The sequence below is a fragment of the Pinus tabuliformis genome, chromosome 2_2, assembly GCF_031772625.1.
Source record: "Pinus tabuliformis cultivar Carrire ecotype Pingquan chromosome 2_2, CPIR1, whole genome shotgun sequence".
NCBI lineage: Eukaryota > Viridiplantae > Streptophyta > Pinopsida > Pinales > Pinaceae > Pinus > Pinus tabuliformis.
Genome location: NC_142300.1, coordinates 141,519,761 through 141,591,849, shown reverse-complemented (window position 1 = coordinate 141,591,849; position 72,089 = coordinate 141,519,761). Strand labels below are relative to the sequence as shown.

Below are 72,089 nucleotides of genomic sequence, written 5' to 3'. Positions count from 1 at the left end.
GCAAGTTCGTAGTTGCAAACTGAAAGTGGATTATGAGAACCAACCTGGAGTCCAATGCTAATGTCGAAGAAGAGTTGATACTCCCGTTCCCTTGCTTCGGCAGGTCACAATCCTCACGATCCCCGCGAACGGATACCTGCACATGCAAAGAACGAAGCGAATACAAGCATAAAATCCACTAAAATACAACTATATTTCAGTCAGAAAGGAAATAGATCAAACATTATCATGATGAACAATAAGATCGGAACCATAATAGTAGTCGTTTATTAATGAATAATCAACAGAGAAAGATACAACCAAAGTTCTGACATTGAACCTCTCCTCTGGCTGGGCGAGCAGCTATACATGTCTTGCAATAGACCTTCTCTCTCTCAGACTTCCGGCAGCATAACCTCCCTATGCTTCAAGACTCTTACTATCACTCAAGACAAGCGTTATCACAACTAGCATTACTCAAAAACTAGCTTGTCAAATGCATGAGGACAGACTTTTATAGATGGAGTAGGGGAAGAAGATACAATGCATCAGGACACCCACTGTGGATTGGCATTATCTCCAAAAATCCACTATGGATAGATGTCAAGGATAGATGATGACTCTCAACATCTATAAGATGAGCTTTATCCTCAAAAGACTTCATGACTTGAAGGGAAAAAACATTTAGGCGCGCGTTTGTCAAAAATCTTTACCAAACTTGGTTGGCGGGGGTGTTGTTCTAAGACAGAGCCAATGGTCACACCCTATTTTGAGAATCTCATTGATTGGCGAGGGTAGTACATTGTGGACCCGCGCTAATGGAAAAATGGCACTATTTAGGGATATTTTGCAGGAGGTGTCTTCAGGGAACATGATGTACATACTCAAGGGAACATAATGCAAGTGTTTTCAGGTTATGTCACTGCTCACAGGTCTCGGAATGAGTCCTCCAAAGTACGGAAACAGGGGTAATAGGGACGGTGACCAATGGTGACAAATTACTATGTAACAGGCTAGTGTAATTTGTTCTCTCAAATATAAATTCGGCCTCTATTCAAGTGGAGATACTTCATAAGACCCGATACAAATAGGTTCTCAATCAGAAATTTACCTTAAAGATTAATGTGGTCCTCAATTAGAAATTTACCTTAAAGATTAATGTTTAGTTGGAGCGAGGTCATACTATTAGAAATTCAGTGATGTACTGTAGGCTGCCTGCATATTGGCAATGATTTTCTTGCAGAACAGTCCTCATACTGCCTTTCACAATTGATGTGTCATATGCTATTATTTAAAGAGCAATAAAATTATGTATGAAGAGAATGTTGTGTAGGACAGTTTTAGCGAGCCTTCTCCAAGACATAATTGATGATAATAGCATTCGAAAATTTCACTGGTTTGTCTCAGCATGATAGGAGGAACAATCAAGGAGTCTCATGTCAATAACAGATAAAGCTAATAGAAAGATTTAAAATAAAATATTACTTTGGATATTCTGTAAATGATAAGATAAATCAAATGGTGAAGGGTCTAAAGAACTATTGTGTTGACAGGTTTTCTTACAAGATCTAGGAACTCTTACCATTCTTCTATAAAATAATCAGATTGATTGCCTAAAACAAAGAATAGTTCCTTTAAGGCAAAGAAAAGTTTGAGTAAGTGTCCAAACACAAAGCATTAAATACAGTGTAATATCCCTAATGGAAAAAAATTAAAAGCAGATATTAAAAATGAACTTGAACAACAAAATAATCGCAAATAGACATACAACTGGCATTTTGATACATAAATAGATGTCAATAAAATCACTAAGCCATTTTATTAATCCACTAGAAAGAGTACATCAACATGAAGGAATAGTGGAACCCGTGCTTGAAAAGAAAGTGGAGCAAAAACTAGAAAAAGATCTTTGACCAAAATGATGTAGACAACTCAGTGAGAAGACTACTGCAAACCTGCTCTCTCCAAAAACTCTGTTGAAACTTCGTGAGATTTCTGAGTGAAATTTCCTCAAGAGAGTAGGGCTTTCATCCAACACCCACTAGCAAACTCGAGGGTTTCTGTCTTGGGGCTATAGTAGCTGGGAACTAGTTTCTCCAATTCTCATCAAGATGTGAAATTTCCTAAAGAGAGCAGGGTTTTCGTCCCACACCCAATAGAAAACCTGTGGGTTTCCGTGCTGGGGCTATAGTAGCTGGGAACTAGGTTCTCCAATTCTCATCAAGACTACATGCACCAATCCAAGGTGTCTCGTAATGGCCTTCTCTTCCTTTATTTATAGATCTGATGGACCCCCCCTCTAGAAACTCCTATTTTATTATTATTTTAATCATTGAGCACATTTCTCTTTTTTTATTTCAATTAAAATATCTTTTTAATGTGGGAAAATGGTAAATTGGCCACCATGCCGCTTCAGACCACTGAAAATCACTTTTAACCATCCTATCCTATAGATCTTCTCGTTCCTGTTCCAATAAGCTATTACACTAAGATGTTCCATCAAGTATTCCTCTTGGGATGTTAACTTAAGCCTAATTAATTTGGTTAGGCACAATAATAACTCCGTTTTACGGGAATTGTTAGAATGCAATGGAACGAAAAACAAGCTATGCAGAATCAATCTTGATGATGGAATATGGCAAGTGAACTCCTCCAAACCCTATAAAACATCTTCAAAAGTCCTTTGGCCTGCTGATGAAGTAAACATGCACCTATGACTTGTCTGCCTCCAATCTTGAAATTCCTTTCTAACCATTCCATAAGGGACACAAGAAAAATGAACATAACAAATTGTCCCGCCCCAAGATTACTTGCCCTCATGTAATCCAAACTTGTGGACCAATCTGGTGGGAGCAATCTAAACTTGTGGACCAATTTGGTGGCCCAATGCAACTCAGACCCAATTCCCGAATCCCATACAAACCACTAGGCGATGTTGTGCCTCTGTGTCAACCCACCATGAACGAACCCCTTAATGCTCGAGTACCAGACCAATCTTTGACTGAACCTATCATCAACAAATCCTCCTGGATCCCAATGCCACCAAGAACAAGCATCAATGCTCCATTGCTCCTGCTGTGTTATAGCTCCGACTATGAATGTTGCTCCATCAACCGCCTACCAACTCATCACCTCTCTCCAGTCCAACCCTTGGCATAGGCCAAGGTCATTCCCACTATGGATTTGATAATTGTCGAGAGTTTATCAACCAGGGTGTGAGAGGGTGGGATATTGATTGATTCTCTTTATTGCGCTAACAATGTACTAAACTTTCTTTTTTTTAAGAGCCTATGTTTTTTATTCTCCATCTGTGATCTTGTAGTTTTTATTTTTATTTTTATTATACTTCACTTTCCACTCATATCAGTTCCCTATAGTGATTTGGTTAACTCTCATCATCTTTTTACATGTTGGAGATACGCCGACTAAGCCTAAATTGTAGCTGCAGTGGGTTTTAAATGCCATTTATTGTACACCCTTAGTGGTTGGTAGTGGGGCACACTACTGCTAGTGGGTTCCCACTAGCAATAGTGTGCCCCACTACCAACCACTAAGGGTGTACAATAAATGGCATTTAAAGCCCACTGTAATGACAAGTTAGGCTTAGTCAGCATATCTCCAACAGATAACAAGACGATGAGATTTAATAGAAGCACTACATCTCTATGAATCCCCTTCGGTGTTTTTTCTAACCCTCATCACCATATTACATGTCAGTGATATGTTGACTAAGCCTAACTTAGCCCCAAAGAACTTTAAATGCCATTCATTATACACCTTTAGTGGTCTATTCTTGACCACACTAGTGTTAGCGGGCGCCCACTAACACTAGTGTGGTCAACAATAGACCACTAAAGGTGTATAATGAATGGAACTTAAAGTTCTTTGGGGCTACAAGTTAGGCTTAGTCAACAGATCACCGACATGTAAAATAGTGATGAGGGTTAGCAAAAGCACTAGAGGGGATTCATAGGGATGTGCTTCTATTAAATCTCATCGCCTTGTTACATGTTGGAGATATGCTGACTAAGCCTAACTTGTCACTACAGTGGGATTTAAATGCCATTTATTATACACCCTAACTAGTTGGTAATGGACTACACTACTGCTAGTGGGCACCCACTAGCTATAGTGTGGTCCATCAGCAACCACTAAGGGTGTATAATAAATGGCATTTAAAGCCCACTACAGTGACAAGTTAGGCTTAGTCAGCATATCTGTAAAAGATAACAAGGCGATGAGATTTAATAGAAGCACTACATCCTTATGAATCCCCTCCAGTGCTTTTTCTAACCCTCATCACCATATTACATGTCGATGATATGTTGACTAATCCTAACTTTTAGCCCCAAATAACTTTAAATGCAATTCGTTATACACCTTTAATGGTCTATTCTTGACCACACTAGTGTTCGTGGGTGCCCACTAACACTAGTGTGGTCAAGAATAGACCACTAAAGGTGTATAATTAATGGCATTTAAAGTTCTTTAGGGCTACAAGTTAGGCTTAGTCAACATATCATCAACATGTAATATGGTGATGAGGGTTAGCAAAAGCACCGGAGGGGATTCATAGGGATGTAGTGCTTCAATTAAATCTCATCGCCTTGTTATCTGTTAGAGATATGCTGACTAAGCTTAACTTGTGACTGCAGTGGGTTTTAAATGCCATTTATTGTACACCCTTAGGGGTTGGTAGTGGGCGACACTACTGCTAGTGGGAACCCACTAGCAGCAGTGTGGCCCACTACCAACCCCTAAGAGTGTACAATAAATGGCAGTTAAAGCCCACTGCAGCTACAAATTAGGCTTAGTCGGTGTATCTCCAACATGTAAAAAGATGATGAGAGTTAACCAAATCACTATAGGGAACTGATATGAGTGGAAAATGAAGTATAATAAAAATAAAAATAAGAAACTACAAGATCGGAGATGGAGAATAAAAAACATCGGCTCTTTAAGAGGAGAAAGTTTAGTACATTGTTAGAGAAATAAAGAGAATCAATCAATATCCCACCCTCTCACACCCTAGTTGATAAACTCTCGACAATTATCAAATTCATAGTGGGACTGACCTTGGCCTATGCCAAGGGTTGGACTGGAGAGAGGTGATGAGTTGGTACATGGTTAATAGAGCAACATTCATGGTCAGAGCTATAACACAACAGGAGCAACGAAGCATTGATGCTTGTTCTTGGTGGCATTGGGATCCAGGAGGATTTGTTGATGATAGGTTCAGTCAGAGATTGGTCTGGGACTCGAGCATTAAGGGGTCCATTCATGGTGGGTTGACACAGAGGCAGAGCGTCACCCAATGGTTTGTATGGGATTCGGGAATTGGGTCTGAGTTGCATTGGGCCACCAGACTGGTCCACAAGTTTGGATTGATCCCACCAGATTGGTCCACAAGTTTGGATTGCATGAGGGCAAGTAATCTTGGGGCGAGACAATTTGTTATGTTCCTTTTTCTGGTGTCCCTTATGGAATGGTTAGGATGGAATTTCAAGATTGGCGGTAGACAGGTCACAAGTGCACGTTTACTTTATCAGCGAGCCAAAGGAATTTTGGAGATGTTTTATGGGGTTTGGAGGATTTCACTTGCCATATTCCATCATCAAGATTGATTCTGCATAGCTTGTTTTTCATTCCATTGCATTCTGATAATTCCCTTAAAACGGAGTTATTATTGTGCCTAACTCAATTAATTAGGCTTAAGTTAACATCTCAAGAGGAATACTTGATGGAAAATCTTAGTGTAATAGCTCATTAGAACATGAACGAGAAGATCTATAGGATGGGATGGTTAAAAGTGATTTTCAGTGGCCTGAAAAGGTATGGTGGCCAATTTACCATTTTCCCACATTAAAAAGATATTTTATTTGAAATAAAAAGAGAGAAATGTGCTCAATGTTTAAAATAATAATAAAATAAGAACTTCTAGAGGGGGGTCCATCAGATCTATAAATAGAGGAGGAGATGGCCATTACAAGACATCTCGGATTGGTGCATGTAGTCTTGATGAGAATTGGAGAACCTAGTTACCAGCTACTATAGCCCCAGGACGGAAACCCTCGGGTTTGCTATTGGGTGTTGGACGAAAACCCTGCTCTCTTTAGGAAATTTCACGTCTTGATGAGAATTGGAGAACCTAGTTCCCAGCTACTATAGCCCCCAGACGGAAACCCTCGGGTTTGCTAGTGGGTGTTGGACGAAAACCCTACTCTCTTGAGGAAATTTCACTCAGAAATCTCACGGTGCTTCAACAGAGTTTTTGGAGAGAGCAGCTTTGCAGTAGTCTTCTCACTTGGTTGTCTACATCATTTTGGTCAAAGATCTTTTTCTAGTTTTTGCTCCACTTGTTTTTCAAGCACGGGTTCCACTATTCCTTCATGTTGATGTACTCTTTCTGGTGGATTAATAAAATGGTTTAGTGATTTTATTGACATCTATTTGTGTATCAAAATGCTAGTTGTGTGTCTATTTGCGATTATTTTGCTGTTCAAGTTCATTTTTGATATCTGCTTTTATTTTTTTTCCATTAGGGATATTACACTATATTTAATGCTTTGTATTTGGACACATACTCAAACTTTTCATTGCTTTAAATGAACTATTCTTTGTTTTAAGCAATCAATCTGATTATTTTATAGAAGAATGGTAAGAGTTCCTAGATCTTGTAAGAAAACCTATCAATGCAATAGTTCTTTAGACCCTTCACCATTTGATCTTATCTTATCATTTACAGAATATCCAAAGTAATATTTGATTTTAAATCTTTCTATTAGCTTTATCTGGTATTGACATGAGACTCCTTGATTGTTCCTCCTATCATGTCGAGACAAACCAGTGAAATTTTCGAAGGCTATCATCATCAATTATGTCTTGGAGAAGGCACGCTGAAACTGTCCTACACAACATTCTCTTCATCCACAATTTTATTGCTCATTAAATAATAGCATATGACACATCAATTGTGAAAGGCAGTCTGAAGACTGTTCTGCGATAAAATCATTGCCAATATGCAGGCAGCCCACAGTACATCACTGAATTTCGAATAATATGACCTCGCTCCAACTAAACATTAATCTTTAAGGTAAATTTCTGATTGAGGACCACACTAATCTTTAAGGTAAATTTCTGATTGATAACCTATTTGTATCGGGTCTTACGAAGTATCTCCACTTGAATAGAGGCTGAATTTATACTTGAGGGAACAAATTACACTAGCCTATAGATTCTTAACCATATGATCATTTGCGAAGGCTATCATCATCAATTTTGTCTAGGAGAAGGCTCGCTGAAACTATCCTACACAACAGTCTCTTCATTCATAATTTTATTGCTCATTAAATAATAGCATATGAAACATCAATTGTGAAAGGCAATCTGAGCTTTGTTCTGTCAGAAAATCATTGCCAATATGCAGGCAACCCATAGTACATCACTGAATTTCTAATAATACGACTTCGCTCCAACTAAACATTAATCTTTAAGGTAAATTTTTGATTGAAAACCACATTAATCTTTAAGGTAAATTTCTGATTGAGAACCTATTTGTATCGGGTCTTACGAAGTATCTCCACTTGAATAGAGGCTGAATTTATACTTGAGGGAACAAATTACACTAGGCTATATATCCTTAACCATATGATCATTCTTTCAGCAATAATGTTAGGCCTTCATTATTTACAAAGTTTCAAATATGCCTAGGTTTTGAAATAAGACAACGATTTTAGCTTCAGGAATGACGTTGTAAGTTTGAATTGAATTTTCCAATTATTACAGCAAAGCAAATCAAACCTTGGCTAGGAGTTACAACCATCATGATAGGAGGTTTACCTAGCTTTTTCATTAAACAGAACTATCAAAGGAAATTTGTTTTGTAACCCCTGTTCAAATCAGCAAGCGTACCAACTAGAACTTTCTAGAATATCAACAATGTGCAAAACAAAAACAACAAATCATGGTTTGGGATGGCTTGTAAATTAGCAATCAGAAAGTTAGTATCATGTAAAAGCAGTTGAAGTAGTTTAATGCTTGGTACTATTGCCAAAAATACCAAATCAACAAAAAGGTTGAAATATACCTTTCATAATGGTAAGTCTTTTCCTTTGAGAATGTTAAGGACTTTGAGCTTTGGTAAGAGTAGCATGCCTATCTTTGGGGATGAGAAGGCAAGTTAGGAAAAAAAAAACAAAAAAATTTGGCCAATGCTTTACTTTGCATGTAGAACCAAAAGTCATATCAAGATTTTTCACTTAATTCTCATGTCAATAGTAGACAAGACAAGATCAAAAGTAGGCTTGAAATGGACAATAAAGCATTGGGGATGATAAAATTTGGAATCTTCCAACCACATAAAAGAATGATGAATCGTGACTTTCAAAAGTCAAACCATCAAGGAAAACAAGTCATCATAGTAAAGTGATTTAGGTTTTTGGCAAGAGAAAATTCTAGAAACTCATATCAATGGAAACCTCCAACTAATTGCCACTTAAGATTGTTTTTAAACAATCATCTGCCACCCACCACAACTCTGAAACAACTCCACCTTGTTTGTCTTTGCCCATGATATCACAATCTATACCTTCTTAGGTTTTTGGCAAGAGAAAATTCTAGAACCTCATATCAATGGAAACCTCCAACTAATTTCCACTTAAGATTGTTCTTGAGGAATCATTTGCCACCCACCACAACTCTGAAACCACTCCACCATTGTTTTTCTTTGCGCATGATATCACAATATATACCTTCCACAAATAGGAAATATTAAATATAAACATACCGCGAAAAGCAATCTAACTCCAAAAAACAAGAAAGACCAAAAATGAAGGAACTAATAAATATAAGCATGTCTGGAAAAGCAATCTAACTCCAGAAAATAAATAAAAAAAACAAGCAAGAGAGAAAATGCAGGTACTACTAAATATAAGTATGCTTGGAAAAGCAGTCTAACTCCAAAAAAAGCAAAATGGCAACAAAGATTGAAAATGAAGGGTAGCTTACGTGACATTGTTGCCAAATATAGTCTAGAATTAGACACTTGCCAAATAGGAACATATCACATGTGGACATAAGTAATTTCATTGATTTTTATGTGACACTGTTGCCAAACATAGTCTTAAATTAGACACTTACCAAATAGGAACATGTGACACATCTCACATGTGGACAAAAGAAATTTGATTTTTGTTTTCTACAAGGATTCCAACTACGTGCTCAAAAAGGACATGCAAACCCTAAAAAGAACGTTGCTAAAAATAACAGTGTCATGAAATTGGTTTTCATATCACCAGAAGCAAGCTCATCAACATTATGAGCTTGCATGGATCAAGAGTCTATAAATTTTTTTAACAAGTAGACCCTAGATCACCTCCAGATGCACAAGCAAATCTGGGGTTTAACAAGCCTACAATAAAACCAGTGGTTAACTAAATGTATGTACTTAAATTCTAATTACTGTGCCAAGAAGGCAAATTAGCACAAAACAAGACACATTAAATTCCTATATAAGATAAAAATAACTTCATGATAAAAAATTTGGCTAAAATATTGCAACTAAGATAGCAAGTCAAAAGATCACCACCCAATAGAATCATTATTAAATGCTATATAACATGTTCATGTTCATACAACTTCTAGAGTGGAATTAAGTTCTAGTAAGATTGTGAATCTTCAAGAATCTTTGGTTGAAAAAGAAACCAAAAAAATCATTTCTAATGTGTGAATAACCTACTACAATAGATCAGCTCCAAAGGTAATCATAGTTTTTAGAAGACAATTATATAAGAACATAAACAATGACTAGTACAAGTTATCATTGTCAAACGGGGTATTCTTACTACCTTTCAATAGTTATTTTGGCACTAACACCACACTAATAGCTTAATAATTGCACAATCTGCTTCATTTTGGAAGCAATTTGACATTATAAACTAGTATATCATTTAATAAAGTGATCTAAGTCGATGTTTCTTAAATTTGAATGTATGTGTTCAAACCTTGTTTTTATAAATTAGATCATTTTTATTTCCTTTTTTAAATTACACCTAATTGGTCTAATTGACCACTTTTTCCAACATATAACAAATGAGGAGAGATAGGAGACTGGGAAAAATTCATAGTGAAAATGAAGGATGGACATCACATAAGTGGATATTTTATTCATGTTCCCATGTCTACCCATCAATATAAACCCTAATCGTATTTGGGAGATTTCGAGATTTCCAAGTATCCTTTGTTTCCTTGAAGTTTCCTTGAGCATCAAGATCATCGAGGAACTCCATAAGTGTTTTGAAGAGATTCTTTAATTCTATGAAAATGTGCTTCAACAATGAATTCCATAAGTGTTTTGAAGAGATTCTTTACTTCTATGAAAATGTGCTTCACCGATGAACTCCGTAAGTGTTTTGAAGAGATTCTTTAATTATATGAAAATGTGCTTAAGTGAAAAAGTAATTGGTGTAGATTGAAATGCCTATGAGTATCAAGTCATTTGCTCTCCACTCCACATCTCCATGTTGCTTTAGCATGGAAAGGAAATGCCTATCGGTGTAGAGTGAAATGCCTATGGGTATTAAGCCATTTGCTCTCCACTCCACATCTCCATGTTGCTTTAGTATGCGGATGAAAAAACATTTTGTTTTGTAATGTTCCCAGTTGAATTAATTTTGCTAAGATGAATTTCTATTTTTGCAATTGGGTGTTGGAAAATATTTTGGCATGTAAACTTAGGAAAAGTGGGTGGAGGGAGTCCCCACTTAATTTTTGGAGAGATGGAGGCCACCAAAATTAGAGAAAACGAAAGATTAAATTGATAGTGGAATAAGGGGCCCACATAAAGTACGCACTTGGGGAACAAGGAATTCGATGAATTTCTATATTTGCAATTGGGTGTTTGAAAATATTTTGGCATGTAAACTTAGGAAAAGTGGGTGGAGGAAGTGCCCACTTAATTTTTGGAGAGATAGAGGCCACCAAAACTAGAGAAAATGGAAGATTAAATTGATAGTGGAATAAGGGGCCCACATAAAGTATGCACTTGGGGAACAAGGAATTCGAATTCCTTCAGGCAAATAGAATTGGTGGAGGGACCCACAAGGAATGCATGGCCAACAATTATAAAAGGAAGGGAATGAGGGAGCAATAGGTGTCTTTTGTCTATTTGAAAATCGAATTTGCCTTTGTTGTTCAACGGAGCCAATATTATGTTGTTTAGCACACGAGTGTCTCCGAGCCGAAATCTCAACCCTTGCTTCAGTGGACTTCTAGTGCCAGCCGTAGGAGGGAGTTTTACTTCGTTCCACGTCGTACCAGTAGCAGCGAGTCGAGTTGAAACAACAGTAAGTCGAGTTACAACAACAGGAGAAGTAATAGCAAGGGGGCCAAGTTACAGCCACAGGGAAAGGAGCAGCAGGAGGGTCGAGTTAAAGCAACAGGAAAGTAGTAGGAGGGCCGAGTTACAACAGCAAGAAAATAGCAGCAAGGAGGTTGAGTTCCAACAGTAGGGATAGTAGCAGCAACAAAGAGCAGGGAGAGTAACAACAACGCAAGGACTGCGTAGTCATTGCAGTGAGATTTGTTGGGGCAACATTATCCCGGGGATTGAGTTGGGGAGTTGGGAGATCATTTGGAGGGCCATTTGAGGAGGATTGTTGGAGATGGGAGTGCATAGACTGATAGGATCAGTCACAGCAACAAAATTCGTATTTGGAGGAGGGCCAAGCTGTGAAGGGTCAAATTATGAAGGTTGGAACCAAGGGAAACCCTTTTTGGGTTTTCTAGGTTTCGGGCAATAATCACAATCCCAAATTCCTAGAATTTTATGGGCACTCTAGAGTGGGCAAATCAGGGTCAAAGTCCAACATCAACGCAGTTTTCTGGAGGAACTGGATATTGCAGTTGTTGGGCTTACTTGTACTCATCACCTGGCACTTGTAGCTTGCCTTATGCAAGCCCAGGTGCACTTACTCCAACTCTTTGTACCACAAGCTAATATTATTAATCAAATCTTGGCCAGTTTGGGATTTGCAGGAATTTCTGGTTTACGTGTATGCATTCCTGAAATTTTTTGTGTTGCTATCTTGCATGTCTTTGTTATCATTGTAAAATTTTCCATTAGGAATATTACAGTGGTATCAGAGCATGATCTTGGCCAGTTGTGTGGTTTCCAACAAGATTATGGAAGACGTGGGTGTGTATGCATTGTGATGGGTGAACCATAAACAAACCCATGGCCGAAGGGAGAGTGAATAACATTGAGGGAAAAATGACCCTCACCCACTTTGATGGCTCAGCTAGGAGTTATGTCAGAAAACGGGTACAATAACTAGACACATATTTCCAGGTAAACCCCATGAGGGAGGCAACCACTATTAGACATGCCACTTTGCACTCGGATGGATATGCTATGGAGTGATGGTACTGAGGGCTGATCCCTTTGGGTCATGCACGTATCACATCCTACACAAAGTTCACACAGAGGCTCGTGGAGAGATTTGACCGAAAGGATGCTAGACCCCCTCAAAGGGAGTGGGCAGGACGAGGACAATTAGAGGGTGAGAGCAGGGGGTGTTTCTGTTGGTGCGGACCAAGATTTAGATGTCAGGAGCTTGAGGAGGAGGTTGATCAGGAGGGCATGCAGGATGGTGAGGGGCACATCGATATACACGGTGTGGCGCGAGAGTCACCATTGTTGGAGGCCTCTTTGATATCTCTAGCAGACACCTTAGTTGAGGGAGTGAGCATACACTCGAAGGGCCATCTATTGATGAGATGCCAACAGTTGATCAGGTACCCAGTGCTATGACCCAGTTTCTAGCTGATGGTCGACCACAGCAGCAGGTTGATGAGGTGCTTGGAGGCATACTTGTCGTTGAGGATGTCCCAGAAGAGATGGAGGGGTCTAGAGCGGTGACTAAGTTTATAGAGGTTAGCCACCCTCCACAGTTTCATTAGGTCTGAGCCGGCCTTCTAACGTTGAGAAAGAAGGCCACGACAGGGCAAGAGGCCATTCTTCAGCAGAACGAGGATTTGGAGGGCATGAGAGCGGTTTGTGCTAAGTCAGCGGCCAAATAGACTTGCGTTGGGGAACGGCGAGGTTCCCTAATCGTTCAGTTGGAGTGAACGTTGGAGCGATGGGGCACCCCTAGTTAGACATGCATATATGAGGCTAGTAGCACTAGCAGGTTACAACTATGGTGTTGCTCATATATGCTAATTTAGCATCTTGTGCCCATCATTGTAAATTGAATAGAGTAGTCATCAAATAATTGTACCCTTATGTACACACATTTTATACTTGTAGATCTAACTTTTAGAGTATATTCCCATGGAAATTAAGTAGTTTCTAATGTTGCATATTAATGCTAACTTAACATAATAGTGAGTAGAATTTGTTGAGTCAGATGATTGGCCGATTGGATGCTTGAATTAGACAAACAAGGATGCTTGCTATGAGAAGTTCTTGACATTTTGAACCCATGTTTGGAAAGTGCAACACTTGAGGATTGATCTCTTGACATGTGTTGTAATATCCCGTTTCAGGGATATTCCCCAAAACCCCAGTAAACTCCTACCAAATACGTTCAAATGATATAATAACGGGGAAGCTCAAAGTGATAAAAATAATAGTGGTGTGATATATAATAATGTAAACATGAAAGATACTCAAGAAATGCAGAGAGAAATGCTAAGCCATTTTATTATACTAAGCAATGGAATGAGTATAGGAGGTGATCGAAAAAATGGCACCTCAACTTGTACAAGGCAAGTGAAGAAATACACTCAGAATAGTGAAGGAATGGTCTCTCTCTGAACTGCGTCCAAGCTACTGGAGAACTGTCATGCTGCTGCTACTACTGGAAATCAAATGAGGATTGGGGGTTGATTCCCTCCTCAGAAAATGCTGAAACTCTAGAATCAGACTTTACTCAAGAAACCCAAAAAAACCCAGAAAGCTTTTCTGAAATAGCCGACCCCCAAAAATCACCCCCTTGGGGATCTACGCTGTCCCTCAAGGCTCTGCGCTGCCACTGAGTAGAATCCTTCAAAACTCTACCCAAAACTCTACCAAAATCCTCCAATATGCAAGGGCTAATCCCTTGCTCAATCTCCCCGCTCAAATCCTCCACAAACCCCCCAATCCGGAACTACCTCCAGAAGAACTACGTCCCTCTCTCTCAAGACTGCGCAGTCCTGAAATGCTCAGCTCCTCCTCAATGCCAAAGATCAATCCTACTGCAAAAGACTATTGAAAAGTACCTTGCCTGAGTAGGCACTCGAAGTTCCCCGGGGCTAAGGGTGAGATCTCCGAACGGAGACACTCAATGCACTAAACAGTGCTGCAGACAGGCTAAACAACCAACGTGCTCCAAGTCGAAGTGACTAGCTTAAATGCACATAATCGAATGACAAAATGAGGAGGCTCCTCTCTCCTTTATAGCGTTACCCTCTCTCAACCCCAAGGCCCACCTCCTCCAACATAGCCCCTTATCTTGCCACGTGCTCCTCTCCATCTACTTAGTCCCTCCAAGTGTCTGTGTGGGCCGCTCCTCTACGTGGTCCTTTGGACCCCTTGACTCCCCTTTAAGTTACAACGTTGTGCTACTAGGGAGTGACTTTATTCTAAAAGTGAGTTATGTCCCCCACCTTTCCTCACCTTTTTATTTATAAATAACTATAGAAGGAAAAATTGAGCAAAATCGAATATTCCAATTAGCCATGGCTAATTAGGAATATTACAGTCTCCCCCGACAAAATGTTGCTTGTCCTCAAGCAACTAACGTGATGGATGCTGCAAAATTTTCTCACTTCTCCCAAGTGGCATCCTCATCCGGTAAATTCTTCCACCTCACCAAGAATTTCCGGACTGTCCTGTTCCGTAGCTGCCTCTCCCTGGTATCAATAATAGCCTCTGGCTGCAACACCAAATGCCCCTCATCATCCGTGGGTGGTAGCTCATCTGTCACTGTCACATGCTACCCCAATGCCTTCTTCAGGCATGATACATGAAAGACGTTTGAATCTTGGTGCGTTGGGGCAACTCCAACTCATACGTAACCTGTCCAATCCTGCGTATCACCTTGTATGGCCCATAAAAGCGGGGCTTGAGCTTCTCAACCCCCTTCTGCGTCAATGACGACTGTCGGTATGACTGTAATCGTGGGTAGACCAAGTCCCCTACCTCAAACTGTCTCTCCACCTAACCCCTGTCAGCATACAGCTTCTGTCGGTTCTGCGTTGTTGCCATATTATCCTTGAGAGCTCATAGAATATCCTGACTCTCTTGGATCCAAATCTTGGCTCTCAGAGCCTTGCTAGCACCAAACATCACATCAGCAAAAGATAAAGGATTGTTGGCATTATGATACAAGTGTTGTCCTTGATGGCAACTCACTCAGAGACAGGTACAAGTGATGGCAACTTGATCAGGGGACAAATCTCAGTACAGTAGGACAAGAAAGAGATATACGCAGGTTCATTAAGGAAAACCAGCGTGTACACGCAAGTTGGCTTCAGTAAAAGCGCGTACATGTGAAAAGTACCTTTGGTCCGTGGCGGTTAGTCCTTGGAAGTTGTGCCTATGGTTTTAGACCATGGTGTCTCGACGGGCGTGTCGATCCCTAGTTTTGAAGTTGATGGTATTGTGTTACTATGGTTTTGGTCCGTGGTATTGTGAAGTGCCTAAGGCTATATAAGGAGAAGATCATTAGGCAAAGTAGTGTAAGCAACGTGTGTCTGATGAAGTGAGAAGATCTGGTATTGCTGGTTATCTGTTCGGGACGCTTGGCAAGGGTCGGATCTGACAGCGAAGGTATAAGTAATTATTTCTAGATCTGCACGCGGGTTGCCTTTGGAGAAAGTGCGTATACACGCGGTTTTGGTATATCGAAGTAGCGTATGCATAATAAGATTTGATATTTCAGGTTGCTATTGATTTTGGTGGTTGTTGCAGAGTTCTGGGCTCTGGTTTGTGTTCTGTGTTCTTGATGACAGGGTTTCAGTGATTCAGTATTGGGTGATCTAGAGAATTATGATGCAAGTATAAGTTGATGATTGTATTGCAGCAGTGTTTGTTTTATACTCATGGATCCAGTCTGAAAATTGATGAAACGTGGTCCCTGTAGGAAAGAAGGTTGTAGCCTTCTGTAGGGTCAGCACCTACGTACTAGTAAATGGATCGGCTAGTACAAGAGCTGAGGGGGTTGTAGCTCCCTTCCAGAAGTAGTTGGAAAACGAGAGAGGGTTGTCGCCCTCTGCAGGTTGTAGCCTGCGTAATGGTATAAGGCTGCACCAGTACAAAAGATTGTAAACTGAAGTTTCTTATTAAAGAAAGAAAGAGATGACTTGTAGCAGGTGGTTTTCACCCACATTGGGTTTCCACCTTATATCATGGTGTTCATGTGTGTGGCTTTTATGTGATGATATGTTCTGTTATACTGCACCTGTGTACTGTCAATGTGGTTAATAATGTTCTGATGCATTTACTGAAGATAAGCTAACTAAATCATAAGATTTCTGGATATACGCTAGTTGCTTTAGACACAGTAGCGTGTACACGCTGGTTCACTTAACTGAAGTAGAGTATATGTTTCTGAGCATGAAATTTGAAAAGTTTTATTGATCTGATAATATTGATTCACCCCCCCCCTCTCAGTATTATTTCCAACAATTGGTATTAGAGCAGGTTCTTCAGAGGAAGCTTGATCGCTTGAAGGAAAAGATCCATCAGAATGGCTAATCCAGAAAGAGAAGCACACATCAGGCCACCAGTTTTTAACGGGAACAATTTTACCCACTGGAAGATAAGAACCACTGCATATCTACAATCACTTGGAGCAGAAGTTTGGGGAATCGTAGAAGGAGGATATAAATTCCCATCAACAACTCCTACAGATCCAGCAGAGAAAAAGCAATATGAGCTTAATGCCAAAGCTGTTACTGTTCTATTGAGTAGTTTGACACAATCAGAATTTATGAAGATCATGCATTTCAAATCGGCTAAGGAAATATGGGACAAAATCTTTACAAACTACGAAGGAGATGATCAGGTAAAAAGAGCAAAGCTTCAAACTCTCAGAATCCAGTATGAAACTCTTAAGATGCATAGTAATGAAAGCATAGCTAATTATTTCCTGCGTATGGATGAGATTGTAAATTGTATGAGGGATTTGGGTGAAGAATTTGAGGAAGTTGTCTTAGTTGAAAAGGTTTTGAGATCGCTGTCTGCTAAATTTGATTCTAAAGTATCTGCCATAGAAGAAAAGGAGAATGTGCAGAAAATCACCATGTCACAGCTTCACGGGATCTTAACTGCTTTTGAAATGCGACAAGAGGTACCATCAGAAGCCGCATTCGAAGCGTCAGAGGAAGAAGATGAGGTAAATTTTGTCAAGAATCTTGAACGGGGAACTGGACGGTTCAAAGGTAAGCTACCTTTCAAATGTTTTCTATGTGGTAGAGTTGGTCACGATGCTGCTAGATGCCCTCATAACAAAGGAAAGATATCTGAAGAAGATGGTAGAAGCTATTATACCCATATTAAAAGTTCATTCAATGATAGTGAAGATATTAGAAGTCTCATGGCACATGAAAAGAAGAATGCTTCATCCAATAATAGTGAAGATATTAGAAGTCTCATGGCACATGAACAGAAGAATGCAGAAACTGAAGAAGTTACCAAATTAAATGAACAATTGGAGACAAAAACCAGGGTAAGGGAGCAATTGCAAGATATAGTAAAGGATCAGAGCATAACTATTCAGAGACTTGAATCAAAGATCCTCTCTCTAAAAGAAGATCTTAAAAAATCAAGAGAACAGAACAGAGAAGCTCTTGAAGATCAAGAACATGAAGTGATCAAACTAAAGCGACAAGTGGAAGAAGGAAGAAAAGCCGAAGAAGACCTAAGGAATCAATATCTGAAAAAGGAAGAACAACATCAAGTTGAGGTAAATATCTTGAAAGGTAAATTAGAAGAAAAGGATAAGCTTTTACGATTTCAAGATAGTACTAAAGTCTTGGATGATATTCTTAATAGTCAAAGGTCTCCTGCTATCAAAACTGGTCTTGGTTTTCATGAATATGTTGAAGGTGAATCTAGTTCACAAGGTGAGGCAAGAAACTCTAATGAGAAATCTCAAATGCTCAACAAGGAACAACCAAGGAAAGAAATTCCTCAAGGAAGATCCTTTACTCCTAACTATGGACGTGATAGACGATTATTTCCTCCACTGAATAATGTTGAATGTTATGTATGTCATAATCTTGGACATATTGCAGCCAGATGTAGAAGTAGAATGGGTCAAGACCATTACAAAAGATCATCGCATCCCAGGTATTTCAGAGGATATTGCTTTGCCTGCAATGCATATGGACACAAAGCAATTGATTGCGATAGAAGGAACATGAAATATGTAAGATGTTATACATGCAACAACTATGGGCATAAAGCAAGGGAATGCATGAGCAGATTTCAAAATTCAAAACAAGAGGACCATACATCATCACAGTTCCAGGAATTGAAGAAGACAGAGACAGAAAGGTGTGGCATAACTCAGACAACTGACACAACAGACATAGGGGAATCTGAAAGTGATGAATTTCAGTATTCCATCTTGCATATGCTGATATAATGAAGACAAGTCACGTATATACGCCAGTTACAGGCTGCAAAGTTGCGTATATGTAGAAAGGGCAGCAGAACAGACCCAGGAAATGGTTCAGTCATGGTTGGCTCAGGCTCAGGGGGAGCATAAAGGGCAGCAGAACAGACTCAGGAAATGGTTCAGTCATGGTTGGCTCACGCTCAGGGGGAGCATATACTTCAAATTATTCATTGTTGGCATTATGGTTGGAAGTTGCTGATGAAACTAAATGATACATCTTGTTGTTTGATCAAAGGAATGGTGTTGCAGGCTTATGCGTATGGTACAGATCATATATGATAAATGTTAGTTATTGCTGGTCTTAGAACCTGCATCTGCTCAGGGGGAGCATGGATATATTGGTACACTTTGGCATACACAAAGGGGGAGCACATTTGGAGATTTCAGCAGGTACTCAGGGGGAGTATGGACAACAGAAGGTATACCAAAGAAGAGAATATCTTGGTCCGCCCTTTGCCCTTGATGTCAAAGGGGGAGAGTGAATTGGTGTGGTGGTTGCCATCAAGTCCAAAGGGGGAGATTATTGGAATTATGATACAAGTGTTGTCCTTGATGGCAACTCACTCAGAGACAGGTACAAGTGATGGCAACTTGATCAGAGGACAGATCTCAGTACAGCAGGACAAGAAAGAGATATACGCAGGTTCATTAAGGAAAACCAGCGTGTACACGCAGGTTGGCTTCGGTAAAAGCACGTACATGTGAAAAGTACCTTTGGTCCGTGGTGGTTAGTCCTTGGAAGTTGTGCCTATGGTTTTGGACCATGGTGTCTCGACGGGCGTGTCGATCCCTAGTTTTGAAGTTGATGGTATTGTGTTACTATGGTTTTGGTCCGTGGTATTGTGAAGTGCCTAAGGCTATATAACGAGAAGATCATTAGGCAAAGTAGTGTAAGCAACATGTGTCTGATGAAGTGAGAAGATCTGGTATTGCTGGTTATCTGTTCGGGACGCTTGGCAAGGGTCGGATCTGACAACGAAGGTATAAGTAATTATTTCTAGATCTGCACGGGGGTTGCCTTTGGAGAAAGTGCATACACACGCGGTTTTGGTATATCGAAGTAGCGTATGCATAATAAGATTTGATATTTCAGGTTGTTGTTGATTCTGGTGGTTGTTGCAGAGTTCTGGGCTCTGGTTTGTGTTTTGTGTTCTTGATGACAGGGTTTCAGTGATTCAGTATTGGGTGATCTAGAGAATTATGATGCAAGTATAAGTTGATGATTGTATTGTAGCAGTGTTTGTTTTATACTCATGGATCGAGTCTGAAAATTGATGAAATGTGGTCCCTGTAGGAAAGAAGGTTGTAGCCTTCTGTAGGGTCAGCACCTACGTACTAGTAAATGGATCGGCTAGTACAAGAGCTGAGGGGGTTGTAGCTCCCTTCCAGAAGTAGTTGGAAAACGAGAGAGGGTTGTCGCCCTCTGCAGGTTGTAGCCTGCGTAATGGTATAAGGCTGCACCAGTACAAAAGATTGTAAACTGAAGTTTCTTATTAAAGAAAGAAAGAGACGACTTGCAGCAGGTGGTTTTCACCCACATTGGGTTTCCACCTTATATCATGGTGTTCATGTGTGTGGCTTTTATGTGATGATCTGTTCTGTTATACTGCACCTGTTTACTGTCAATGTGGTTAATAATGTTCTGATGCATTTACTGAAGATAAGCTAACTGAATCATAAGATTTCTGGATATATGCTAGTTGCTTTAGACACATTATCGTGTACACGCTGGTTCACTTAACTGAAGTAGCGTATATGTTTCTGAGCATGAAATTTGAAAAGTTTTATTGATCTGATAATACTGATTCACCCCCCCCCCCCTCTTAGTATTATTTCCAACAAGGATGATATCCATACAAATCATAGAATGGTGACATACCAATGGACATGTGATGCGTAGTGTTGTAGCAGTACTCCCCCAGATGTAGCCACTTCAGCCATGCTCACTACTGCCCACCGACATACTTATGCAAGTAGCCCTCCAGCCACTTTTTAACTATCTCTGTCTGCTCGTCCGTCTGTGGGTGATAACTGGTACTCGGTGTCAACTTTGTCCCCACCAACCGGAAAAGCTCCTGCCAAAATCCGCCCATGAAACGGCTGTCCCTGTCACTGGTGATGGTCTTGGGAAGACCATGTAACCTGAAGATCTCTCTCAAGAATAGCTCGGCCACCTGTGTTGCTGTGTAGTGTGAGGATATGGCGAAAAAGTGTGAGTACTTTGTCAGTGGATCAATGACAACAAAGATGTAATCCTTGCCCTATACCATGGGCAACCCTGTGATGAAGTCCATCGAAATACACTCCCATTTCCCCTCCAGAATGTGAAGAGGTTGCAATAATCCTGCGGGATGGTTCATCTCCCCCTTGTTCCTCTGGCAAACATCGTACTCCTGGACATGCTGGAGTACGTCCTCCTTGAGGCCCTTCCATGAGAACCTCTCTCTAATGGCCCTGTAGGTTTTGGTAAACCCCTGATGGCCAACCAATGGTGAATCATGTGATGCCTGAAGTATCTTCTTCTTGAGCTGAGACCCCTCAGTCAAGAAGATCCGGTCCCTGTAGTAGATGATCTCATCGACCACCCTGTACCTGTCATCTGCCACCTGCCCATCCAGAACCTCACATGCAAATCTATCCTTGGAGTACTCTACTAAGAGTCGAGCCCTCCAGTCTGCGTCCAAGCTCATAAGAGACAACGTGGCTGGTCTACGTGAAAGGGCATCTTCTACCACATTGTTCTTACCCTTGACATACTCAATGTCAAAGTCATATGCTTGGATCTTACTGATCCACTTCTGCTGCCTCTCTTGTAGCTGCTTCTACCCCAAAAAGAACTTGAGGTTGTTGTGATCAGTCCTGACCCTAAACCTATTACCCACTAAATACTGCCGGAACTTGGCCAATGCATGCATGACGGCCAACATCTCCTTGTCGTATATGAAATACAACCTCTCGTGCGAAAGGAGATTTTGGCTCTCAAAGGCTATAGGGTGACCTCCCTGCATCAATACTGCACCGATCCCCTCTCCCGATGCATCACACTCCAAAACAAATGGCTGCGAAAAATCCGACAATGCAAGCACTAGGCAGCTGCTCATAACCTCCTGAGCCTATCAAAGGCTCGCTGCATTGTATCCGACCAACTGAATGCCCCCTTCCTCGTCAGATCCATCAGGGGTGCACCAAGCTATGAGAAACTCTTCATGAACTTCCGGTAGTAGGTACAAATGCCAATGAATCCTCGAAGTTCTGTCACTTTCCTCAGCTTCGGCCAATCTCTGATGGCCCTAATCTTCTCCTCGTGGACCCTCACTCCATCCACCCCTATGATGTGTCCCAAGTATAACATCTCCGTCAACCCAAACTCACACTTGGAGAGCTTGGCATAGAACTACTGCTCCTCCAAGATGCGCAATACTGTCTCAATGTGCTAGAGATGCTCCTCCCAAGACCTACTGTAAATGAGGATATCATCAAAGAACACCAACACAAACTTCCTTAAGTGACTGCGGAAGATGTGATTCATGCAAGACTAGAATGTAGCTGGGGCGTTGGTTAGCCCGAAAGGCATCACCAAAAACTCAAATTGCCCATAATGACACCTGAAGGTGGTCTTGGGAATGTCCTGTTCCCTCACGCGAATCTGATGGTACCCAGATTTCAAATCAATCTTTGAGAAGAACCGTGCTCCTCTCAACTCATCCATCAACTCATCGATCCTGGGTATGGGGTACCTGTTCTTCAGTGTCTTCTTGTTCAAGGCCCTATAGTCGATGCACATCCTCAATGTGTCGTCCTTATTCTTCACCAACACCACGGAAGAAGTAAAAGGACTCGTGCTCGGCCGAATGTGTCCAAGAGCCAGCAATTCCTGAATGGCCCACTCAATCTCATCCTGATAGGCCTTGGGATTCCTATAAGGAGTAGTAATCACTGCCTGTAGGCCCTGCTCAAGCTCCATGGTGTGCTCAAACCCTCGGTCCGGTGGCTGTCCCGATGGAATCTCCCCAAACACTGTGGTATATCGGTCAAGGATGGACTGTATCTCTTGGTGCACTGTATACCCTGTAGTCCCTGCCTCTGACACACGCTGCTCCACTGCCCACTCTGCGTCTCCCTTCCGGAAGACCGCCTCCATCCGATGAGCTGAAATAGTTTGAGGTGGGTATGTGTGTTGTCCCGGTATCTTCTCATGCCTCCCTATCTTCTCATCATCCCACTCCATCTCTAGGGCTTTCCAATCTGTCGTGACCTTCCCAAGAGTGATAAGCCACTGGACACCCAGTACTATGTTGGTGTCCGAAATATTGACCACGAAGAAGTGGTCAGTTAGTGTGTAGGTGCCCATCGTCACTGATAACTCTGGAACATAACGAGCACACACCATGGTCTGATCTCCTGGGACAAAAACTGAAAATCCATCGAAGCTCTGTGTCGGTATACCTCTCCGCTCAACCATCTGTGCATCGATGAAGTTGTGGGTGGCCCCACTGTTAACCAAAACTGATACTCGTTGGCCATGTACTATCCCCCGTACGCGCAGCGTCAAATACTTGGGTACTCCTCGCAATGCTGCAAGGGCTCCTCCGATAGGTGCAAAAGCTGCACCACCTACTGGTGGTGGTGGAGGCGGCAAGGGACCCTGCACGGCATGACTATCTCGTGCCTCCACGTCATCCTCCTCATGCTCATGCCCACTGCTCTCAGAGAAGACCTCAATAAAATGAGCTTTTCCAGCAGCACATCTATTTCCAGGTGCCTACGGCTCCTAACAGGTAAAGCACAACCGCTTCTTCTTCAACTCCCTCCTGGCATCATCATCAATGTGTGCTCGTCCTGGATTCCCCTTCGGAGGCGGAATTCTCACATCCTTCCCCTTATGCTGGAAAGCCTGTCTCTGTGGGTAAGGCATCCGTGTCCTGGGTAAGGCATTTTGTAAGTCCCGGGTCCTGCTGATAGCATCCTGGAGTGTGGCTGGTCTAGTGGACCTGACTAGACCCCGAAGTGGCTCTGCTAATCCCTTAACAAACATGTAGACCCACAGTGTCGTGGATAGATCTGGCACCATCACCGAAATCCTCAGGAACTCTGCAATGTAGGTCTCTGGGCTCCCTGTCTGTTTGAGCCTCATCAGCTCAACAAAGTGTTGTTCCGGATCCCTCCGGTCAAACCTCTCCATCAATCTCCTGGTGAACTTGGCATATGTCGTCACTGAGGAGTGTCCGAGTGTAACCATCCCATGGAACCACCAATCTTGGGCCTCACCATCCAAATGTAATGTCGCCACCTTGATTGCCTCTGCCTTCGACATCTAGTTAAGCTGGAAATAGATGTCCAGCTTCTCCACCCAAGACCTTGCCGAACTATTTGATGAACCATCAATCGTAGTGAAGTGGAATCTACTAGCTGTGCGGTGGGTGTCTCCATCGTGATAATGTCAGTGTCCTCTATGATGGTCGCAGGGTCTACTATCCCGCTGGAGCTGAACAAAGTCTCTGAATGAGAGAGCATCCCTGAACTCCTGCCCATAGGCCTGGTGCTCTGCAAAATAATCGCCCATATGACCGGGCTCTGCCTCCTGCTGGGCTCCGGCCCCCGTGTCTGCTCCTAAGAAAGTGGGCATGGTAGAGCATGTAGGGGCATGTGAGGCTATCTGTGGAGTAATATCACGTTGAGTGGCACCCTGCTCTGGAAAATGGTGGGATGTACTCGACCCCTCACCAACCTAGAAAACCCGTGGGTTCTCACGCTGTCTAGCCTCCACTGGCGTGAATCTCTGCCCTATCACCTCGATCTACCTCGACAGATCCTACACTAATTTGAGGAGCATGTCCGAAAATCTCCTCCCATCCTCATCTGCCATCGGATCCTCCTGTTCTGCGTCCACCACAGGCTCCCCCTATTCTGTGTTCACCACAGGCTCCTCTTGTTCTGTGTCCACCACCCGAACACAGTGTCCCTCTCCGTAGGTGTTCTCCAACCTACGCCTAGTGTCTCTGTATCTCTTACCTTCGTAACAGATGTAGGGATTTTCACCCGGTGTCATAGATTGCTAGCTCCACAGGCTGAGCCAGATCTATGCTCTGATACCACTGCAATATCCTGTTTTAGTGATATTGCCCAATACCCCAGTAAACTCCAACTAAATACATTCAAATGATATAATAACCGGAAAGCTCAAAGTGATAAAAATAATAGTGGTGCAATATATAATAATGTAAACATGAAAGATACTCAAGAAATGTAGAGAGAAATGCTAAGCCATTTTATTATATTGAGTAATGGAATGAGTACAGGAGGTGATCGGAAAAATGGCACCTCGACTTGCACAAGGCAAGTGAAGAAATACATTCAGAATAGTGAAGGGATGGCCTCTCTCTGAACTGCATCCAAGCTACTGGAGAACTGTCGTGACCTCGACTTGCACAAGGCAAGTGAAGAAATACACTCAGAATAGTGAAGGAATGGCCTCTCTCTGAACTGTGTCCAAGCTACTGGAGAACTGTCATGCTGCTGCTACTAGTGGAAATCAAATGAGGATTTGGGGCTATTTCCCTCCTCAAAAAATGCTGAAACTCTGGAATCAGACTCTCCTAAAGAAACCCAGAAAGCTTTTCTGAAATAGCCGACCCCCAAAAATCCACCCCTTCGGGATCTACGCTGTCCCTCAAGGCTCTGCGCTACCACTGAGTAGAATCCTTCAAAACTCTACTCGAAACTCTGCCAAAATCTCCCAACTCAAATCCTCCACAAACCCCCCAATCCAGAACTACCTCCAGAAGAACTGCGTCCCTCTCTCTCAAGACTGCGCAGTCCTCAAATGCTCAGCTCCTCCTCAATGCCAAAGATCAATCCCAATGCAAAATACTGATGAAAAGTACCTTTCCTGAGTAGGCACTTGAAGTCCGCTGGGGCGAAGGGTGAGATCTCCGAACGGAGACACTCAATGCAATAAACAGTGTTGCAGACAGGCTAAACAGCCAGCGTGCTCCAACTCGAAGTGACTAGCTCAAAAGCACATAATTGAATGACAAAATGAAGAGGCTCCTCTCTCTTTTATAGCGTTGGCCTCTCTCTCAACCCCAAGGCCCACCTCCTCCAACGTAGCCCCTTCTCTTGCCACGTGCTCCTCTCCATCTGCGCAGTCCCTCCAAGTGTCTAAGTGGGCCCCTCCTCTACGTGGTCCTTTGGCCCCCTTGGCTCCCCTTTAAGTTACAACGTTGTGCTACTAGGGAGTGACTTTATTCTAAAAGTGAGTTATGTCCCCCCCCCCCCCCCCTTCCTCACCTTTTTGTTTATAAATAACTATAGAAGGAAAAATTGAGCAATTGTAGAAATTTCTGTTTTCCCACCCCGGTTTTCAGTTTCACCTTATTTCTCCCATGTAGTTAAATGCCCTCTCCCATAACCATACATTTAACAAGCTGAAAAAATAAATATTGCTGAAAACACAAATTCTAGAAATTTTACAGAATGCTGGAAATTGCAGAAATAAAAATCAGCAGTAATAAACAACCATTAAAACACATTTAAACACTGAGATTTTCGGTCAACTTGACCCTGGAAAAACCCCCTACAACTCTTGGGGAAAACCAGTTTGAGAGCTCTTCTTTATTTCTGAAAATTGCCTTTTTACAGTGAGAAATATTCAGCAAAAAAATCAGCAAGCAAATTTACAACTTATCTCTTTTCCCATGCCTCACAGCAAACTAGAAATTACAGCAAACATGACAGCAATAAATGTTGTACAACCTCCTCGATTTTCGTGCCCACTTTCAGCATTAAATGCTGTTGTATAGCCAACATTAAATGCGTTGTACGGACTGCAATAAATGCGCTGCACGACCCTCGTTTTGCGTGCAAAAAATTAGCAAACTGCTCCTCGATTTTTGTGCAAACCACTCCTCGAAAATCGTGCCAAAATCTGCCTTTCACTGTGTGCTGAACCAGTGGTACAAATCTGCTCAACTGCTGCCTTGGAATGTGTGCCAAGCTGCTGTCTCCTTCTCCTCCCTGGTCAGAAATCTCTCTTGCTCTCTTGCTCTCCTTCTCCCAATTTGCTCATGAAAGAATGAATGACCTTTTCCTCCTTTTCCTCCTTTAATCTAACCCCAAGTGAGTTTTGGGTGATCCCTAAATCCAATGGCTGAAATAGATTGAGATCTAAGGCTGAGATTAAATGCTCATTTAAATCTCACTTTTTATTTTTTAATTCATCCCACTTTAATAAAGACCCACTTAGTCATTTATTTCCAAAGTCACTTTTCCTTTCTAATTTTTCATTGACTTTATAAAAGTCACTTTAAAATTAGACTTAGTAACTTTATCACTTAAAGTCACTTTTAAATTAGATTTAACTTTATAAAATTATAAAGTCACTTTAGGAGAAAAATTAAATTCTTTTGGACACTTTTCCCTAGGCCAAAGATCAAAGCCTAAGGGAACCACCTGTCCTCTGGTACCAAATTTCAACACTCCCTCTTACCGAGGAAGGTGTTCCTCACCACACCCATCTTGTCTCTGAAGTAGACATGCTTGCCCCGTGGTAAGGCTTTGGTAAGAATATCTGCAACCTGCTCATCAGTGGAAATATACTCAAGCTTCACAGCTTCCTTCTGAACATAGTCTCTGATGAAATGATATTTGATCCCAATATGCTTTGACCTGTCATGAAATACTGGATTCTCTGTGAGTTTAATGCAACTCTGATTATCACAGTAAATCACTGAAGGTCTCAACGGTTAACCAAATAAGCCAAACAACATCTTGTGAAGCCAGATAGCCTCACAACTAGCTAGACTAGCTGCCATATACTCTGCTTCCGCTGAACTCAGTGCTACTGACTGCTGCTTCCGGCTGAACCATGACACTACTGCTGAACCTAACCCAAAACATCACCAGGAAGTGCTCTTCCCATCAGAAGCACAACCTGCCCAATCAGAATCAGTGTATCCTGCCAATCTCACTCCATCTCCCTGCCTGTAGTCCAGACCATAATCCACTGTCCCCTGCAAGTATCGCAAAATGTGTTTTGCAGCCACCTAGTGAACCTTCCTAGGCTCACACATAAACTAACTCATCGTGTTGACTGCAAAACAGATATCTGGTCTAGTGTTGACCAAATACATCAAGGAACCAATCAGCTGCCTATACAATGTGGGATCCACCAACTCGGAATCCGAAGCATGAAGCTTCTTCCAGTTGGTGATCATTGGTGTCGACATGGGTCTACAATCCTCCATGTGGAATCTGCTAAAGATGTCCACAATATACTTCCCCTGCCCCAGGAAGAAATGCCCCTCCTCCTGCCACACCTCCAAGCCCAAAAAGTAATGCATCAAGCCAATGTCCTTCATCTCAAACTCCGTCGCAAGATCTCGCTTGCAGTGCTCTATGAGTTTCTCTGCACCTGTAATGACCAAGTCATCCACATACAGCACCAGAATGAGAGGCTCCTCACCTATCACAATAAAGGTTCGGATCTGCCTCACTCTTTGTGAAACCCATCCCCTACAAGTATGTATCTATCCTGGAGTACCAAGCTCTGGGAGCTTGCTTCGGGCCATAAAGGGCCTTCTTCAGTCTGCACACATGGGACTCCTTCCCATGCACCTCAAAGCCCCGTGGCTGCTCAATGTACACCTCCTCCTGTATGAAGCCATTGAGAAATGTGGTCTTCACATCCATCTGGTGGATCTTCCAACCCATCTCTGCTGCTATTGATATAATGGAGCGGATCGAAGTATATCGAGCCACGGGAGCCAAGGTCTCCTCATAATCAACTCCCTCTACCTGGGAGAACCCTCTAGCCACAAACCTTGCTTTGAATTTCTCAATGCTACCATATGAAGCATGCTTTACCTTGTAAAGCCATCTGGAAGTAACCACGGATTTGCCCTCAGGCCTTGGCACCACCTCCCAAACATCATTCTTCATGATAGAAGAATACTCCTCATGCATGGCTTCTCTCCAGACCTGCTGGTTAGCTGCCTCGTCCTAGCTAGAAGGCTTAGAGTCAAGGATGCTGGTAACCATCGCTATATAGCTACAAAACCTCTCAGGTGGTCTACTCTCTCTGACTGGCCTCTTCGGCTCAGCAACAGATGTGGCATCTCTCAAGGTGTCCTGAAGCCACTTGGGCTTTCTCTTCCCTGAGCATGCTTCTCCCATAGGAGAATGAAACTCTTCCTCCTCATCACCATCAGTAGCCTGAACTCCTGACTGTCTGTCTGCTGTCCTCCTGCCTGCACCTGAACCTGTAGAAGCTGAGGTACTGTGTGAACTGTCCATCGGTGGACTCCCTAGTGAACTGCTCTGCATGCTGCCCGAAGCAACAGCCCTCTGGCTCGGCGAGCCACTGCTCACTAACGGACCTGACATCCTCATAGATGTACCTCCAGATCCTCCTGATCCCTGCCCACTCGATCCCTGCGACTGACTCAACTGCTGCTAAGGGTCTGGTTGATCCAGATACTCTAACTCTCGTGACCTCCTAAAGGCCCTGTCCTCCTCGAACTTCACATCCCGTCTGACAACAACTCTCCTCTATGTAGGAATGTAAATCCGAAAGGCATTTGAGGTCTCACTGTAGCCCACAAAGATACCCTTCTCTGCAGTGGGCTCTAGTTTGGTCCTCTTCTCCTTGGGTATATAGGAGTATGTAATGCATCCAAAGATATGAAGATGACCAATATCAGGCTTCTTCCCAGGGAAATCCTCCTCCGGAGTCATGTGCCCTAAGGCACGATGCAGACTCCTTTTCTGCAAGTAAACAGTTGTGTTGCAGTCCTCTGCCCACAAGAACAATGGCAACCCCTGATCATGTAACATGGCTTTGGAAACCCCTATGATGGATCTATTCTGCCTCTCTGCAACCCCGTTCTGCTGGGGGTTGTAAGGAATAGTGAACTCCCTCCTAATGCCTGCCTCCACACAATAGTCAACAAACTCTCCAAGGGTGTACTCTCCTCCATTGTCCGACCTTAGGGACTTGATCTTTCGACCTGTCTGTGTCTCCACAAGAGCTCTGAACTCCTGAAACCGCTTGAAGACCTCACTCTTGGTCTTCAAAAAATAAATCCAGGTCCTCCTGGAGTGATCATCAATGAATAAAACATAGTACTCATATCCACTCAAGGAAACATGAGACATCTGACCGCTCACATCGGAATGAATCAAATCAAGTATCCCAGTCTCTCTGTTGTCATTGCTGGGAAAAGGGGATTTTGCAAACTTGCCCATCGCACAACCTCTACAAGTATCAAAGTGATCAGTATTGAAATCTGGCACACCTGTAGTGATTTCCCGCAATGTCCTCAAGGCTCCATGATAAATATGTCCCATCCTGTGGTGCCAAATCTCACACAGTTCAGAACTGCTAGCTCTGCTGTCGGTACTACTGCTCAATGCCAAAAGGGGATGGAATGCAAACTTGTACACTTTTGCGTGGCGTACACCTATCACTCTAGCTGAATCAGCTGGAGTGCCCCTGGGATACATCAACACCTGTCCTCCCCTGAACAGTACCTCATATCCTCTGTCCTCCAAAGCTAAGACGGATATGAGGTTCTTCCTCATCCCTGGCACATAAAGAACATCTGACACTTTCAAGGGAGGTTTGGACTCCCTCTGAAATGTCAGTGTCCCCACCCCGACTGCTCTAACAACTCTGTCATCACCGAGTACTACCTCTATATCAGTGCCACTCTCTGAAAGCTCTGAGAAGTACTCACGGACTCCTGTCATGTGACGTGAAGCCCCACTGTCCACATACCAGATGTTATCACTCAAGAAAAAATTTTAAATTGTTCACCTCATTTCGATTATCTGTCAAGAGATTGGTGTCAGTTTTGGGCCTAGCCTTTCCATCTTGTTTAAGAGTCTTGCTAGTGTGTCAAATGGGGTCAATTCTCTGTTTTAGTTCATCAATGGTCTCACACCACACCTAAGCTCCCTATGTCAATCCTGTTTCAAAGTTCACAGAGCAGAAACCTCCGTCTAGGTGATTTCGTAGCGCATAAGTCAGTTTTGAAGTGTTTCCGCAGCGTATAAATCCTTTAGCAGTTTCGCAGCGCAACATGTTTTAGGTGATTTCATGCTGATCCAAGTTCCTGAGTTCTCACGATCAAGTTTTTATGACTCCAGTTTATTTATGTCGGCGTTGCTACTCTTTGCGTTGGTGGGGGTTGTAGCTATTGCCTATGTTATTTTACAATGGAAAAGAAATATTTCTCTTCGCTGGATGTCAATGAAAGCTGTAGCTAGAGCAACACGAAAGTCAAAAACAAAGTTGAGAACCCCGGAGGCTCACCATTCGTGGAACCAAGAGTCTAGTTATCACGGACAACCTTCCACCTGTTGTGTGTGTTTGAAGTCATTTCTGCCACCGCAGTCCTTTGGTCCCGGGCAATTTCAAATTCTTCAATTTAATGTTGTATTGTTCGTGGCATGGTGGCACATCTGTCCTGTTCTAAGATTGCATCCAGAGATTGTAAATGTGTTGCGCAGGCCGGAGAAGCACGTGCAGAGCATCTAATACCAAATGTGACCCATTCAGATGCGGCTTCAAATATTCTTACAAATGAAGAGTCCTGTGATGTATAAATGCAGATAGAGAAACCAATGCTCGATCAGAATCGGTTCATGAGAAGGCTTCTTTTCGTCGACTTATTCCAAGTTGTCGTTGCCTTGTGACAGTTGAAGGTTTTTACGAGTGGAAAAAGGATGGAGCGAAGAAGCAACCATTCTATATACATTTTCAAGATAAAAAACCCCTTGTCTTTGCAGCTCTTTATGACACATGGCAAGATTCTGAAGGAGGAGTACTCTTTACATTTACTATTTTGACTACACGTTCCTCTAAGGCATTGGCGTGGCTTCATGATTGAATGCCTGTTATATTGGGGACGGAGGGTGCAATTGATGCTTGGCTGAATGACCTTTCTTGCCTTACATTTGAAACAGTTACTCAGCCATACGAAAAATCTGATCTGGTGTGGTATCCAGTGACTCCTGCAATGGGTAGAACACAATTTGATGGGCCAGAATGCATTAAGGAGATCAAGTTGAAACCTGAAAAAAGCAATTCCATATCAGACTTCTTTCAAGAAAGGGTACACCTGTCAAAAGTTCTGTTCATGAAACTTGTGAAGCTGGGACTGATGAAGATCAATCTGAAATAATTGCAGATCAATTAAGTGTAGATGAACAGAAGGCTTTTCTTGCCGGCCTTGAGCCAGACACAGAAGTCACCAAGGAGGCTTTGCCATGCATAAATGAAGAGCGCAACTTAGAACAATGTGTTACGAAAAGGTCCTTTGAGAATAAGGATAAGAAAGGCCTCGATTCTCTTTGTCATGGAAGATATGGATGTTAAGGCTCGTGAAAGTGTTCATCTTCGTTGGAATACAAACAAGTTACAAGTTATAGTGGGCACGGTTGCATTTGGCATGGGTATTAACAAGCCAAATGTTAGATTTGTCATTCACCACAGTCTTAGCAAATCATTGGAAACATATTATCAGGAAAGCGGTCGAGCAGGTCGTGATGGCCTTCCATCACATTGTTTACTATACTTCAGGCCAGCTGATCTTCCTCGACAGAGTTCGATGGTCTTCCATGAGCATGCTGGCTTGGAAAAACTTTATGCTATTGCTCGTTTTTGTCAGTCAAAGAGTATGTGCCACCGCGTAGCATTTTTTGGTCACTTTGGGGAGTCATTACAGGAATGCAATGGAATGTGTGATAACTGTTCTTTTCCGAAGGAGATAAAGCATGTTGATGTCACTCCTCATGCAAGCTCTCTGGTATCCTTGGTGAATGAAATTCAAAATAATAACAAATGGGCTACTTTGCTGAAATTGGTTGATAACTGGAAGACAAAGTGCCGACAAGCAGGGACAAATGCATCTACAAAAGATCTCGCCAAAGATATGAAGAAAGAGGAAGGCTCTGTTTCATGCATTGGAGACTATGAAAGATGAACTGATATTGTTGGGGTTTCTTTCATTATTGCTGACAGCAACCACGAGCTATATATCTCGTATTTGTTCAATATCTGCAAAAATCAGTTTAGGTTGCTGTGAATGGTGGAGTGAAAGAGAACACAGAGTTGCTACTTTAGAGTTTGATCGAATGCGCAAGTCGATGGGGGTTATTGTTAAGTCAAATACAGGAAAGTACGCATTGCTGGTGAAGGGTGCAGTTGAGAGTCTGCTAGAGAGAAGCTCCAAGATTCAGTTATCATATGGAACAGTTGTTCAATTAGATGTGGACTTTCGACAGAGCATACTGCAAAAAACTCAAAGCGATGACTTCAGGAGCTCTACGATGTTTAGGTTTTTCATATAAAGAAGAACTTAATGAATTCTCTACATATGATGGAGAGGAACATCCTGCCCACAAGCTTTTGCTTGATCCTGATAATTACTCATCAATTGAAAGTGATTTGATCATTGCTGGTTTTGTAGGAATAAGGGACCCTCCACGCGCAGAGGTCCATAGAGAAATTGGTGATTGCAGAGAAGCTGGAATTCGTGTGTTGGTTATTACAGGCGATGAAAAGAATACAGCAGAAGCCATATGTCATGAGATTGGGGTTTTTGAGCTAGAAGTTAATCTTCAGGACAGAAGCTTCATAGGAAGAGATTTTATGGCTCTTCCTGATGCCAAACGTCGAGAAATTTTAAGAGGACGTAGTTGCGGGTTTTCCAAAGCTGAACCTAAGCATAAGCAAAAAATAGTTCGAATGTTGAAGGATGATGGGGAAGTAGTTGCAATGACAGGTGATGGTGTAAATGATGCTCCAGCTTTGAAGTTAGCTGACATAGGTATTGCTATGGGAATTACTGGAACAAAGGTCGCAAAGGAGGCAGCTGATATGGTCTTAGCAGATGACAATTTCAGTTCAATAGTTGCAGTTGTTGCAGAGGGCCGTTCCATATACAACAACATGAAGGCTTTTATTTGGTACATGATATCCTCAAATATTGGTGAAGTTGCTTCAATATTTCTAACTGCAGTTCTAGGCATGCCTGAGGGATTGATCCCTGTACAGCTTTTATGGGTCAATTTAGTGACTGATGGGCCACCTGAAACAGCTCTAGGTTTCAATCCACCTGATGTAGATATCATGAAAAAGCCCCCTCGAAGAATTAATGATTCTCTGAATGATGCCTGGGTGTTGTTCCGCTACTTGGTTATTGGCCTGTATGTTGGCTTGGCTACAGTTGGTATATATGCGATATGGTATACTCATGAATCATTTTTGAGCATAAGTTCAGCAGGAGATGGTCATACACTTGTGAGCTTTTACCAACTCAGGACATGGGACCAATGTTCCTCTTGGGAGGGGTTTAAGGTGTCTCCTTTCAAGGCAGGATCACATGTTTACTCCTTCGATGGTAATCCATGTGATTACTTCTCAACTGGCAAGGTTAAAGCTATGACCCTTTCCTTGTCTGTGCTGGTTGCAATTGAGATGTTCAATTCACTAAATGCGTTATCAGAGGATGGAAGTCTTCTTGTAATGCCACCATGGGTTAACCCTTGGCTCTTATTAGCTATGTCTGTTTCATTCGGTCTCCACTTTTTAATTCTTTATGTGCCCTTCCTAGCACAAGTCTTTGGCATTGTACCCTTAAGCCTGAATGAGTGGTTTTTGGTACTGGCTGTGTCATTACCAGTGATTCTCATTGATGAGACAGTGAAGTTCTTTGGGAGATATATGTCCAACAGAGGGAGAAATCTGAGGAAACAAAAAGAAACATAAGATGTTGCCTTCTTTATTTTTGCACATACGTTTTGTGCTCACTCCCCATCTTCTCTTCAAAAGGTGGAAAACCGATCAGAGAGAAGGGAAGAAAGTCCTCTCAGTACCAATGAATCAGTCTACCTGTTTCAAACAGATGCTGGAGGAGAGGTAAAGGCATTTGTTGGAAGAGTGGATACAGTATACAAAGTAACCATTGAAGTTTTCTTGTCACGAAGATTTGGTGATCTGGACCGTGATCTATGTTTGCATTGGGGTCTATATCTGTCAAATTCTTCAAGATTGGTAGTTCTGGATGCTGCTAGTGTACCTAATGGACTCATGTGGGTAATAATTTTTGTCTGCCTGTTGGTTTTGGTCAAGGAAAACCAGATCCTCTTGGGGTCTAGATCTGTCAACTTTGCTTTATATTCAAGGAGTGCAGAGAATGTTGTCTTATGCCTCTACAAAGCCACAAGCACTGATACCTCTTTAGAGATGGACTTGGATCCTTATATGAACCGGACTGGAGATAGTTTTACATTTCATTTAAGGAGATGGGAGAACATTACCAGGTCCGGTCCCAGAGTTGAAATTAAGAAAATGCATCAGCTCTTCAACCTTTTTGACTCTAACGACAGATGTTTTTATTTTTTGAAATTTCAAGTTCAGGGGAATTTAAAGTGGCTACAGAATGGATTCAAGAACGTGCTGCAACAAACAAATTACATCAATCTGCTTCGATTAAGTTCAAGATATATCAAACGGTTGGCCTGCAACAAACTTTTGCATACACACATGTTCGTGGACAAAGCTTACAGCGCATCAAAAACGTGGCAGTCTTCCACATTTTGGGTAATTAAAGGCTGAATATATGTTTCTGTGCATTCGAGTACTTTGGAGGAAAATGAAGCCGAGAAACCAGGGACATCTCCTAATACTTTTGAATAGTTAAAAGATTCAGCATCCAAGCTAAACGTGGGGCATTAAACATCCATCTCAGCTATCTCAGCTAAACTCTAGATGTCAAAGAACGAAGAGAAGCCATCATGAATATAATATAGAGTTAGAGTCATAGTAGATTTAGAACTCTTAAAAACTACAGTCAGAACTTTGTTGCATTTATTAGTTATTATATGTTGATAGGTGTCATTAGAGGTAGTTATCGAGCTCCCCTCATGCTGGAGGAGGAAGCTCGAATCAGTTAGAATAAACACTCTATATATAGCTGAAACAACAAGAGAATGAGGGTTGGATTTTTTATAAAACAGAGGACTATTTTGGCTTATGTAAAAACATAGTTCAGTAATATAAATGATTGTTTTACTTCTCAGGATTCATAAGGGATTTTCTTGTTCAGAATGTGTGATGGTATATTTTATTTAGTGTTCTTTACAGTTGTACAAATGCATAATCACTCAGAATTCATTGATCATGCTCTGACTTCCTGTATGTCTTTGTAAACTGTGGTTTTATATAAGTGATATTCTGAACATCCAAATGCTAAATGCCCTGTCTTCTATGTAAGGCATCATCATTGTTTGCTGTAGTATGTTTGACTCCATAGGCCCAATGGAAACTTATGTAATGTTTGTCCAGCCTTCATTATTTGTCAATGTTATTCACAAGAGTTAGCCATCTTATTAATAGTCAAAATCAATAATCCTTTGAGAGATCCCTCTCAGGCTAAGGAGGCTAAGCCTTAGTCAAAAGATTGGTTTGAAACAGTTACTTGAAGTCTTCCTGGTCAACAGCCTTCCAGGGCTTGATTTTGAGATAACATTTTGGTGCGTCTGCCGGGAGCCTGAAGATTATTCATTCCCGAAATTATGAAGCTGAACTTCTGAAGGTAGCAGGAGCTCAGAAGAATTTTCGAGGCTGTAAGTCTACCTTGGCGACTCCATTGTTGAAGAATTCAAAATTCATACATTCATGGTGATTCCACTGGAGTTATGAAGGACCTAGATGCTACCATTCTTATTTCAAGGTATGCATGCATAAATTTTTCAGGAATTCATGGTTTCCCAAATCATTTTCCCAAGGATGCATATTTTCTAAGGAATGGTCCAAAATTCAATGGGGAAGATATGAGTTTAACTTTGAAGCATATATCAGATTTTTGTGATTTTACCGAGCTTCTTAGGGTTAAGCATGAAGATGTTTGCATTATGTTGTTTTATGATTCGTTCCAAGGGAAATGCAAACAGTGGATTGAAAGCTTTCCTGCCAAATCCATTAAGTCATTTGAAGACTTTTGGTTTATGTTTTTGGAGGAATGGATAGATAGATCAGAGTTGGTGGCAAAATCTCCTTCAGTTCAAGGTTTCAAACAATGGAATAATGATCATAGTAATGGAGATACAAATGAAAGTTTTTCTTTGTCCTTGTCCTCGTATCTAAAATCATTTGAGTGTAAGGCAGAGGATAAGATGAAATTTTTGGATGAAGTTGCTGAAGACATTGAGAAATACATTGAAGGTTTAGAAGGTCAAATTCAGGCATATAGTTTTCATAATCATGATCATTATTTTCAGAAGCTTTCTATGGCAGAACACAAGGAGAGAATGCTGGTTCCTTTCTTTTTCACGATTGAGGAACTGAACACTGTTGTTGAAGATCAGTTTGCACAACCAGAAAGTTACAAGAATCATCAAGCTGATCATGTATTCTGGGATCCTATAGCTGACTACATGGAAGAGTTTTACTCTCCAGTGTTTCAGTTTTTCTATGAAGATCAGAGGCAATTTCAATGGCAGTGGTCATCACAATATCATAGTGGCTCTGAACTCCGATGCAGTCAAAAAACTCAAATATCAGATAAGACAAATGATTGGCTACATTGGAAATTTCACATTGATTGAGCTGAAAGAAGTTTGAATTGTTAGGGTAGGTAGGTAGGAAAATGCAAATAAGCTCAAGGTTGACTGAGAATTTTTCAGTAGATGTAGATTTCTTTTTCTCATACAGTGATCATCAAGCTTAAGCCCGAGGTGAAGGCCGAAGAAGCTTGAAAGGGATGCTTGTCAAGCAAATTTCTGTTTGTCATAAATGGATAAGGCACTAGACATACGAGTTCTTAGTGTACTACAGGAGCACACTATCCCAAGTGGAGCCACTATTATCACTCAAGAAAATTTTTTAAATTGTTCACCTCATTTCGATTATCTGTCAAGAGATTGGTGTCAGTTTTGGGCCTAGCCTTTCCATCTTTTTTAAGAGTCTTGCTAGTGTATCAAATGGGGTCAATTCTCTGTTTTAGTTCATCAATGGTCTCACACCACACCTAAGCTCCCTATGTCAATCCTGTTTCAAAGTTCACAGCGCAGAAACCTCCGTCTAGGTGATTTCGTAGCGCATAAGTCAGTTTTGAAGTGTTTCCGCAACGTATAAATCCTTTAGCAGTTTCGCAGCGCAACATGTTTTAGGTGATTTCATGCTGATCCAAGTTCTTGAGTTCTCACGATCAAGTTTTTATGACTCCAGTTTATTTATGTCGGCGTTGCTACTCTTTGCGTTGGTGGGGGTTGTAGCTATTGCCTATGTTATTTTAAAATGGAAAAGAAATATTTCTCTTCGCTGGATGTCAATGAAAGCTGCAGCTAGAGCAACACGAAAGTCAAAAACAAAGTTGAGAACCCCGGAGGCTCACCATTCGTGGAACCAAGAGTCTAGTTATCGCGGACAACCTTCCACCTGTTGTGTGTGTTTGAAGTCATTTCTGCCACCGCAGTCCTTTGGTCCCGTGGCAATTTCGAATTCTTCAATTCAATGCTGTATTGTTCGTGGCGTGGCGGCACATCTGTCCTGTTCTAAGATTGCATCCAGAGATTGTAAATGTGTTGCGCAGGCCGGAGAAGCACGTGCAGAGCATCTAATACCAAATGTGACCCATTCAGATGCGGCTTCAAATATTCTTACAAATGAAGAGTCCTGTGATGTATAAATGCAGATAGAGAAACCAATGCTCGATCAGAATCGGTTCATGAGAAGGCTTCTTTTCGTCGACTTATTCCAAGTTGTCGTTGCCTTGTGACAGTTGAAGGTTTTTACGAGTGGAAAAAGGATGGAGCGAAGAAGCAACCATTCTATATACATTTTCAAGATAAGAAACCCCTTGTCTTTGCAGCTCTTTATGACACATGGCAAGATTCTGAAGGAGGAGTACTCTTTACATTTACTATTTTGACTACACGTTCCTCTAAGGCATTGGCGTGGCTTCATGATTGAATGCCTGTTATATTGGGGACGGAGGGTGAAATTGATGCTTGGCTGAATGACCTTTCTTGCCTTACATTTGAAACAGTTACTCAGCCATACGAAAAATCTGATCTGGTGTGGTATCCAGTGACTGCTGCAATGGGTAGAACACAATTCGATGGGCCAGAATGCATTAAGGAGATCAAGTTGAAACCTGAAAAAAAGCAATTCCATATCAGACTTCTTTCAAGAAAGGGTACACCTGTCAAAAGTTCTGTTCATGAAACCTGTGAAGCTGGGACTGATGAAGATCAATCTGAAATAATTGCAGATCAATTAAGTGTAGATGAACAGAAGGCTTTTCTTGCCGGCCTTGAACCAGACACATAAGTCACCAAGGAGTCTTTGCCATGCATAAATGAAGAGCGCAACTTAGAACAATGTGTTACGAAAAGGTCCTTTGAGAATAAGGATAAGAAAGGCCTCGATTCTCTTTGTCATGGAAGATATGGATGTTAAGGCTCGTGAAAGTGTTCATCTTCGTTGGAATACAAACAAGTTACAAGTTATAGTGGGCACGGTTGCATTTTGCATGGGTATTAACAAGCTAGACGTTAGATTTGTCATTCACCACAGTCTTAACAAATCATTGGAAACATATTATCAGGAAAGCGGCCGAGCAGGTCGTGATGGCCTTCCATCACATTGTTTACTATACTTCAGGCCAGCTGATCTTCCTCGACAGAGTTCGATGGTCTTCCATGAGCATGCTGGCTTGGAAAAACTTTATGCTATTGCTTGTTTTTGTCAGTCAAAGAGTATATGCCGCCGCGTAGCACTTTTTTGGTCACTTTGGGGAGTCATTACAGGAATGCAATGGAATGTGTGATAACTGTTATTTTCCGAAGGAGATAAAGCATGTTGATTTCACTCTTCATGCAAGCTCTCTGGTATCCTTGGTGAATGAAATTCAAAATAATAACAAACGGGCTACTTTGCTAAAATTGGTTGATAACTGGAAGACAAAGTGCCGACAAGCAGGGACAAATGCATCTACAAAAGATATCGCCAAAGATATGAAGAAAGAAGAAGGCTCTGTTTCATGCATTGGAGACTATGAAAGAGGAATTGATATTGCTGGGGTTTCTTTCATTATTGCTGACAGCAACCACGAGTTATATATCTCGAATTTGTTCAATATCTGCAGAAATCAGTTTAGGTTGCTGTGAATGGTGGAGCGAAAGAGAACACAGAGTTGCTACTTTAGAGTTTGATCGAATGCGCAAGTCGATGGGGGTTATTGTTAAGTCAAATACAGGAAAGTACGCATTGCTGGTGAAGGGTGCAGTTGAGAGTCTGCTAGAGAGAAGCTCCAAGATTCAGCTATCAGATGGAATAGTTGTTCAATTAGATGTGGACTTTCGACAGAGCATACTGCAAAAACTCAAAGCGATGACTTCAGGAGCTCTACGATGTTTAGGTTTTGCATATAAAGAAGAACTTAATGAATTCTCTACATATGATGGAGAGGAACATCCTGCCCACAAGCTTTTGCTTGATCCTGATAATTACTCATCAATTGAAAGTGATTTGATCATTGCTGGTTTTGTAGGAATAAGGGACCCTCCACGCGCAGAGGTCCATAGAGCAATTGGTGATTGCAGAGAAGCTGGAATTCGTGTGTTGGTTATTACAGGCGATGACAAGAATACAGCAGAAGCCATATGTCATGAGATTGGGATTTTTGAGCCAGAAGTTAATCTTCAGGACAGAAGCTTCATAGGAAGAGAGTTTATGGCTCTTCCTGATGCCAAACGTCGAGAAATTTTAAGAGGACGTAGTTGCGGGTTTTCCAGAGCTGAACCTAAGCATAAGCAAAAAATAGTTCGAATGTTGAAGGATGATGGGGAAGTAGTTGCAATGACAGGTGATGGTGTAAATGATGCTCCAACTTTGAAGTTAGCTGACATAGGTATTGCTATGGGAATTACTGGAACAGAGGTCGCAAAGGAGGCAGCTGATATGGTCTTAGCAGATGACAATTTCAGTTCAATAGTTGCAGCTGTTGCAGAGGGCCGTTCCATATACAACAACATGAAGGCTTTTATTTGGTACATGATATCCTCAAATATTGGTGAAGTTGCTTCAATATTTCTAACTGCAGTTCTAGGCATGCCTGAGGGATTGATCCCTGTACAGCTTTTATGGGTCAATTTAGTGACTGATGGGCCACCTGAAACAGCTCTAGGTTTCAATCCACCTGATGTAGATATCATGAAAAAGCCCCCTCGAAGAATTAATGATTCTCTGATTGATGCCTGGGTGCTGTTCCGCTACTTGGTTATTGGCCTGTATGTTGGCTTGGCTACAGTTGGTATATATGCGATATGGTATACTCATGAATCATTTTTGAGCATAAGTTCAGCAGGAGATGGTCATACACTTGTGAGCTTTTACCAACTCAGGACATGGGACCAATGTTCCTCTTGGGAGGGGTTTAAGGTGTCTCCTTTCAAGGCAGGATCACATGTTTACTCCTTCGATGGTAATCCATGTGATTACTTCTCAACTGGCAAGGATAAAGCTATGACCCTTTCCTTGTCTGTGCTGGTTGCAATTGAGATGTTCAATTCACTAAATGTGTTATCAGAGGATAGAAGTCTTCTTGTAATGCCACCATGGGTTAACCCTTGGCTTTTATTAGCTATGTCTGTTTCATTCGGTCTCCACTTTTTAATTCTTTATGTGCCCTTCCTAGCACAAGTCTTTGGCATTGTACCCTTAAGCCTGAATGAGTGGTTTTTGGTACTGGCTGTGTCATTACCAGTGATTCTCATTGATGAGACAGTGAAGTTCTTTGGGAGATATATGTCCAACAGAGGGAGAAATCTGAGGAAACAAAAAGAAACATAAGATTCTGCCTTCTTTATTTTTGCACATACGTTTTGTGCTCACTCCCCATCTTCTCTTCAAAAGGTGGAAAACCGATCAGAGAGAAGGGAAGAAAGTCCTCTCAGTACCAGTGAATCAGTCTACCTGTTTCAAACAGATGCTGGAGGAGAGGTAAAGGCATTTGTTGGAAGAGTGGATACAGTATACAAAGTAACCATTGAAGTTTTCTTGTCACGAAGATTTGGTGATCTAGACCGTGATCTATGTTTGCATTGGGGTCTATATCTGTCAAATTCTTCAAGATTGGTAGTTCTTGATGCTGCTAGTGTACCTAATGGACTCATGTGGGTAAGAATTTTTGTCTGCCTGTTGGTTTTGGTCGAGGAAAACCAGATCCTCTTGGGGTCTAGATCTGTCAACATTGCTTTATATTCAAGGAGTGCAGAGAATGTTGTCTTATGCCTCTACAAAGCCACAAGCACTGATACCTCTTTACAGATGGACTTGGATCCTTATATGAACCGAACTGGAGATAATTTTCTATTTCATTTAAGGAGATGGGAGAACATTACCAGGTCCGGTCCCAGAGTTGCAATTAAGGAAATGCATCAGCTCTTCAACCTTTTTGACTCTAACGACAAATGTTTTTATTTTTTGAAATTTCAAGTTCAGGGGAATTTAAAGTGGCTACAGAATGGATTTAAGAAGGTGCTGCAACAAACAAATTACAGCAATCTACTTCGATTAAGTTCAAGATATATCAAACGGTTGTCCTGCAACAAACTTTTGCATACACACATGTTCGTGGACAAAGCTTACAGCGCATCAAAAACGTGGCAGTCTTCCACATTTTGGGTAATTAAAGGCTGAAGATATGTTTCTGTGCATTCGAGTACTTTGGAGGAAAATGAAGCCGAGAAACCAGGGACATCTCCTAATACTTTTGAACAGTTAAAAGATTCAGCATCCAAGCTAAACGTGGGGCATTAAACATCCATCTCAGCTATCTCAGCTAAACTCCAGATGTCAAAGAACGAAGAGAAGCCATCATGAATATAATATAGAGTTAGAGTCATAGTAGATTTAGAACTCTTAAAAACTACAGTCAGCACTTTGTTGCATTTATTAGTTATTTAAATGTTGATAAGTGTCATTAGAGGTAGTTATTGAGCTCCCCTCATGCTGGAGGAGGAAGCTCGAATCAGTTAGAATAAACACTCTATATATAGCTGAAACAACAAGAGAATGAGGGTTGGATATTTTATAAAACAGAGGACTGTTTTGGCTTATGTAAAAACAGAGTTCAGTAATATAAATGACTGTTTTACTTCTCAGGATTCATAAGGGATTTTCTTGTTCAGAATGTGTGATGGTATATTTTCTTTAGTGTTCTTTTACAGTTGTACAAATGCATAATCACTCAGAATTCATTGATCATGCTCTGACTTCCTGTATGTTTTTGTAAACTGTGGTTTTATATAAGTGGTATTCTGAACATCCAAATGCTAAATGCCCTGTCTTCTATGTAAGGCATCATCATTATTTGTTGTAGTATGTTTGACTCCATAGGCCCAATGGAAACTTATGTAATGTTTGTCCAGCCTTCATTATTTGTCAATGTTATTCACAAGAGTTAGCCATCTTATTAATAGTCAAAATCAATAATCCTTTGAGAGAGCCCTCTCAGGCTAAGGAGGCTAAGCCTTAGTCAAAAGATTGGTTTGAAACAATTACTTGAAGTCTTCCTGGTCAGCAGCCTTCCAGGGCTTGATTTTGAGATAACACCAGATACCTGAAGATGCTCTGCTAATCGAGGGAAAAGCATGCTCCCTCTGAACTTGTGTGGCAGGTGATCCTGGACTAGAGGACTCACACGTAGTGAACGCAAACTCCCGGTCAAATCGACCTGCAAAGTCCTCAATCTCTGCTGAAGCTGCCACGTCCTGGTTCTTGTCCTTCTTCTTCTTCTTCTCCAGACACACAACTACATAGTGTCCCATCTTTTGAAAATTCCAACACTTCACCTTGGAATAGTCCTTCTGTGTGTTCCCCTATTTACCTTTACCTTTGCCTTTGCCCCCACCACTGCTTGTGGAAGCCTGCTTCTTCCCTTTGCCTTTCTTGCCTCCTGCCACCAGTGCTACATCCTCATCCTACTCAACTGGCTTGGCTACCCCAAGCTGACCTTTCCTGATCTCTGTCTGAATGCAATCATCCCAAAACCTCTCCCATGTGGGAAGGGTCTCACGTGCACAAACCCCATCAACAAAGTTCAACCATGAACGGGGGAGGCCATTCACTGCAATCTGCACCAACTCAGTGGGTGGAATGTCCTCTCCAATCGCTGCCAACTCATCTCTCACATTAGTAATCTTTGTGAGATTTCCAGCTGCACTATCATTACCCATCTTAATGTTCTTCAGCTTATCCTTCAGGACCATCTTCCGGTTCTCATTGGTACTCTGGTAGAGGTTGGACAATGTTGTCCACATCTCATGGGCGTTGCTCTTTCCTCTCACATGAGGAATGCAATGGTCTTTGATTCCGTCTAGAATCAGCCTCTTACCCTTGTTGTTCTTCTTATTATACTCAGCCAACTGAGTAGCATCAGTAGGCACAACAACAGGGTTCTGTGTGGTATGCACCATGATATCCCAGACTTCTACCTCCTCAAAGATACTCTGCATTCTCTCCTTCCAAACGCTGTAATTTGTATGCCCATCCAGCCTATCCTCCACCCTCAATCTCAATGACATCCTGCTGTCCTAAAACTGAAAAATAGCACTACTATAGTAAAGATAAAACTGTTGTTTATGAAAAAATCAGCTCGCTGGAATTTTCTGAGTGAAAAATCAGCAGCTGTAATTTTTCCTTTTGCTGTCCCAAACTGCCCTTCAGCACTCAAGCTCTGATACCATGTAGAAATTTCTGTTTTCCCACCCCGGTTTTCAGTTTCACCTTATTTCTCCCATGTAGTTAAATGCCCTTTCCCATAACCATACATTTAACAAGCTGAAAAAATAAATATTGTTGAAAAAACAAATTCTGGAAATTTTACAGAATGCTAGAAATTGCAGAAATAAAAATCAGCAGTAATAAACAGCCATTAAAATACATTTAAACACTGAAATTTTTGGTCAACTTGACCTTGGAAAAACCCCCTACAACTCTTGGGGAAAACCAGTTTGAGAGCTCTTCTTTATTTCTGAAAATTGCCTTTTTACAGTGAGAAATATTCAGCAAAAAACCCAGCAAGCAAATTTACAACTTATCTCTTTTCCCATGCCTCACAGCAAACTAGAAATTACAGCAAACAGGACAGCAATAAATGTTGTACAGCCTCCTCGATTTTCGTGCCCACTTTTAGCATTAAATGCTGCTGTACAGTCAGCATTAAATGCATTTTACGGACTGCAATAAATGCGATGTACAACCCTCATTTTGCGTGCAGAAAAATCAGCAAACTGCTCCTCTATTTTTGTGCAAACCACTCCTCGAAAATCGTGCCAAAATCTACCTTTCACTGTGTGTTGAACCAACGGTACAAATCTGCTCAACTGTTGCCTTGGAATGTGTGCCAAGCTGCTGTCTCCTTCTCCTCCCTGCTCAGAAATCTCTCTTGCTCTCTTGCTCTCCTTCTCCCAATCTGCTCATGAAAGAATCAATGACCTTTTCCTCCTTTAATCTAACACCAAGTGACTTTTGGGTGATCCCTAAATCCAATGGCTGAAATAGATTGAGATCTAAGGCTGAGATTAAATGTTCATTTAAATCTCACTTTTTATTTTTTAATTCACCCCGCTTTAATAAAGACCCATTTAGTCATTTATTTCCAAAGTCACTTTTCCTTTCTAATTTTTCATTGACTTTATAAAAGTCACTTTAAAATTAGACTTAGTAACTTTATCACTTAAAGTCACTTTTAAATTAGATTTAACTTTATAAAATTATAAAGTCACTTTAGGATAAAAAATAAATTCTTTTGGACACTTTTCCCTAAGCCAATGATCAAAGCCTAAGGGAACCACCTATCCTCTGGTACCAAATTTCAACAGCAAAATCGAATATTCCAATTAGTCATGGCTAATTAGGAATATTACATGTGTACACCTTGGAGAGTGAACGCCTGACTCTCTATCTTGTATATTGCAATTGCCCTTGGATGTCAATAATTAGACACCCTTATTTTAAGGCTATGGGCCACATTAGTGTTAGTGGGCGCCCACTAACACTAACGTGGCCCATAGCCTTAAACTAAGGGTGTCTAATGAATGACAACCAAGGGTCATTGCATCCCTACGTCAAGCTCTACCAACATTTCTCCAAAAGGTAGTAAGGATGCTTGAATTAGACAACAAGGATCCTTGCTATGAGAAGCACTTGACATTTCGAACCCATGCTTGGAGAGTGCAACACTTGAGGATTGATCTCTTGACATGTGTACACCTTGGAAGTGGGCGCCTAACTCTTTATCTTGTATATCACAATGGCCCTCGGATTGTTGAAGTTTATAACTTTACTTAAGTTAGAAACCCTCCATGCACTTTATCTGATTTATTCCTACCTATTTGTTATTTTACTTAACAAGTTATTTACAATGTAAATACTGAAAATAAACACTAGTGCATCCTCAACATATTATAGATCAACAACAAAAAGAAACAGAAACAAATACACCATATGACACCATTATTTTTGGACCAATGTCCCTGGAAAAACCCAATGCGGGAAAACCGGTGCAGCTATCTAAGGGTTTTCTTATTAAGCAATATCAGAGTACAATTTGAGTGCCGAAACTGGCCTACCCAACAAAGAATTTCCTTAGTAGTAATACCTCTCTATTTTAGACAAATCTACTGGCTGAAACCCCGGATAATCCTTCTGGCAGCTACTCAGCACCAATCTACCCCTGAAACCCCAACATCTGCCCATTCTGGACTGTGTCAGCCTCTCCTAGCCCTATGTTGGCCCTACATCAGCCTATCTTGGCTTGTGCCAGGCCCAGGAGGCCCTGCGTCAACTCTCTGAGCTTCTGCATCAGCTACGCTGGCCCTTTTGGTGCTCTACGCAGCACTTAGCTGCCTCTACGTGGCCCTACGTGAGCACTGGTTGCTCCCGCGTCTCTCTTTGGCTTCTCTGCTGTTGTTCTGGCACTATCTCTGCTTCTCTGTCTCTCTGTACTCACTGCCCTTCAGTTGCTCTCCCGGTCACTGATTTTATCTCTCTTAGCAAACCCCGCTCTAGAGAATAGAGTGATTGATCATCTGGTGTACCCCTCCAAGTGACTCTCAAGCCTCCTCTTATACCTTTCTTGTTGACGATTCAACGACCGAGATTAAGTCCGTCATCAACGGCTAAGATTGGATCTGGCTTGATCCATGTATTTTGGACCACTCTAACACATATTCATATTAATACACATTAATATTTTATTTTCCCTAAGTTTAGACTTAGGAACTCCATTAAAAATATTAATTATTCTAATATCTCCTGATCTGTTTAGAATCTAAACCCTTTCTGGGTATTGGAGATCTCATGTGCCCCAACCTCTCCACCAAATTTTATGGCTAGAGCACATCCGATGCTACCCCAAATCAACACTCCCTCTTAGCGAGGACTGTGCTCTAGCAACACTCCTCACTGAGTATTACTCTGATCATCTAGCATTTGTACCTGTGCTGATGCTGGGCCTTCCTGCCCAACATCCTCTGCACTGCTGCCCATGGTTCTGCCACTGCCACTGCTGCATCTGTACGACAACTCCCTCTGCATTCGTGCTGCTGCTGGTCCTTCCTCCCAGTACTGCATATGCGTTGCAACTCCTATCATAATGTTGCATCATGTTGCCCATTGTTGCACTGCAACTCAATTACTGAGAAGTAAGTAACTGATCCTCCAACTGACCTCCTTGTTGGGCTAGAAACACCCACTAATGTTGAAGCTCCCTCTGTCATTGAAAAGTGCTCCCTCTCTTTGACTTCTGCATTGTTGCAACAACTCCCTGCATCTCGCACTGTTACACACCTCGCAGTGCCTTCCTGCACTGGTGCAACACTCCTGTGCCTCTCACACTACTGCAGCCTGCCAGCTCTGCGTTGTCTCGGGACTCCTGCACCATAGCTCTCTTTGTCGCTCCATCTGCATCCGGATCTACCCACTCATCCAGTCCTGCTACTCCTCATTGGGGCTCCCATAGCAAGGTCTAATCCAAGAGGCTCGGTACCTCGAGGATTCTGCCCCTCATCGCCTGTAGTCTGCCTGACTACAGCTCGATGTCTCCCCACTTCTTCTCAAGTAGTGTGTGTGCACTCATGGCACAGTCATCGTCTGTCAAAACTTCCTTCTCTGCCCGTGCTGGCACTGCCTTAGTCTCGGAAGACTCTCCCTTACTCTTCTTCATTAGGCACTGGGTCGCATAATGACCCATCTCCCCATAGTGGAAGCACTTGATCTTGGAGAGATCTTTCTTCTTCCGCTTCTCTTGCTTTCCCTCAAATGCTAGGGCCACATCGTCCTCCTCCTCCTTGACCTTGATCCCTTTGTTGTTGCTACCTGTCTTCTACTGCCATCTGATCTCTTCCTGGCGAAGAGTTGCCCACATCTCGTCCCAAGGTAGGAGAGTCCCTCTACCCAAGATGCTCTGGACAAACACTTTGCACTCTTTTGAGATAGCATTCAGGGTTGTCCTCACCACAAGCTCCTAATTCAGAGTCACTCCTATAGCAGTCAACTGGTCTCAGATCTCATTCAGTCCTCTGAGGAAGGTGTCAATCGATTGAGCCTTCTTCATTTGATACGACCTAGTCTGGTTCTTGAGCAGCATTCTTCTCTGTACAGAAGTATGCTGGTACAGGTTCTTGAGAGCCTCCCACATCTCAATTGTCGTTTCCTTCTCGGCTATATGTGGTACCACATGATCCTTGACCCCGTCAAGGATAATGCACTTGGCCCTCGCCATTGCCTCCTCGTACTTGTCGTTCTCATTTGGGTAGGCTGGGATAGCTATAATCTTCAAGGTGAAGTTCTTGACACGATTCCTGTCAAGCACTAATACGATTCTGGCATTCTGGACTCCCTCTAAGTCATGATTTCCCTCTTGGAAACTCTCCTGCCGCTTGTCGAGATACCCCCTACTCTGATCGTCTTGTGCAACTGCACTGCTAATCCAGGTTCCTCGGCTAGAAACCCTCGATAACAACTCCTCTAGCCTTGCTCTGTCAAGTATTGTTCTAACTACAGTACCTCACCATCTCCACTCTGCAATGTTCCTGCAGCCTTCTAGACCCTAGCAACTACCTCTCTATGAACTGCGTCAGCCCTTCTCTGCCCCACGCTGGCTCTGCGTCACCCTGGATGGGTTTGCGTCAGCCCTAGGATGCCCTGCGTCAACCCTCTGGCCCTCTGCGTCAACAACGCTTGCCTTTCTAAGGCTCTGCGCAGTTCCCGGCTTCTTCTGCGTGGCTCTGGCTGGCTCTGCGTCACACTTTCTGGCTTCTGCGCTACTACAAACAACTTCTGTCACCTTGGGACAGCTGTTTTCTGCTACTATTGCTCCGCTCGGCTGATGTCTCTTAGTTCTCCTATGATTTGCAATCACACTCTGATACCATGTTGAATTTTATAGCTTTACTTAAGTTAGAAACCCTCCATGCACTTTATATGATTTATTCCTACCTACTTGTTATTTTACTTAACAAGTGATTTACAATGTAAATACTGAAATAAACACTAGTGCATGTTCAGCTTATTACAGATCAACAACTAAAAGAAACAGAAACAAATACACCATATGACACCATTATTTTTGGACCAATGTCCCCGGAAAAACCCAATGCGGGAAAACCAGTGCAACTATCTGAGGGTTTTCTTATTAAGAAATATCAGAGTACAATCTGGGAGCCGAAACTGACCTACCCAACAGAGAATTTCCTTAGCAGTAATACCTCTCTGTTTCAAACAAATCTACTGGCTGAAACCCCGGATAATCCTTCCGGCAGCTACTTAGCACCAATTTACCCCTAAAACTCCAACATTTGCCCAATTTGGACTACGTCAGCCTCTCCTAGCCCAGCATCAGCCCTGCGTCAGTCCCGGGAGTCCCTGCGTCAACTCTCTGAGCCTTTGCGTCAGCTATGCTGGCCCCTCTGGTGCTCTGCGCAGCACTTAGCTGCCTCTACGTCACCCTGCGTGAGCACTGGCTGCTCCTGCATCTCTCTCTCTGGCTTCTCTGCTGCTATCCCGACACTATCTCTGCTTCTCTGTGTCTCTGTACTCAATGCCCCTCAGCTTCTCTCCCGATCACTGATTCTATCTCTCTTAGCAAACCCCGCTCTAAGGAATAGAATGACTGATCATCTGGCGTACCCCTCCAAGTGACTCTCATGACTCCTCTTATACCTTTCCTCTTGACGATTCAACTGCTGAGATTAATTCCTTAATTAATGGCTAAGATTAGATTTGGCTTGATCCATGTCTTTTGGACCACTCTAACACAGATTCATATTAACACACATTAATATTTTATTTTCCCTAAGTTTAGACTTAAGGACTCCATTAAAAATATTAATTATTTTAATATCTCCTGATCTGTTTAGAATTTGTCCAAACCCTTTCTGGGTATTGGAGATTCCATGTGCCCCAACCTCTCCACCAAATTTTGTGGCTAGAGCACATCCAATGCTATCCCAAATCAACCTGGATGTCATTCATTAAACACCCTTAGTTTAAGGCTATGTGCCACATTAATGTTAGACGGTACACACTAATAATAATGTGGTCCATAGCCTTAAACAAACAGTGTCAATGAATGACATCCAAGGGTCATTGCATCCCTACATCAAGTTTAGCCAACATTTCTCCTTGGACACAAACTAGCTTGCATGACTTCCCCGAAACACCTAGAATGCATGTTAGTCCCAAATTAGGCCCTGGATTATTCACGTGGGTCCTTGGATCACTATGCTGGAAGAGCTTTTATAATGTAAACTTAGAAAATATCCTAGAGGACCTGGATGATATAAGTGATAAATTAATGGTGGACTTGCTGGTATTCATGCTAGTTTGGTGTGCACCCTTTGAAGTGGCTACAAGTGGCTTAGTGTGATGCCTCCCTAGACCAAATTTTCTAGTTATGGTTTGTTGTTGATGGTGGATATCCTAGCTAGGGTTTGGAAGCATTCCAAGTGTCCACATTGTTTTTATTCTTTCAACAATTTGTCATCTTCGAGTTGGGGCTTCGACACCATTGGGTAATAGCTTAGCCAAATCCACGTACACATCTGGTACCATTAACATACTAAGGTGCCAAATCGTAGGAACCTCCAACCTATAGGCTCACGCCCCCAATCAACTTGCACCCAAGAATGCACCCAAAAAAACCTAGAAGGGAATTTCGTTGATTTTGATTTTGGATTTTCGGTCTCCTTGGAGCCCCTCTCCGGCTATTGTTGCCAAATTCGATTTGCAGGAAAGAGCCTGCGAATCCATCTGAAAACTCCCCTCAAATGTTGGTTTGTCTTGTGATAAGTGATTCATTTCTCCCATATGATCCCTTTGCTCCAATGGTTGTTCTCCTAAGCCCCACGAATTTGCTGCTAGAGGCCACTCCACAGCCCCTCTGCCCAGAAATGCATGTTGTTGTAATCACTGACTGGCTAGCTGAAAAAATCAGCGAAAATGTCCTCAGCCCACAACCTTTCCTGCTCCTGTAACTCCCAGCAAGCTAGAGACCTGTCGGTTGGCTCACTCTCTGCGTGTTTCTAGCTGCCGAAAAAGTACACAGTCTCCTGCTCTGCGTGGTTGAATGGGTTGTTTTTCCATGCTGGAACTCCTGCAATCTTTGTGGAACAGCCTCCCTAGGGATGGCACAGATAGTCCCCCAACGTAGAGGTTAAATCTTCCCTGTGGAAGACTCGTGGCTAAACAACCGGTAGACTCGCTAAGAAACAGAGCATAATAGATGGCATAAGGGTCGTTGGAGCATGTAGAACTCCTCATGTCTAAGGGTCCCTGCTACACTATGCTCTCGACTGAGAATATCGTGAAATCAACAAGATACGAACTCATGATCTCCCAACAATCCATCTCGTGGGACGGATCGGGTGCTTATGCACCTGTATGTGGTATGAGTCCATTGTGTTGCACCATGCTGAACTCATACAACTCTGCCCATCCAATCAACCAGATATGTCTAGGAATCCCTATCTCTCTCCCTATAAGTGGGCAACCTGTGCTGCATGCGCTGTCTATGTACTCCTAGAGAGGGCTGCTGCCTGGAAATACTGCGACTTTGCTAGTTTCCACTGCATCTGCCTGCACCTCGTCAATGGGTAGACTCAAAGATGATGGATGCACCACAATCTCCAAAAAAGCCTCCTTCATCAGACTGGAAACTCCATGCTCCACCGGTCCACTCATCACCTGCAAAATTGTCCTGTCAGGTCCCAATGCCTCTTGATGACCAATGTCTGCAAATATTACCTCCCTTGTGGTTGTCTGTGCATCTGCCCTCTCCTCATTATGGTTTGCCCCAAGGATGTTTGCTCATCCCTCCATCATGGGCTCAACATGAGCAACTAGCTGACTCTGCAAAGATGGCCCATCATGCACACTATGCTCTACTATAAACTGTTGCTCATCAATCTCCTTACCGAACATGGCTGCATCTTTGAGTTTCCGTTGACAACTCCCCATGATTACTCATGCTCCTCAAAGGTGTCCTCGTAAGAACACATGAACTCAATTATAAAAGAAGAATCCTCATCTTGAATGTCAAGAGTCTTCTCTTGATCTACCCCTATCATCTTCTCGATGTCACTCATGCACAAGTGGTCAAGTCCCTAAGGTTCCTTGCAGATGAAGCAAAGATCCTTCCTTCTCAGCTCATTCATGCTACATGTTTGGATCTTTGTATCTTGCATCGTCATCAACTCCTCCTGGGTTAGTTGCCTTCTGAAGAATCTCATGTTTTTCTCAACCACCTCTTTGGCTAGCTCATAGGCAGCTAGTGAGGCAACCTGTGTCTTCCTTCAAATGGCTAGCAATTTTGTCTGCCATTGTTTGTGAATGACATCATGTTCAACTAGCAATGAAGATAAGATATCTCACATGTTGGTTTTTACCTCTCTGGGTGATGCTCTCTAATGTTGGTGAAGAAGAATTGGCACATCTGAAGGATCAAATCATTTTGTTCTAGATAAAGCATGACTACGTAGGATCTGATTTTGGCCATGGTGTCTAGGATTACAAGCCTTCTATCAATGTTTGAGCTCTAGGTGTCATGTAGTCCTGAATAGCATTCTACAATAAATTGAATGACCCTCTTCATGATGTCATCATTAGAGGAGGAAAGGGTGTTACTATCCTCAAAATATTGTTGAAATAGGATGTGATGATAAGCTTGGCTTTTTCTCCTGGATGCGCCAACAATGTGGCTTGTACCAATGCAAGAATAGTTGGTTTTAGAGCCCAATTTAAACTCCAATAAGATTGACCCAGCCTGGAAAGATATGATTCCAACTCTTCCAATGCGAGGTCATCTCCTGATCTTCCAGGCTTTTAATTTGACCCAAGTACAAAAAGCTAATTCCAAACATATTTCTCCCTTTCTAAATCCTTTAGATGATTTTGTTGGAGCATGTTATGCACTTTCCTAGAGAAGGGTTTTTTGTTCTGTTTGGGTGCATGGTGTTCCGAGGAACCAAATTTTGCATTGTTCCAGAGATAAACAACCTGCCACAACTTGGAATGTGAGTGGAATGACAATTCTACTAGACACAGGACACTGACTTAGGTAGACTTGATTCTGGTAATAAATTATAAGGACTCGACCTTGGTGCTCCAACTGATTCAGCTGCCTTCTAATTATCTTGATCCCCTTTTAATAATTTGAGGGTGTTGGGCCTCTACAAGTGAGTAACCGATGCCATTACCAAGAATTCAACTTTCTGCAATAATCAACCCTATTCTCCCTACAATCAATCCCTTTGGTAATGGCTCTCGCTTCTTGTAAGCTCAACGATCTCAACACAGGTTGCCCAATCTAAACTTGATGGTCACTAACAACTCCTTGACCTCACTATTGATTTATGCTACTTCCCATAGAGATCTCAGCATCTTTTCACCAGTGGAATTCTCTGCTATGGAACTCCCAATTAGCTATTTGCATCTTTCGTGTGACAACTTTTAGTTTCAAATACACAAATTCCACAATTCGATTGGATTTCCAGCCCAATGTATCAACGATTTGGTTTCTGCGATCTTGCCTTCAGGGAAATGGATCTACGAACATATCACGGCCTCTTGCTCCCATATATTTTCTACTGGAGACTCTGAATTTCGTCTCTCCAGTTTAGCCACCTTGGAATACTAACCCATTGTAAGCTTGGTCTTCGATTTTTCCTCGAGTATGCGCGGAAACTACAGTTGGTCCTTCCTTTCCACCATTAGATTGATTTCTGCACTCTTGCCAACTCCACGAAAAGTCTACTTCAAGTTTGGAATAGTGGATTTAGAAATGTAGAATTCCAGGTCAAACTTCCATCTCAATTCTCTCAGCCTTTCCTATGAGAGGAGAAGGTCGGGAGAACATCACTTACCGGAGGAAGAGGTACAGGAGCAGAGAAAGGGAGCTGGAAATTACACGAGACATGGAGGAAAAAGGGAAAACAGTGGCCGGAGAGGAGGAAATGACAGAGTCCAAGGGTAGGGAGGAGATGGATTTCAATAGCCTCTTGAGGGCTTTGAGTGAATTGGCCAAGGGGCAGAAAGACATGCTGGAGGAGATCAAATCACAGAGCCAAGAATGAGCCGCACCTAGAGGGTTTTTGTGTGGAGAAACTTTCAGGGCTTCTCAGCCTTTCTATCATCCCTCACCAGCAGCGCATCACCCTTCAATGAGTGTGCCCACTGGGCTACACTACCCTCTTTTGTGCCAATAGCACAAATCGAACTAGCAAGGGAGGAAGACACTTCCCATATGGGGGATTACTTCATAGAGTGGCAGGCGATGGACAAAGATTTCAAAGAAGCCCTCTCCTTCAGAGATTACTGCAAGCTCAAGCAAAGTGAGAGGAACAAGGGGTATGAAGGACAAGGGACCCAAAACTATGAGCTGCGGAGAACTATAGGGAGGATGTACTTCAATACATTTGATGGCACTGCCAAGTGCATAGCCAGGGCTTGGGTTGAAAAGATGGGCACATAATTTCAACTCAACCGGATGACGGAGTAGGAAGCCATTAAGATGGCAGCGCTGCACTTTGAGGGGGAAGCCCATGTCTGGTGGTTTCGTGGCCTAAGTACTTTGGAGCATGCCCAGATAGTTTCTTATGAGGACTTCACTAGGAGGGTGGTGGAGTGATTTGATCAGAGGGATCCGGAGGCATCTTTTAGGGAGCTGACCCAACTACGCCAAACAGGCAACCTAGAGCAGTACTTTTCCGATTTTCTGCCTGTGTCAATGATGGTCTCGAATCTGCCTGAGGCCAAGAGGGTATACACCTGCATTGAGCACTTTCTTGAGCCTCTGTGTGAACTGGTAAAGTCACACAGACCCTCTACGCTGCAGGAAGTAGTGGTGTGTGCCAAAAACTTGCAGGGGGCCATCCCCAAGACCAGAGCACCATTTCCTGCATGGACCCCTTTCCCATAGAAGGGGCATGAGACTAGATCCCCACCACCGAGGAACACACAGGGGAGGGGGCAACTAGATGAGGAGACACGGAAGGACCTCCGGAGGAGGAAGCTATGCTTGACATGCAGAGAGCCATGGGCACCAGGCCATAGGTGCATAGCGGGTAGAGCACATTACATTGAGGTCTTTTCTGATAGTGACCAAGAGGATGAAGTGGAGCAGGATTGTGGTGGGACAGATGGAGAGAGTTCAGGGGACAGAGGGCCACCATCACCACCACCTCCACAGGGAGGGGCATATATTGCCTCATCAGGGGGAGTCCTTGCTTCTCTATGCGGGATTCCTAAGTTTTTGACACTTAGGATCAGAGGTACAGTACATGGACAGAGGGTGTTGGTACTTGTGGACAGTGGGGATACCCACAACTTCATAGATGCACAGCTGGTCTAGAGGAGGGGCCTCACCACAACAGAGTTTGAGCGGTTCTCCATCCTAGTACCAGGTGACCGCACCATCTAGTGCACCAGATACATGCCCTCCTTGACAGTAGTTATGAGAAACTATTCGATGACAAGCCACTTCTTTCTGGTCGATGTGCTAAAAACCAATGTGGTGATGGGTGTCCAGTTGTTGTATTCCTTTGGGCGAGTCACGATAGATTGGAGGAAACCTGAGATGGAGTTCATGGGGCTAGATTGAAAACTGGTGGTCTTGAGAGGCATGCAATCTTATCTGCCTCAGACAGTTTCGGCCCACAGGATGGAGGTGGATCTTTGACATGGGGACATTGCATGGGAAATCGAGTTGAGGATCTCAGAGGTTGGGGGACAGGCACAGTCACCACCAATAGACATACAGGCTCTACTGGATAGGTACGCAGCAATGTTCGGAGACATTCCACCAAGGCAACCACCAGATAGAGGGTTTGGGCAAACCATTGAGTTGGAGCTGGGTATATAGGCAGTCATCACTACTCTTTACAGGCACCCCAAAGCCTATAAGGACAAGATAGAGAAAGCTATTGAGGAGCTGCTTGCTTTGGGTCACATCAGGCCTAGTTCTAGTCCTTTTGCTTCTATCGTAGTGTTGGTGAAGAATAAGGATGGGACCCTCAGGATGTGTATCGACTAGAAAGCCCTTAACAGGAAGACCCTCAAGAACCGGTACCCCATTCCCCGCATTGATGAGCTGATCGATGAGCTTAGAGGAGCCAAGTACTTCTCTAAGATTGTTATGTGTTCGTGGTACCACCAGATCAGAGTTTGGCATCAAGACATCCCAAAGACAACATTCCGGTGCTACTATGGGTACTTTGAGTTTCTGGTCATGCCATTTGGGCTTACCAACGCTCCCGCCACATTTAAGTCTTGCATGAAACATATCTTTCGGGGGCAGCAGAGGAGGTTCGTTCTAGTATTTTTTGATGACATCCTGATCTATAGCAGAACATGGGAGGAGCACCTCCAACGCTTGGAGGAGGTACTGCGCATTTTGGAAGAGCAGCAGTTTTATTCCAAGCTCTCCAAGTGTGAGTTTGGCTTGACAGAGATGCTTTATCTCAGGCATATCATTGGAGCAGATGGGTTGAAGGTTCATGAGGAGAAGATCGGGCCATCCTGGATTGGCTAGTACCCTGGGATGTGACTACGATGAGAGGCTTCTTTGGAATATACACTTACTACAGGAAGTTTGTCAAAGGGTTCTCATAGCTTGCAACACCCTTGACTGACTTGACCAAGAAAGGGGCCTTCGCATGGCCTGAGGGAGCACAAGCCACCTTCGATCGCCTCATGGAGGTGATGAGAAGTTGCCCTATTTTGGCACTCCCGAATTTTTCTGAGCCATTCCCTGTTGATTTGGGGTAGCATCGGATGTGCTCTAGTCATAAACATTGGTGGATAGACTAAAGCACATGAGATCTCCAAGACCCAGAAATCGTTTTGGAAAATTCCATCTGGATGAAGAGTTGTTAAAATAATTAATTTTTTCAATGAGTTCCTAAGTCTAAACTTAGGAAAATAAAAATATTAACGGGTATTAATAAAGATAAGGATGAGAAGCTTCTAAGAGACGAAGATCAAGTCTATTTTAATCTTAGCTGTTGATTAGGGACTTAATCTCGATCATTGGTTCATCAACAGGAAAAGTATAAGAGAAGGCTTGAGGGTTAGTTGGAGACACACTGAGGGAGACTAGTCAGTTGGATTTCTAGAGCGGGGCTTGCTGAGAAATTCGAACTAGAAGACTAAATTGCAGCAAGTGGTAGCGGGTACGTAACAGAGAGGCAGGGACAATGCCGGAGCACCAGTGCAGAGTTCAAGAGGTAGACGTAGAGGCAGAGGGAGCCGCGCAAAGGCAGCTAGACTGCGCAGGAACTGGAGGGCCTGCGTGGTTGATGCAAAGAGGCAAAGGCTGACACAAAGGGTCTAGGAGCTGCACAGAGGATAGTTGGACAAACTCTGAGCCTAGGAGAGGTGCCAGAGGATTTATCTCTGTTGGGTGAGCCAGTTTGGCACCCTAGTTATACTCGACAAAATCTTATTAATCTAAATCCTCTTCTGCTGCACTGGTTTCCCGCATTGGGTTTTTTCCAAGGACAATTGTCTAAAAATATCTGTGTTAATGTGTTTGTTATTTGTGCATGTATGTGTTTCTGTATTTTGGTGTGATATCTTTAGTAGAATTTATTTTAATGTTTACTGAAGAGATTTCGTAAATAGCTTATTGGAAAATAAGTAGGTAAAATAAATCAGCTGCTGCAGTAATAAAATTTTCACATTCATGGTGAAGTGTGATGCATCAAGGGTAGGAGTTGGAGCCATATTGTCATAGGAGGAGCACCCCATAACTTTCGAGAGTCGGAAGCTCTTACCACATGAGCTGTCATATTCCATATATGACAAGGAGATGCTGGCCATTATGCATGCATTGGCCAAGTTCTGCCAGTACTTGGTGGGCAACCAATTACGAGTGAAGACTCATCACAACAATCTTGGACATTTCATAGGGCAGCAGGGCCTCAATGGCAGACAGAAAATATGGGTCAGCAAGGTGCAGTCCTACGACTTTGATATTGTGTATGTGCGGGGCAAGCATAATGTGTTGGTTGATGATCTATCTAGGAGACCGGCTGGGTTATCTCTTCTGAGCATCTGCCAGGATTGGAAGGCTCAGTTGTTGGTAGAGTACTCCAAGGTCAGGAAGGCCTTGCGAGGTGTTGGAGAGCACACATGTAGATGAGCGTTACCATGTCATGGATGAGGTCATCTATTACAAGGGGCACATTTACTTGGTGCTTAACTCGCAATTGAGGGAGAGGGTACTTCAGGCATCTCACAATTCACCACTGTCCAGAAACCAAGGGTTTCAGAAGACTTACATGGTTGTTCGGGAGAGTTTCACGTGGAAAGGCCTCAAGGAGGACGTGCTGCAGCACGTAAGGGAGTGTGAGGTCTGCGAGCGAAATAAGGGGGAGCTCACTCACCCTACAGGGCTATTACAGCCACTTCCCATTCCAGAGGGGAAATGGGAAAGTATCTCGATGGATTTCATCACTGGGCTCCCCACGGTATAAGGGAAGGCTTGCATATATGTGGTGGTTGAAAGGCTGATAAAATTTGCCCACTTCATCGCCATCCCCACTAGATACACGGCTGCCCAGGTTACCTATTTTTTCTTCCGGGAGGCTTTCAGACGACATGGACTTTCCAAGAACATTGTGAGCGATAGAAATAATAGATTTATGGGTGGCCTTTGGCAGGAGCTCTTTAGGTTGGTTGGGATAGAGCTCACTCTTAGCACCAGTTATCACCCTAAGACGGACAGCCAGACGACCAGACGGAGAGTGTCAACTCGTGGTTGGAGGGGTACCTGAGAAACAATGTGACAGGTCAGCAGAGGACGTGGATTCAGTGGTTGCACTTGGGCAAGTTCTGCTACAACACCACACACCACATGTCTATTGGTATGACTCATTTTCGTGCTCTCTATGGTTATGAGGCTTTGACTTTTGCTAATGTTATTTTCGGAGACAGCCAGGCCCCAAAGGCCAAAGATTGGGTCCAAGGGAGCCAAGATATCCTCAAAGCTCTCAAGGGTAATCTAGCGACAACCCAGAATCAACAAAAAATGTATGGAGATCGGCACAGGATAGAGAGGCACTTTGAGGAGGGGGACCTAGTGTACTTCCAGTTGTAGCATTACAGACAACCTACGTTGAAACAAAAGGTGGCCGAGAAGCTACAACCACGCTTCTATGGGCCCTACTAGGTGACTAGGCGGGTTGGAGAGGTGGCTTATGAGCTAGATTTGCCTCCGAGGAGTAGAATCCATAACGTATTTCATGTCTCATGCCTGAAGGTGCTGGGACAACATGTGGCCGCAACAGTTGATCTACTCCCATTGGATGATGAGGGCCATTTGGTGTTGGAACTAGAGGCCATTCTGGAGAGCAGGGAGAGGAGACTAAGGAACAAAACCATCAGGGAGTTCTTGGTACGATAGAAGAACCTTTCGTTGAGGATGCCACCTGGAAGGGTGAGCACATACTGGAGCACCCGACTTTGAGGTTGCTTGAGGACAAGCAACATTTGGGAGGGGAGGATTGTCATGTCCCTTCTCAAATGTATTAGTCACAGAGTGCAGCTACATAATTTTGGCATCATTTTTGGCTTAGGAGGAGGATCCCACACGCAGAACTTAGGAACTATAGGCAATTCGACTTTATTTCTGGTAGCTAGTGGAATGTGGGGGCCACCCACATGAATAATTTGAATTTTCCAAGGGATATGTTGGAGAGAAATCGAACTAGTGGAAGGAGGGGCCCACAAGAGGCTAAGGAGGCCCAAAGTGATAAAAGAGGAAGGAGCTCTCATTTTGTAGCATTCTAATCATTTGACAAACAAACTTACCTTTGCACGCTCTGTTTCTTAGCGAGTCTACCCGCTGTTTAGCCACGAGTCTTCCACAGGGAAGATTCAACCTCTACGTTGGGGGACTATCCATGCCCGCCCCTAGGGAGGCTGTGCCACAGAGATTGCAGGAGTTCCAGCATGGAAAAACAACCCATCCAACCACGCAGAGCAAGAGACTGTGTACTTTCTGGGCAGCCAGAAACATGCAGAGAAGAGTGAGCCAACCGAGAGGTCTCTAGCTTGCTGGGAGTTACAGGAGCAGGAAAGGTAGTGGGCTGAGGACATTTTCTCTTATTTTTTCAGCCAGCTAGTCAGTGATTACAACAACACGCATTTCTGGGCAGAGGGGCTGCATAGTGGCCTCTAGTAGCAAATTCGTGGGGCTTAGGAGAACAACCATCCGAGAAAAGGGATCATACGGGGAGAAAGGAATCATTTATCATAGGAGAAACCAACATTTGAGGGGACTTTTTAGGTGGATTTGCAAGCTCTTTCCTGCAAATTGAATTTGGCAACAGTGGCCAAAGAGGTGCTCCAAGGAGGCCGAAAATCCAAAATCAAAATCAACAAAATTCCTTTCTGGATTTTTTAGGGTTTCATCCAAGGAGTCTAAGGCTAAAAGGACATAATTTTCTGGGCGGTTTTTGGGCACCTTCCAGCAGGTCGAAGTCAGAGGATCAGTAGCTTCCCTCTGACAACGCAATGCAAAGTGGTGCAGCAACTGAACAACCATCATCTCAACCATTACATCGCCTAGGTTTGGCCCAACCTGTCCTTGAGACAAGCCCAGGTGCACCAATTACAAGGTCTTGGAGGTTGGAGGCTTTCAGGTTTTGATATTAGGGCCTGGAGCATACCTGGGAGCTCAGATATTAGCTATAAGTCTTGAAGTCACAAGGTTGTGAGAACGCCTTTGTTCAGCCGAGTAATACGCCCTAGAGGTGGTGGCATAGCTTGAGGGTCTGTAAGTGTAGAGAAGGGTGTGCACTGCTTAGGTGTAGTTTGATTAGGGGCATGAGCTTATAGGTTGGATCTTGATAGGGTTTCGTTCTTTGGTCGTTTTATGGTACCACATGTGTACCCGTATTTGGCCGATTTGTTAGCCGATGGAGTCGAAGCCCTAGTTCGGGGGTGACCCACTGTTGATAGGAAATGAAAAATATGGTCTATGGTTGTGACTGCCAGTTCATGGCCAATTTGAGTTAAGAAATGTAACAACCTATCTATACATATAGAGAACACAAGAATAATAGCAGGCATAAGATGCATGCATATGATAGCTACATATGCATGTGTCGCATACACTGCACTAGTATTTATAAACTAAATTAACTATAAGTATTAAATATCATGACACTTCTTCAAATAGAAGTTCTATTCACCCATCAACACCCATATTGCTTAATGTATCATGATTAATGGGTAAATACTAAATTTAAAATGTATAATGTAAATATAACTATAAAGGGATAGATGTTAAAAATTAAGCTAAATCCTAAAAGATGGTTATATAATTATATATTTTAGATTACTAATAAAATTATATTAATAAATTAATAAAATGATTAAAAAATATAATAAATTAATTAAAGGTAAGGTACTTAGTATAACCTTAGGATCTTTATATTAAAAAGAAGTATTTTATTAAACCATAAAAGAAATATATTTCATTAAATCATAAAAGAAATATATATGATACGTGACATGGAAGGGTGTCAGAAAGAGGCAAAGCAGTGGGCTGCTGGTGGAAGAGCGACCACTGTCAAGAAACAAGATGTAAACCACAGAGAAGAATTTTGGAAGGGATCAGGAGGAAGAAGAAAGAACGAAGGAAGGGGATACTGAAGAAGGGAGGAAATCCATAAATTGGAGTTACCGAGCGCGGATTGTTCTGAGGTTTATGGGCACGAGGGAACAGTCTGCTTCAACTAAGAAGCTTACTGGACTGAGTAGCGAGGTTCTGCTCAGTTTGGCTGGGTGGTTTCAATCTTTTGGTAACAGAAGTAGAGTAGCTTGAAGCATCGTCAACCGTAGGAGTACAGGTAGGTACCCTCGTCAATTCTATTAGCTAATTTGTAAAATTTCAGGAAATTGATCACGGGCTCATGATGAAAAACCCTTTACTGTATTTTCAATGGCTTTATTGTCCTTACAAGAAAACATAATTAGTAGAAGAAGTTAACTTTTAATGAAGTAGAGTTGCATTGGGGAGGGCCATATGAATTAAGACAACTACATAACGTTGTTACAGGTAGGTTTGGTTGGTGTCGGGGAGTAAATCAAAATGCTAGCCAATTTTTTCGAATATTCATTAATATCTTGAGTCATTCACCTAATCTACGAGAACATCATGTCTTCTCTAGGGTTAGACTTAGCAATAAACCAGATATTGCAGAAAAATTACATTTTATAATTTTCTTGTTGCAAGGGTGGATGGGGCTATGGTTTTTTACAATAAACCATAGAGAAGATATGATGTTCTAGGCTTTGATGTCATATTCCCAATAATTAAATTTTTGCCTAAGGCACATTTCCAGGATCCTTCCAATGATCAATTCAAGACACTTGGAACAGATGCTTGGAAGGTGCACACTAGAGGACTGATCCCTTGACATGTGTACATCTTGGAGATTGAGCACTTGACTTTATCTTGCATATCGCAATATCCCTTGGATGTCATTAATTAGTCAAACTTAGCTTAAGGCTATGGACAACATTTGTGCTAGTTGGCAAGGGTTAAGTTGGGAAACCAAATAAGGAATTTTGGCATAAAGGATATTTGAACAAGTGAGTATTATATCCGATTGGAAATTAAACGCCAAGTAACAACATTGGTGCATTGTAAGTTCATCTTGGAAAATGTGGACAATATAACAATTCAAGCCCATGATTGTAGAGCACATCATCAGAGAATTTATTTCTTGACATGTGTACAACTTTGAAAGTGAGTGCCTAAATTGGATACCTTATATTGTAGATTAAGAGGATGAATCAAGAAATTAACGAATATTGAAAAATTGGCAAACATTTCGATTTACTCCCCTACACAAATCGGAACTACCTGTAAAAATGTTTTGTAATTGTCTTCAGTCATACAAACCTCCCCAAAGAACCTCTACTTCATTAAAAGTTAACTTCTTGTACTTATTTTGTTTTCTTAGCTCACATTGGACACGAACTGACTTGCATGACTTCCCTTAAATAGTTTTCATGACATGGCATGACATGTAGTCTTATTTAAGATACAGTAGAACTTATCTGTTAAGTTTCCAATTGGCTACAAACTTTTGATGTTCATCTCAACCATAGACCACATTTCTCATTTCCTATCAACAGTGGGTCACCCCCGAGCTAGAACTTTGATTCCATCAAGCAACAGCTCAGGCAAATACGGGTACACATGTGGTACCATCAACTGACCAAAGAACCAAACGCTAGCGGGCTCAAACCTATAGGCTCATGCTCCCCATCAAACTGCACCTAGGCAGTGCGCGCCCTTCTCTACACTTGCAGACCCTCAAGCTACCACCACTTTTAGGGCGTCTTACTTGGCCGAACAGAGACATTGTCATAGTCTTGTGACTTCAGGAATTTTAGCTAATTTTCGAGCTCTCCAGGTATGCTCCAGGCCCTAATATCATTTTTAGCCCTTTCTAGTGATTTACAGTTATCGACATACTCCTCCCGCGATTTCTTAAGAGTGACCGGTTGAAATCGCCAATTGCCAATTTGCAATCTATTTGGGCGGTTGCTATCGCTAATATGTCGCATGGCTATAAGGTGTGATCGTCGATTTGTGGGCCCGCCTATATGTGGGATCGTCGATTTCTGATTGCCGATGCGCCCCGGACCTCCGGTCGCCGATAAACTATGTGTTGTGGACCTCCAATCGCTGATTGCTGATATCAACGATTGTTGATCGCAAGTTTGCTCCGACCTTCCCTGTTTTAGCTTTAGAAAACTCTGATTTGCAGGATCCGGGATTAAACTTAAACATTTCATTCGCTTTCATGTTTTCAAGGGTAACTTTCAACTTGCTCTAACTTTTGATTCTGGAGTCCATTTGGGGAGTTTCGTATACCATTGGAAAGCTAATTTTGAGCACTATCCATTGCATTTGAATTCGTGTTGCTGATTAAATTTGCACCAATCTGAATCTGCACCGAATTTGACAAGTCCAATATGCCAGCAAGCTGAAATCTATCAATCTATCATGCACATCTATTGGTTCGTATGACTAGATATTTTCGTACCAACTGATTACTTCAATATTCCTTGTGTGCGCACAATCATCTTTGCTATTCACTTTCCAATTTAGCACTCTGGTATCTACAGGAGTGCAAACATTTGTCTTACAAGTGCACATGGCTCAGCGTCTTCTCTTTCAAATTATCATCACACCAGATACATACAACTCCAACAAGAACATTTGCTTTTGGTATAAGGAAATATAATCTTAGCCTTCTACAATTTCAACCTGCATCAAGAAATCAACAACGATATTTTGGCCCTAGATAGGGTTTTGGCTTCAGATTGAGCCAAGACCAAGGCTCTGATACCACTGTAATGTCCCAAACCAATGAAATTTGGAACAAACCCTTCAAATAAAATTATCTAGCACTTAACATGAAATTTCAATGGAAACCCAAACACCAGAAATTTGATTGAAACCATAAACTCACAAATTGCATAAAATCTCATTAGAAATCACAACATGAGAAACAATGAGAAATGAAGCAACCAAAATCTAGCTTTATTATATATAGATAGATGCCAATACAATAGCCGGGAATGACCCTAAGGTCTCCAAACTGAAATAGAAAAACTATCTCTACACCTGTAGATTCTGAATAAATCCACAAAGGGGAGATGGGTGCTCGTCCAATCTCTCTATATCACCCGAGATTTTTCATCCTGAGGCTACCAATGGAGTAGAGAACCATGTTTTAAACCTCATATGCACGAAACAATGTTAAAACCAAGATGTGCTCCAATGGTCTCCTCCTCCTCTTTCATAGATTTGATGGACTCCTCTAGCACCTTCTATTTTATTATTAATTTAATCATGGAGCACTTTTCCTTCTTTTATTTCAATTAAAATATTCTTTTAATACGGGAAAGGGTAAATTGGCCACCATGTCTCCTCAGGCCACTGAAACTCATATCTAACCATCCCATCCTGTAGATCTTCTTGTTCCGGTTCCAACGAGCTATTACATTGAGGTGTTCCACCAATTAATCTCCTCAAAATTCCACCTCGAGCATAATTAATTAAGTTATGCCCAATAATAATGTTGATTTATGAAAGTTGTCGAAATGCGATAGAACGAAAGGAAAACTGTGTGTATGGTGGAATATTCCAAGCGAATGCCATCAAATCCCATAAAAACTCCTCAAAACACCATCAGAACCCCTGATGACTTAAACCTGCTCCACTGACCTGGTCATCTCCTTCCTTGGAAATCCACCCTAGCTGCACTATGAAGAAGGATAAAAATGGGGACATGACAGTCCTCCCACCCCAAGATTTCTTGCCTTCAAGCAATCCAAATATGTGGACCAATCTGGTGGTCCGACGCAACTGCGACCCAATGCCAAGATCCCATACGAACCATTGGGTGTTGCTTTGCTCCTGTGTCAACCAACCTTGAACGGACTCCTCGATGCCTGGATCCCAGATCAATCTTTGACGGAACCTGTCATCAGCAAATCCTCTTGGATCCTAATGCCGCCACGAGCATCAAGGCTCCACGACTCCTGTTGTGCTATAACTCCAGCTATGAATGTTGCCCCACCTGCCGCGTACCAACTCATCACCTCTCTCCAATCCAACCCTTGGCATAGACCAAGGTCAATTTCATCATGTTGAAGCCGTGCTGAAATACTGATGAGTGGGCAGCCTACATCCTGCTGCCAACTGAAGCATTTGATATCCCTCACCTTGGATGGCTCATGCAATACAATGCTCCTGACTAAAAATGACACTCCATCAAAAGGATACCAGCTCATGATCTCTCGCCAATCTATGTCATGGACTCCTGTGTAAGGAACAAGTCTACTATGTTAATGCTGGTCCATGCTCAACTCATGCTACCCTATCTGGTTGTTCAACAATATCCATCAAGAAAATCCTGCCTCTCTCCCTAAAATGGGTACAGGTGGCCAAACTGTGCTGCAAGGCTATCTATGTACTCCTGATAGGGGTTGCTCCTTGAATGACCTGCGGCTCTACCAACTGCCTGTGCATCTGCCCGCACCACATCAATGGTTCGACCTAAAGATGGATGCACCACCATCTCCAACAACTCCTGTCGTCTACTATCCTCCTGCCAAACTATCCGGTCAATCTCCAATGTCTCCTGAGGATGAGTGTTCGCAAATGCTACCTCCCTGGAGATTGCCTGCACATATGTCTGCTCCACTCCAATGGTTGGCCCCAAGGGTATCTGCTCATCCTCTATCATGGGCTCAACATGAGCCACTAGCTGACTCTCCAAAAGCAGCACATGCTGCACATTTGTGGCACCCAAGGACATCAAAGCCTAGAACATCATGTCTTCTCTAGGGTTTTATTGTAAAAATTCATAGCCCCATCCACCTTTGCAATGACACAATTATAAAATGTAACATCCCTCGTTGAACCCCGTATTGTAAATGCCATGTACATGCGAAACATAGGTTGGAGAGACAGAACATATTAATCAGGCAAGTGAGTTGAGATTTACTTTTTAGAGCGGTGGGCATATGTGTATATGCTTTGGGGCTAGTGTGCCCAGGCGTATATTCTCTTATATGTTATGAGGCTAGAAAACCTGATGCTGTAAATGTCTTTAAATTGTGCATATTAATAAACACATAATGGTTGCAGACCGAATTCGATGAAACAAGTATGCGGGGCAATGAAGCCATGGGAATGTAAATGGGGCTAATATGATTCCACAGTCATTAAAAAGAGCATATGAATATAACCAAAGTCAATTAAGTGACTTTAGAGGGTGCCAAGTGTCAAAAAAGGGTCATGCATTTAAAAGGAAGTTGTCGGAAATGTGAAGGGTTAGCCAGTTAGCCAATAGGGTTGGATACCCAGAATGGCAGTAGGAACTCTTGGAGCGCTAGTGCTAAGAACATATCTGTCTAGTCTATTTGGGCACCCTAGAAGTGGTGGCATAGCTTGAGGGACTGCGGGTGCGGAGAAGGGTGTGCATTGCTAGAAGTCTTGAAGTCATAGGACTCTGAGAATGTCTATGTTTGGACGAGTGAGACGCCCTAGAGATGGTGGCATAGCTTGAGGGTATGCAAGTGTAGAGAAGGGTGTGAACTACCTAGGTGTAGTTTGATGGGGGGTGTGAGCCTATAGGTTGGAGCCTGCTAGGGTTTGGTACTTTGGTCGGTTGATTGTACCACATGTGTACTCGTATTTTGCGATGTTGTTACCTAATGGAGTTTAAGTCGCAGCTTGGGGGTGACTGACTGTTGATAGGAAATGAACAATTTGATCTATGGTTGGGAGGAACATCAAAGGTCTGCAGCCAGTCAAAAGCTTAACATATAAGTTCTATTGTATCTTAAATAGGGCTACATGCCATGACGTGCAAGGTGTTTAGGGGAAGTGATGCAAGCCAGTTCGTGTTCAATGTCAACTAAGAAAATAAAATTAGTACAAGAAGTTAACTTTTAATGAAGGAGAGGCGCATAGGGGAGACCCTTATGACTAAAGACAGTTACAAAACATCATTACAGGTAGATTTGATTGGTGTAGGGGAGAAAATCGAAATGTTTGCCAATTTTTTTGAATATTCGTTAATTTCTTAAGTCATCCACCCAATCTGCAAGATAAGGTATCCAATTTAGGCGCTCACTGTCCAAGTTGTACACATGTCAAGAGATAACTTCTCCAATGATGCGCTCTACATTCAAGGGCTTTAATTCTTAGACAATCCACATTGTCCAAGATAAAATTTTAGTGCACCAATGTTGTTACTCAAGATATATGCTCCAATCAGATATAGTACTTACTGGTCAAATATCGTTTATGCTAAACCTCCATATTTGGTTTCCAAGTTAATCTTCAAGGGGAATGTTCTTGATGTGTTGGACATTTTTTATTTTTCTTGCCAAGGAAATCTTTAGGTGGATATTGTTGAGTTGTTGGTTCTGTCTAACATATGACCAGAATGGAGATATGCTAATTGTTTCCTCCTTATTACATTTTGGAGAGTGGTTGGCTAACGGCTATTGAATGTCATTGATTAGACACCCTTAGTTTAAGGCTATGGAACAAATTAGTGTTAGTGGGAACCCACTAATACTAATTTGGTCGATAGCCTTAAACTAAGGGTTTCTAATGGATGACATCCAAGAGACATAGAAGCCTTAAGTCAAGTTAGCCAACCCCTCTCAAAGGGTAGTAAGGTGGAAAAAATTAGCATATCTCCATTATGATCATATGCTAGGCAGAGCTAGCAAATCAATAACATCCCACCTTAATATTAGACATCCAAGGGTCATTGCGACATGCAAGATAAAGTCAAGTGCTCACTCTCCAATGTGAACACGTCAAGATATCAATACTCAAGTGTTGCTCTCTCTAAGAATCAGTTCCAAGTGTCTAGCATTGATCATTGCAAGGATCATGGAAATGTGCCTTAGACAAAAATTTAATTATTGGGGATATGACATGAAAGCCTAGAACATAATGTCTTATCTAGGGTTTTATTGTAAAAATCCCTAGCCAAATCCACCCTTGCAACGAGACAATTAAAAAATGTAACACCCATAGTCGAACCCCGTCTTGTAAATGCCATGTACATGTGAAACTTAGGTTGGTGACCCAGAACATATGAATTAGGTTGGTGAGTTGCGACTTACTTTTTCGGGTGGTATGCCTGTGTGTATCTGCTTTGGGAAATGAACAATGTAGTGAGGAACATCAAAGGTTTGCAGTGAGTTGGAAGCTTAACATATAAGTTCTATTGTATCTTAAAAAAGACTACATGCGATGCCATGCAAGGCGTTTAGGGGAAGTCATGCAAGCCAGTTGGTGTCGAATGTCAACTAAGAAAACATAATTAGTACAAGAAGCTACATATTAATGTAGTAGAGGTGCATAGGGTTGGCCCATATGACTGAAGGCAGTTACAAAACGTCGTTACAAGTAGATTTAATTAGTTTAGGCAAATAAATCGAAATAATTTACCAATTTTTTCAAATATACATTTCTTCATTCATCCACCTAATCTACAAGAGAAGTATTCCAATTTAGGGGCTCACTTTCCAAGTTGTACACATGTCAAGAGATAAATTCTCCAGTGATGCGCTCTACATTCATGGGCTTGAATTGTTAGATAGTCCACATTGTCCAATATGAACTTATAGTGCACCAATATTGTTACCGATTTGGGGAGGTTTTTTGACATTGTGGTAGAAAGTTACAACAGTTCTAGCTATAGGCATTGATTTCTAGTATTGGAGGGTCAATCCACAAGGGGTTGAAATTGGCAGGTCAAAACCAGGGAAAACCCTTTCTGGGTTTTTGGAGAGGAGAAAATCCCGAAAACTGCAATAATTTCTGGGTTGTTTTGAGGGGGTAAATCAGAGCTTGAATTTAGCCAGCAGTGTAGATTTGAGGAGAAAACAAAGTTCTATGGGGAGCAGCAAATTCACAACAACTGGGTACTTTTGTATTGATCACCTGAGGTTTGTATCCTGCCTTTTGCAAGCCCAGCTGCACCTAATCCGACTTCTATTGTACTCCAACATATTTGTTTAATGAAAAAATGAGCCAATTGGGTGTTTGATGATAAATTTTTGTTCCTGTGTTCATTACTGAATAAAATTTTATTGTGAATTTTGTTACTTGTCTTTGTTATCACTGCAAATCTTCCATTAGGAATATTACAATTTTACTGGTGGAGGGGAGTAAATCAAAATGTTTGATAATTTTTTTGAATATTCTTTAATTTCTTGGGTCATCCACCTAGTCTACAAGATAAGGTATCCAATTTAAGCGCTCACTTTCCAATTTGTACACATGTCAAGAGACAAATTCTCTAGTGATGGGCTCTACATTCATGGGCTTGAAATATTAGATAATCCGCATTGTCAGGGATGAACTTATAGTGCATCATTGTTGTTACTCAACGTACATGCTCCAATCGATATAGTACTTGGTGAAATATCCTTTATGCCAAAGTTCCTTATTTGGTTTCCCAACTAAATATTCAAGGGGAATGTTGTTGATGTATTGGCCATTTTTTATTTTGTGCCAAAGAAATCTTAAGGTGGATGTTTAGTTGTTGGCTCTGCCTAACATATGGTCATAATGGAGATATGCTAATTGTTGCCACCTTATTACCTTTTGGAGAGGGGTTGGCTAAGCTTGACATAGGGTTTCTATGGCTCTTGGATGTCATTCATTAGACTCCCTTAGTTTAAGGCTATGGACCACATTAGTGTTAGTGGGCACCTACTAACACTAATGTGGTCCATAGCCTTAAACTAAGGGAGTCTAATGAATGACATCCAAGAGCCATAACAACCCTCGCTAACTAACACTAATGTCATCCATAGCCTTAAACTAAGGGTGTTTAATTAATTAAATCCAAGGGTCTTTGCGACATAGAAGATAAAGGCAAGTGCTCACTCTCCAAGGTGTATACATTTCAAGAGATCGATCCACAAGTGTTGCACTCTCCAAGCATAGGTTCCAAGTGTCAAGCACTGATAATTGCTAGGTGTAATATTCCTAATTAGCCATGGCTAATTGGAATATTCAATTTTGATCAATTTTGCCTTCTATAGTTACTTATAAATAAAAATGTGAGGAAAGGGGGACATAACTCACTTTATGAATAAAGTCACTCCCTAGTAGCACAACATTGTAACTTAAAAGGGGAGCCAATAGGGCCAAAGGACCATGTAGAGAAGGGGGCTCACGTAGACACTTGGAGAGACTACGAAGATGGAGAGGAGCACGTGGCAAGAGAGAGGCTACGTTGGAGGAGGTGAGCCTTAGGGTTTGAGAGAGGCCAACACTATAAAGGAGAGAGGACCCTTCTCATTTTGGCATTTGATTATGTTGCATTTGAGCTAGTCACTTCGACTTAGAGCACGCTGGCTGTTTAGCTTGTCTGCAGCACTGTTTAGTGCATCGAGTGTCTCCGTTCGGAGATCTCACCCTTAGCCCTGGGGGACTTCGAGTGCCTGCTCGGGCAAGGTAGTTTTCAGCAGTGTTTTGCAGGAGGATCAATTTTTGGAGTTGAGGAGGGACTGAGCATTTTGATGACTGCGCAATCTTGAGAGAGGAGGACACAGTCTCTTTTGATAGGAGTTCCGGATCGGGTTTATGTGAGCTGGGAGATTGAGAAAGGGATCAGCCCTTGCATATTGGAGGATTTTGGCAGAGTTTTGGAGGGTTCTATTCAGTGGCAGCACAGAGCCTTGAGGAATAGCGTAGATCCTCAAGGGGGTGATTTTTTGGGGGTCAGCTATTTTAGAAAAGCTTTCTGAGCTTTTATGAGTTTATTGAGCAGAGGCTGATTCCAGAGTTTTAGCATTTTCTGAGGAGAACAACCCCAAATTCTCACTTGATTCCAGCAGTAGCAGCAGCACAGCAGTTCTCTGGCAGCTTGGACGCAGTTCAGAGAGAGGCCATTTCCTTACCATTCTGAGTGTATTCTTTGCTTGCCTTGTGCAAGTCGAGGTGCTATCCTTCTGATCATCTCCTCTACTCTTTTCATTACTCAGTATAATAAAATGGCTTAGCATTTCTCTCTGCATTTCTTGAGTATTTGCTTATATTGCATGCATCTATTATTGTATGTTGCACTACTATTATTTTTATCTCTTTTGAGTCCATCTCTGGTTGGAGTTTGCTTGTGTTTGAGGGATATCCCTGAAAAGGGATATTACAGTGGTATCAAAGCATAGATCTGGCTCACCCTGTGGAGCTAGCAGTCTATGACACCGAGGGAGAAGCCCTACATCTGTTACAGAGTTAGGAAATATAGAGATATTGAGCATAGGTTGGAGAACACCTACGGAGAGGGAGACTGTGT

At 42.3% G+C, this 72,089-nt stretch overlaps 1 protein-coding gene and 4 pseudogenes across 1 annotated transcript; all 5 read left to right on the top strand.

Moving 5' to 3' along the window:
- Positions 1-32,098: 32,098 nt before the first annotated feature.
- LOC149191754 (ATP-dependent DNA helicase Q-like 2 pseudogene) lies at positions 32,099-32,632 on the top strand (annotated as a pseudogene).
- A 323-nt stretch (positions 32,633-32,955) lies between these two features.
- Positions 32,956-34,422, top strand: LOC149191753 (calcium-transporting ATPase 4, endoplasmic reticulum-type pseudogene; annotated as a pseudogene).
- A 3,974-nt stretch (positions 34,423-38,396) lies between these two features.
- LOC149191752 (uncharacterized) lies at positions 38,397-39,045 on the top strand. The gene has a single exon (XM_089406273.1). It carries the CDS (start codon positions 38,626-38,628, stop codon positions 38,983-38,985), a length of 360 nt encoding a protein of 119 aa, XP_089262399.1. The 5' UTR covers positions 38,397-38,625; the 3' UTR covers positions 38,986-39,045.
- A 58-nt stretch (positions 39,046-39,103) lies between these two features.
- LOC149191751 (ATP-dependent DNA helicase Q-like 2 pseudogene) lies at positions 39,104-39,484 on the top strand (annotated as a pseudogene).
- Positions 39,485-39,791: 307 nt separating this feature from the next.
- Positions 39,792-41,512, top strand: LOC149191750 (calcium-transporting ATPase 4, endoplasmic reticulum-type pseudogene; annotated as a pseudogene).
- The last annotated feature ends 30,577 nt before the right edge of the window (positions 41,513-72,089 follow it).

Excerpts from the sequence above, each read along its gene's own strand:
- LOC149191752 (XM_089406273.1), top strand. The coding sequence starts at position 38,626 with ATGCCTGTTATATTGGGGACGGAGGGTGAAATTGATGCTTGGCTGAAT.